Below are 72,089 nucleotides of genomic sequence, written 5' to 3'. Positions count from 1 at the left end.
CAGGTATGCTCTACAGCTGAGGGCTCTATCTTTCTGTGAAATATAAATTAATCCAAGCCATTCCAGAACGAAAGGTACATTTAAGTTTAAAGCCTGTTGGCTGGCGAAGAGGGCACTGTGAACAGAGAAGGAAAGATATTTGTTTTTGTTTTTTTAATGTGCCTTTGTAGAATGATCTACAATTATTCTATGATATTCTACAGAGTTTAATCTTGTAAATGAAAGCTATTATTATTGTAATTATTCATGCATTTAATAATAGAGCTGCTTGCATTTGTTTATGTAGAATAGAAAGATAAAAGTGGAAAGTAAAGTGGGAAAACATGTTTGCATATCAGATTCCAGGAAAGGACACCATGAGCCCCCTCTAGCTCTGACAATAAAAAGAGGCTGATGGGGTTGAGGTTAATAAGGGCTGTTGCTAGTCTCTGCACATTTTGTACAGTTTAACAAGCCAGATCATTGTGTTGGAGAAACATCATGTTATGGCTAATTAATCTATCAATTAATGCATAGGACATTGCTCCAAAACAATGACATGTGGCAAGTGGCATCTTTCAATGGCCAAAGGCCGTTGAGATGCAAAGGAAAATACCAGACAGTAGTAATCATGCTCCCGGGTGAATCAGCAGACATTAACATTGGCAGAATTGTTTTTATCTCAGTGCTAACTGTCCTCCAGTCCTTGTGGGGAGAATGGCTGCAGAGAAAGAAAAGGAAGAGAGATCATTGTTGGGAAGATTGAGCTTTGGGCCACTTTCCAGACCAACATGCCATTTTACATATGCAGCTGTGTGCAAATCATACCATCAATTACAGGGCAGGCCAATCTGTGCTAATACATTATGCAACGCCTGAAGCATAGTGCTCTACAAAGCGTGCCTGCTAATATTCATGAAGCAACATTAACTTAAGAACACTGGAACATAAGAAGAGCCCTGCTGGAACAGACCAGAGCTCCATCTTGTCCAGCATCCTGTCTCACTCTGCAGCCAAACGGTTGCCCTGGAGGGCCAAACAAACAGGCCATTTTTCCATTATCTATTTAGTTTTATTTCTAAAAATTCAGCTCTGCAGAATGTAGGCAAAGCATGGTATCATTAGTCCATGAGATCTAGTCTGCTCTTATTGGAATAATTAGGAATAGGGCATAACCGTATGCCACTAACAGGCATAAACTGGGGAATATCATTAGGAATGTAGATTTGGATATTAGCTTAACAAAATCCAAACCAAAAAATGTCTGTTACTTATTATAACTTATCTAAGTGGGTAAACTTGAGGTCTAAGGCGGGCAGGTGCCACAAAAATGGGCAGATCTAGAAAAAGGATAAACAAGAGCTTTAATAAAACAGGGGTTTGGTTTTGCAAAACTGAGGGCACGCAGAACAATTAAACCCTCCTCTTCCCTTTCTGTACAGCAGGGCCGTACAGAGCTATAATTTATCTTTAAAAGATGCTGGTAAGATTCAAGCTATGGACCTCCCAACATTTCTTCTGTTTCTTAGCCTCAGTTTTTTATCAAACAGAAATGTTAAAAGAGTACTTCTTGAGGCATGTATAAATCTTTAAATGCTTATATCTTGCTCTTCGTCCAAGAATTTCAGTGCAAGTTACCAAGGACTCCCAGACAATCTCCCACCCAAGAAGAAATCAGCTTAGTTTTACCGGATAAGGAAAAGTTAAAGAGTGTGCGACTTTACAGTTTAGGAAAAAATATGACTAAAGGGGGATGTGATACCTGTTTGTAAAATTATTCCTGGAGCGTAGAAAGTGGAGAAAGAGATTTTTTTTCTCCCTCTCTCATAACTTGGGGGCATTCGGTGAAGCTGATGAGCAATAGATTCACAACAGACAAAAGCAGGACTCTTCTTAACAATGTAGCACTGTATTGTGTGTCGTCAAATCACTTTCTACTACCATTGATTAATGCTTTTATTATATGCAAATACAAAATATTTTATTCCATCATAGCCCATCAAGACCATTGGACACATATTTTGTATTTCTAACGCTCAGTGAAATAGTTTTTAAAATAACAGAAGGCATATAATGAAAAGATATTCCATTAATGACAAGAATAACCAGTCCAAACTCAAATCAGTGAAAGAACATTGGTTCATAATCAACAGTTTATGCATTTCCTAGAAGAAGAGAAAATGAAATTTCTGCTGTGGGAAGGGGACACCTTATGTCTTTCCCCAGTCACTAAATTTTGTTCAGTGGCTATTAAGATCCGTTTGAGAGAGATTACTAATGGTAATGTCAGTATTGGTCACAATTAACTCTTAGGTAAATTTTAGTATAATGTTTTCATTGCAACTATTTCATCATTTTAATATATTTCTTTTAAGCTATGGAGATTCCTTTAGATTTGATAAACACCCTTTTAAAATCCTTTTTAAGACTTTGTTTACTGTTAAGTAATTGTTTACTGTGTTCTGGCAAAAGCTGTAAATAAAAAAATAAATGACTATGCATTTCCTGTTAGATCCCTGTTTAACAATCAATTTCAGTACAGAAATTAAATTTAATACTTTAGCCAATCTTGTTTACTTGACCCAGATTATAGTTTTCAAGGTTTAGTAAAAAACAAATCTGGCTCCCATAACAAAATACGATATTTACAGTGCAGTCCTAAACAAAGTTACTCTCTTCTAAACCCATTGCAGTCACTGGGCTTGGAAGGATTGCACTCTTTTTAGGATTGCACATAATCCTGTATAGAGTCCAAAATTCTATCTATACACTCTCCACTTAATAATAGTGAGCATGGATATAGCACATTTCTAGTGTCCAAAATGCTTCTCATACATTTTTCCAGTAATTATTACAACATGCTTCCGAGATAAGCCAGCATTATTATTGCTATACTGCAAATCAAGGTTGAAGCTTAAAGTACAATATTTTGCATAAGGCAACCTATGATTTCATGACTGAGATGAGATTAAAACCAAGGACTTCGGAGCGCACCTCACATTCTGTGCTACTATGGCATGATAGCTGTCTAAAAGATATTAAGCATTTTGCATGTATTATTACAAAGTTCTCTAGAAACAGTAAACAGTAAAGTTCATAATGACATTTGGGTACACATGATTTATACCATATGGCATTCCATAAGGAGATCCACAGAAACTTACAGTGCAATCGTCAGCAGAGTTACACCCTTTTAAGCCCATCGACTTCAAGGGACTTAGAAGGGCGTAACTCTGTTTAGGACTGCTCTGTAAGGCATGCTGAAATCCTATTGCTTTCTGGACAACGGCCAAGAGATTCCCTGCTGACATTTTGGATGTTACCACTAGCCCAAGGCAGAACCCTCTGAAGTTTGGAAGCTGCCTAGCCTGCCTGTAGCACTGCCATCTCTTCCTTCCAGCTGGTCTGTAGGAGGAGAGCACTTGAAAGGAAATGTGGAAGTGCAGCCGAATGTTCATTTCTAACCATGAAGAGGGATGCATAGATAACAGTCACACCAATCACTTGACGTATGTGAATTGTCTTGTGCCACATCCACATTACTAAATACTTTGGTAGGCCAAAGAAGTCATGAACCTGAAAGGATCCTGGCAGGCCATTACACATGTATGCACCTTGTTAGACTCTGGCATCAGGCAGGAGTCTGAGGTGGTCTCCTACTCCAGGGCTCCTTTAGTGGGGCTGCCCTGGGGGAAGGATAGGGTTCCCAAGTGCCCAGTAAGGGCAGGCAATTGCTCGCCAACTCACTGGGCTGTCCGCTGCCCCTCTGCTGGCCGGGGGGCAGAAATAGGCCAGCTGGGGGGTGATTAGTGTGCACCATATGCCACGCGCTGTACCACCAGCACCTCCGGAGCTACCCAGAAGTGCCAGCAATGCTCTAGCAATCTCCCCAAACCTCTATGATTTTCATAGAGTTTTCAGAGGGGAATTGCTAGAGCATCACATGAGGCACTTTCGGAGTAAACCCAGAAGTTAATGAATTGCACATGAAATTCTGCCCTAGTCAGCAAGGAAATGAAGCTCCCACCAGAGGCCAGGTAGGACCTGGCAACCCTAAGGAAGAATCTCAAAAGAGAGCAAGAGGGGGTTACAGCACCCACTTACACCAGTAACCTCTTCCTGGTAGCCTTAGGCAAGGTCTGGCTCTTCCTCTCTGTTACTTCCTGGTGCACCTATTAAAGGGTTGCCTGGGGTTAGGACAACTTCAGCCTCATCCACTCCCTCTATCCTGGGGGATGGGCCTACAAGAGGGGTGAGCCCTAGGCCAAATGTGTTACTGCTTGCCTGGGACCCCTTTTCTCTTGCCCCTCCCAGCTGGAAAGCCTTAAAGGGCTTCTCCCTGTTCTCTGCCCGGTCCTTCCAAAGAAGCCTTTCTGGCTCCCACAACTGGTGAGGGCTGTCACTAGGGTTGCCATCCTCCAGGTACTAGCTGGAGATCTCCTGCTATCTCCTGCTATTACAACTGATCTCTCTCCAGCCGATAGAGATCAGTTCACTGGAGAAAATGGCTACTTTGGCAATTAGACTCTATGGCACTGAAGTCCCTCCCCTCCCCAAACCCCGCCCTCCTCATACTCCACCCCAAAAACCTCCCACCGGTTGTGAAGAGGGACCTGGCAACCCTAGCCTGTGGCAGGTTTCCCTGCTTCTCTGCCAGCCTTGTTGCCTTGTGCCTCTGCTGCTGGCCCTCTGAGGTTGGCTGCTGGTCTGTCTCTGGCCTGGCTGGTGTCTCTAGGCATTGTGGCAAGTCAAGAAGCTGATCCTGGAGCATGAGTTTGGGCATCTGAGGTCCTCCCTTGCCAACTCCTTTGGTGCAGTCCATCTCCTTGGAAGTAAGTGCCGAGAGTGAGGTCTGACCCTGGACACAAGTACAGCTCTGTCTATTGAACAGCTTATCCTTACAAAAGAGAGTGATCTATTGCACTGGAAAACAGAAAAAAATCAGAGAGTAAAAGGAACAGCCTAAAATTGGTATGGGCCATAAACCACCGTATAGTGATTTTCAAAAAGATTTTTATATCTATCTGCCACCACCAACTGTGTTGGTAAATCTGACAGGAATTGGGACAAAATGGACTGGGGGCTTCCTAGAAATATTTGCAATTCTATTATAGTTAATGGAGTTTTCTGTCTTGGTATATGTGATGGTTACTTCATTGTAGAAGCCTGTAGCTGAACACACATGAAGCTGTATTATACTGAATCAGGCCTCTGGGCCATTGAAGTCAGTATTGTCCACTTAGACTAGACTAGTAGTGGCTCTCCAGCGTCTTGCAGCCCATTCCTGAAATAACGGCGTGCGGAGTCGGCGGGGAAGAGGCGCAGCGAAACCTCTTCCTAAGCCGATTCGCACACGCCGTAAAACTAAAAAAGCAATTTCGCGGCTTTTTTTGTTTTTGTTTTAAAGGTAAAGGTAAAGGTCCCCTGTGCAGGCACCGGGTCATTCCTGACCCATTGGGTGACATCACATCTCGACGTTTCCTAGGCAGACTTTGTTTATGGGGTGGTTTGCCAGTGCCTTCCCCAGTCATCTTCCCTTTACCCCCAGCAAGCTGGGTACTCATTTTACTGACCTCAAAAAGATGGAAGGCTGAGTCAACCTTGAGCCGGCTACGTGAAACCGGGGCTAAAAGCCCTATTGAAAACAGCGAGGCTGTGTCTGCTCAAAAGCAGGCACAGCACCGCTGTTCCCGGTGCCAGCATAACCAGCCAAACCGGGATAGGAAGCCACCTAACTGGCAGCTCCTCCCCCCAGCCTGCCCCCGGAACGCTCCCCTGCGCCGACGCCGCCCATGTACGGTGTGGCCTGTGCCACAGAGAGGCTGCACTGGTGGAGGGGCGACTGGCCTCTCCGCCAGCGTAAGTGTGTGTAATCACAGTTTTACACGAACTTATGCTGGGGGCAGGGTCATGCCGCCTCCTAAAGATTTTCAGCCCAAATTTTCAGGAATGGGCTATTAGGCAGAGGTCTTTCACATCACCTACTGCCTGATCCTTTTAACTGGAGATGCCAGAGATTGAACCTGGGACCTTTCACGTGCAAAGTGAAGGCTCCTCCACCTAGCCACAACCCCTCCCTGTTCCTCTGGACTCCTTCACCTCAGAGCCCATTAGGTTTCATGAAGTGAGATGGCTGTACTGAATCTTCCGGTTCTTAAAATGAATACCAGGAGAGGGGTAGAAGGCAGAAACAAAAAGTTGAGCAATTAAACCTTTTCCAGAGCGGAACTGTATCACATCACTTATCTTTTCTTTTATCACACCTAGCAATTCCTTCCTATTAATATGTTGTTAGGATCTCTCTGCCTACTTATGAGCACACTTTCAGAAAGACATCTCTGCTGACAAGTGACCTTTCCCCCCTTGTGTTATGCTAGCTAAACCGTCACTCTTTTTGATATTATGCAAAATAGTAAAAATAGCCTAGAAAGATCAGTTAGATGGCAAATGCCAGTGGAGACAGACTAAGGATCCAACATCTACACAACGAGAGATTTGCATTCATTTCCATAAAGTTACATGATGAATAATGGAACATTATTATTATGCCATCAGTATATATGACACTTGAAAGAAAAACATATAAACTTGGCTGTGCTTTTTATCACAGTTTTGTCCTTTTCCCAATTTATTATCCTCTCTGGAGTTTTAGTCTTGTTCTTCCACAGGCATATACGTTTTATTTAGTTCAGCCATGATCATTTTTGTGCATTTTTTGTTTTTTACAATATATGCATGTATACAGAAGAGTCATGCTGAAAAGTAATTAGAATCACTCCTGTGTAAAATGAGTGCTGAAATAATATGGAAGGATTATTAACGTTATTTCTCAGAGCCTCTGCTTAACTTTCATTATTCTTTCAAGAAGTCTTGCAAAGTGATCTGAAAACCAAACTGGCTGTAATAAGTGTTAAGATGATCTATGGTTTAATCCAGTTTCATTATGGCTTCCCTAGATCATCATTTCATTGCAATCACTTGCTAAATTGGGAGAGCAGCAGTGTCAGAAGCCTCGAGCATAAGCCTCACCAGATCAGACTAATGGTAGGCTTTCCAAATCAGATTGCAGCATGAACTGGGGCAGAGAATCAGAACTAAAGTAAAAGAAAGAAAGATGCTCATAGTGATCTAAGTTCACAATCTAAGGTCAGACCTAGGAGATCAGTTATGGTAAAGGAACAAGAGAAGAGTACATTGGGGTAGATGTTAAATGACATGGAGGACCAAGCAGAAACAACAAGCATCTTACCAAATAATTCCTATGAGGTGAAGGAGCAGTCCTCCACAACCATCTTTTGGAATATACCCAGCAGTAGAAACAGAACTGCTGCCAAGCCAAGTGGTTTATTAGGCCTGAACTCAAATTCAAATGGCTCCAGATCATCAGTTGAATCAAGGAAGACATGGAGCTAAGTCACCACCCAAACCAACACCATTCCAAAAGAACAAAGTTAGACATGAATCTGGTGAAGGCATATTCAGAAACTACATCACAGCCTCTTTAAGGGATGCCAGGATCATTTCTTCCCTCAGAGATATATTTATAGTGACATCAGATGACAGTTCACTACAATCAACAAGCCACTATCTATGAGAGAAAAGGATCCAGGATACTTACTTAGCCATACAGGCCAGAGAGTCCTGTTTTCAGGCCACAATAACTGACATTCATCAAAGGAACTGCAATAAGACAGGAGCTAAGGGTATTTTAGGTATGGATACTGTATTCAACGAAGTGTCCAAGACTGAACGCAAAAGATTTCATCTGTAAAGTGTCCAGCACACATGCCATATTGGGACATCAAGCAGTTATTATTTCAGATTTAAGTCACTCTTAGACTACTTGGACTACCTCTGCATGATAGCACTGTGCTGATGTGATGGTGGCAAACAACATTAACATTTTGCTGCTATCACCATTACAGAACAGGATCTGACATGAGCATTAACCTGTGATCTATTGTATTTAGTCTGAATTTTCCATCCTGATTCTTTGATTGCTATCCAAGCCACTGCATTGCTTGAAGTATTAACAAGGGACTACTAGGCTCAAGCCAGAGTACCCGGAAAGCGATTTAAGAAGCACTTATGTTACCCTCACACCCCTCTCTACCAAGAGTCATGGTCCCTAGAGCTCCCTAGATCTGAGACCCCTATGCAGCCAGAGATACGTTGCATGAAACCAGTGAATCATGATTAGGCATCTCCTGATGAGGTAATCCATTTCATGAGGGAAAACTGTCACACACCCGGAGCTGATCCAGTCCTACCTCTTGGCTGTCCTTCCCTTATGATGACAGAAGTCTTTACTGTGGCTGGATCATTCAGCTGCCACTCCAGAACTCCCAAACCATGTTCACACTATAGGATCAGGCAACATTGGAAGCTTTCCTCCTTCTTGCTCTAAGACTCTTTCTGTCTGTCCTTGCCTCCTTCCTCTTCTACCCATCCATTATCACCCAAACACAGGTTCCCTCACTCTCCTTCCCTATCGCACCTCCCCCTTTGAATCCCTCTCAGAGGAACCTCAATCCCCAAACCTAACTTCTCTCCTTCTAACCCACAACATCCCCCTTGCTTCTTTCTTCACCCTCCCTTACCCACACCCCATTGTGGACACTGTAGAAACATATACAACACGAGTGAGTTCCACCTTGAGCCTATTCCCCAGATTTTGGTATATTTAATTGCATTGACTTTTAAATATGCTGTTTTCCTCACTTTTTCTTTCAGCTTATATGTTCAATAAAGATCAAATAATGTTTGATTCAAAGCTACTCTCTTTCAGTCTCTTTCATATTCCCACCCAAAATATCACTCCCATGGCTGTGCCTGTGCATACAGAGAATAAATATCAAACTAGATGGTACGGCCTCCCAGAGATGTACCAGGGTTGCTGCCACCATTTTACTTCTAGAATTCCCTCACTGTAAAAATATTTCAGGAGTTCCAAGCAGGATTAGGCCCCTGCAGTGTTTCTAAAGTAAGGGAATTCTGGTGTAAACCAACAGCAACACCCTTAGGGTGTTCCCAGGGATGCCATGTCATCTTATTTGGCCCCAAGACCTCTTGCCTTAGGGTTGGACACATGTAAAGGTCACACATGTATAGCCCCCTCTATTCTTTGATAGCACTCGGGCCAAATCAGTACTCCCAAGGTCAATCTGGTTGAATGTCAAAACCTGCCTGCACCTTCAAACTAAAACATCTCTGAAAGTTAACTAGAAACCAGATGAATTCATCAGCTGATGAGATGACCATCAATAGGTCTTCATCACATCACAGAGTCAGGAGCCATAAGGATCTCAAACCTTACCAAGTAACGGGCTGAGCATATACTAGAAATGCCTCATTTCCGCAGAAGTATTTAGGAAGCAAATCCAGTTAGCTAATACAGAGAGAAAAGCAGACAAGATTATCCAGCAAAGAGGATGCTTCTAAAGATGGATTATCTGTAATGAGATTATTCACAGCTGAATTCAGTTCCAGGAGGGATGGAGAGCAGGGTTAGTGCTATAATATAATTTTAGTTCTAAACCTTTAAAAATCATAATGTAAAACAATCACTCATAATCTTCCTACTTCAGTTAATATTGCAGCAGACTTACAGGATGGGAATGATAAATTATTAAAGGCTCCTTTACTTTCTAATGCATTTTGTATTTCATATTGGAATATGTCACATGAAAACTATCAACGATGCCTACAAATTAGGTTAATTCCAATTATATTACTGAACTTTCCTGAGTAGTGGCAAGTTCAAGCCTTTCCCAAGTCAATTTTTGTACCTTGTCGGCATCCCTGCCAAGTTTTGAGATCCATGAGGCTTCACAATTACACTCTGTTTTTACCTGTGCCAGTTCCCTTTGGAGGATATATATATGCCAGGTTGATCTGGGGATTCATATACAGCCTTTCTTCTCTTAGGCCATGATCCTGTAGTCACAGATGAAGTGGCCAGATTCTGTGCAGTTGCTAGAAGCCATTGTTGTTCCATATTAAGTTAATGAATGTTGCCTGCTCATTTTAATACATTTTATGTATTAATGGTGCTATTGTATGTATTTTAGAGCTGGTCTTAGACCATAATCAATCATTTAAAGAAGCTCTCCTGTTGGTTAGCTGTTCCACTACCCTTCACCTGATGCCCAAGGAGAGAGAGATCCTGCCCTCCCTGGCCAGTTCACAGTTTCAACAGTTCACAGAAGTGTCTCTACTTCTGTCTCTTCCAGACTCTTAACTGTTCTGCCTTTTCATATAGACACACACCTGTCACTTCCCTTCAGCTTAGGATGATCACCTCCTCCAAGCCTGTCTGGGTACTTGGAGAGAGCCATTTTCTAATGTGCAAAGCCCAGTGAAGGAACATCTATAATTGTGAAGAAACATTGAAGGTATTATATAGATGGTACTTTACACCAGTAAAACATGGTGGTGAAAAAGTGCCATCACATCACTGTTGGCTTATGATGACCCCATAGGGTTTCAAGGCAAGAGACAAACAGAGGTACAGCCCATTCCCGAGAGGAAGGGCTGCACCGGTGGCTGGAGGCAGCGCACCTCTGCTACCATGTTTCCTCAGGGATCTGCTTGCATTTAACGGAACTCTTATATTTTATTAAAGTTGTGAGCAGCTTTGGGGACTCTAGTCAAAAAGAAGGATACAATAATAATGGGTGGGTGATGATGGGTTGACTGACAGATGACACAGCCTAGTAGCTAAAAGTGTGAGCCAGAAAGTTTCCAGTTCAATCTCACTTCAGCCATAAACTCATTAAGGGCCTTTAGGCATGCCATCATCTTCTCAGCTTTAGCGGCCCACTGGGGATCATAGTACCAGTTTACCTTACACAAACGTTGTGATGGTTTCTGATAAAATATACTTGAAGTGCTTTTAATGCTTGAAATGTGATTTGTACATCATATCATTCATTACCTAAGCCTCACATTACTGTTACAAAGCAGATTAGTAATACCATTTCACAAACAGTGATGCCAATTTATTGTCATGAAATGACTCCGGTATATTAAGAACAGCAAGTGCTACTTTGTTCGACACCAGTTACTTATTGGGCAAGGGAAGATGGTAGAGGGGCTTGAACTGAACATAGCTATTGCCTTTCTGTGTTTCCTTCCTTACAACATTGATAATCTTTGGTACAGGGGCAATAGGTGTGGATTCCCAGTCTTGCATGTGGAGTCTCCTTTCTATTTCAACTCACTTTTGCAGGAGGTTAGTTTTGCAATCTTTTTTAACTACAGGAATGTCACTGTTGATATTGAATACATGTAGAATAGATATACCAGATATGTTTCTGGAAGTACAGGGATTCCAAGGCCAGAATTTGCACTCCTTGAATCCCTGTTTGCTTGTCCAACAATGCCTTGAAAAGATTTGCTGATCATCTTGTAGAAAACTGTTTGAGACATATACGGTATTTGCTAAGGGAACGTTTAAATTCATTCTACTTTAGGTGTGCTCAGGGGCTCTGCCAAACTCATTGAGATCTCCAGCCTTTTTCTTAATCAGAAGACCCTCATGGCATATCATGACTAGCTTTAGAAAGCCCTCTCATTTTCAGTGTCATGTAATGGGACTTTTGAGAACGGCCATTGAAAACATGAACTCAATGCACACAAGCACATATGAACTGGGGCGGGGGGAGCCTCTGGTTCTCAATCTCTATTTCTAAAATATTCAGGCGAGTTTGAGGCTTGCCAAAATCTGCATTTCTATCCCTATTAAGGAGTTTTGCAAAAACCAAAGTCAGATACCTTTCCTAGGACCCTGAAAGAGTGGTGGGCCATTTTTTTCTTTTCTTTTTTTCCTTACAAAACCTGGAGCACCTAGGTAAAAGAAGAAGAAGTTGGTTTTTTTATATGCCGACTTTCTCTACCACTTCAGGGAAAATCAAACCGGCTCACAATCACCTTCCCTTCCCACCCACAACAGACACCCTGTGAGGTAGGCGGGGCTGAGAGAATGTGACCAGCCCAAAGTCACCCAGCTGGCCTTATGTGTAGGAGTGGGGAAACCAACCCGGTTCACCAGATTAGCCTCCACTGCTCATGTGGAGGAGTGGGGACTCAAACCCCGTTCTCCAGATCAGAGTCCACTGCACCAAACCACTGCTCTTAACCATGCTGGAACAAAAGGAGCTAAACCCTAGCCCCTCCCAAGTCTTACATCACTTTGTTCCATTTCCTTCTGCAGTATTCCCCCAATTCAGCTAATTCCAAACATACAGTCCAGTCCTATGTAGAGTTATTTGAATCTAAGCGCATTAACTTCAGTGGACTTAAACTGGAGAAACTCTGCATAGGAATGCACTGATAAGAACCTAAGTCCAAGAACTGGTCTAAGAGGCAGGATGGTGTGGAATTTAGGATTTTTGTTGAAAATAACCCCCCTGTGTTCTTATGTGTGAATGGGAAGGGCTGAGTGTCTTCTTATCCTACACAGCTGTAGGAGTGGGGATTTGCATCAGGGAAAAAGAGTTTTTTGCATGATATTGCTGATTTTGAGAGAGCATAGATTCTGACTCTCCACTGGCCTCTTCTCAAGAAAGATCCTCATCACTGATCTCTCATGCCTCATCTGCTAGGGGTGGTGTTTACTGTTGGAAGCAAGCTGCAGCTCTGTGCTTCTATCCCCACCACATCCTCCTCTTGCTCTGTCTGCCAGTAGATGCAAGTGAAGTAGTTTATACTGTCCCTTTTGGGGGGGGGCAGACAGACTGTTCTGATTACCTGATGATGATTACCAAGCTATAGCCTCTGTGCCTCAATCCTCATTTTGGTTAAATGAAATGCAGGACATAAATGGCTTAATCAATAACAATACATAATCATGCTTTGCCTGTCTGTCATTGGGCATAAGAAAAGCTTTCCCCCCCCTTCCTTAGTCTTGTAGAGCCCCAGATAACAAATGCATCACTATATATGATCAGAAAGCCCTGCCCGTAGCCATTGTTAGGGTACAATAGTCAGTGGAAATGCTGAGCACAATGCAGCAAATGAGATGACTGCTTCGCAGGAAAATTTCCAGTGACATCTCGTCCCTGATGCTGAGTCACTGCTTCCCTTCACTGCCTCAGCCCCTCCTACCTCCCACTGCTTGGGACATTGAATCAATCAGCAAGGTGCTAGAATGATTTAAAGGTTCCTGCCAACCCTTGAATGCTATAGATTATTCAGTTCAGATTTCGAGTACTTTCAAAAGAGAGACTGCAACCAAGAAATCAGAAGGAGATTGAGACTGGGAAGGGCAGCCATGGAGGAGCTAGAAAAGATTCCTAAGTGTAAGGATGGGTCACTGGCAACCAAGATTAAGATAATTCATGCCATAGTATTCCTTATTACTATGTATGGGTATGAAAGTTGGACAATGAAGAAAGCTGACAGGAAGAAAGTATATTCCTTTGAAATGTGGTGCTGGAGGAGAGTTTTACGGATACCATGGATCACCTATAGGACAAATAAGTGGGTTCTAGATCAAGCCTGAACTGTCCCTAGATGCTGAACTGAGGCTATTGTACTTTGGTCACATTAAGATACGACAGGATTCACTGGAAAAGACAACCATGCTAGGAAAAGTTAAAGGCAGCAGGAAAAGTAGAAGACCCAACATGAGAGGGATTGACTCCATAAAGGAAGCCACGGCCCTCAGTTAGCAAGACCTGAGCAAGGCTGTTCATAACAGGATGTTTTGGAGGACATTGATTCATAGGCTTGCCGTGAGTCGAAAGTGACTTAACAGCACTTAACACTGACACAAGATATTTCCAAATGGAAGGTGAATCAAGTTGCATTGCAATTAGTAAATTCCTGAGTCCACATGCCTAGCCCAAGCCCACTGAATACCCCAATTACAGATGTTCCTCTCAAATATAAATGTGCTAAAACTGTCTATTCTAAACCATCTGATTGAATATGAAATAGGGCAATTTCATTAGATTCTAAATATGTACAATGGTTTATTTCAGCACTACAGTAGTTATGAAAGAAGTTACAATCTGCACGATGAAAGGCAACATCATTAAGGGTATTAGTGTGTGGAATAGTTTTTCTTTCTTTTTTTTTACAAAAATCAACACATAGGACAAATGTGCTAATAATGAAATGGAAGAAGGGCAAACAACTAAATGTTAACATGAGAAAAATGATCATTAAAATGTGGATCTATATTAGCCTTCTATAATTGTAGTAATTTTGCAAGTGTCTATTATTCAAATAGGATTTCACCATAAAAATTATAGATTTAAGTAGCGCCTTGGGTTTTGACATTTGGTAAGTGTGTGATGTGTTTCATTACACGTGCGCTTTATCAAGTGTTAATTTGAAAATCCCAGGAATGCCATATAGTAAAATAAAAATTTTGATTGGATAAATTAATGAGGTGATTAAGCTGTCTCACAAGATTTGGTTTTTATTGGTAAACTGATGACTCAATTGTATCAACTTGCAGTTAGAATCAATCATAAAGCACTAAAAATGTGAAGCTGGTTTCAAATCCTGTGTAAGAAGGAACCCTGTTTAGCTTTCGCCATGGTGAAGATCAGTGCCAGTGTGACATGGCCAGGCTAAGGGCAATTTGTGCCCAAGAAAAGAGAAGAGAATGCTGGGAAAGAATAGTGTGTGGTCCTGCAAAGTGCTCTTGCTCTTAACTGGGGTTAAGAAATCAATCAATATTTTATTTTTTTATTTTGTCAAACTTATAACCCGCTCTACCCCAGCAAGCCAGACTCAGAGTGGTTCAAATAATCTACAAAATATACAATATCAATAATAAAATAAGATAAAACAATACAATAAAACAGCCCTAAACAGATTAAAATCACAAATTCTAATTCCTAACGGTGCATAGAATCGCAATACACGGCCACAGTATGGCCTGCAGGTAGTTGTTCAGCAGAGGTGGGAAGGATAGGGAGGCCAGCATTTATAATACAACTGTAGCTGGCCTCATATTTTGAAGTGTAAGGATGTGTCACTGGCCACCAAGACTAGATTAATTCATGCCATCGTATTCCCTATTACTATGTATGGGTGTGAAAGCTGGACAGTGAAGAAAGCTGATAGGAAGAAAATAGATTCCTTTGAAATGTGGTGTTGGAGGAGAGTGTTACGGATTCTGTGGACAGCCAAAAAAACAAATCAGTGGGTTATAGATCAAATCAAGCCTGAACTGACCCTAGAAGCTAAAATGACTAAACTGCAGCTATCGTATTTTGGTCACATTATGAGAAGACAAGAGTCACTGGAAAAGACAGTCATGCTAGGAAAAGTTGAGGGCAGCAGGAAAAGAGGAAGACCCAACAAGAGATGGATTGACTCAATAAAAGAAGCCACAGCCTTCAATTTGCAAGATCTGAGCAAGGCTGTCAAAGATAGGACATTTTGGAGGACTTTCATTCATAGGGTCGCCATGAGTCGGAAGCGACTTGACGGCACTTAACACACACACAGCTGGCCTCAACCATATGCCTGGTGGAACAGTTCTGTTTTACAGGCCCTGCGGAATTCCATAAGGTCCTGCAGGGCCTTGGTCTCATCAGAAAGACTGTTCCACCATGCCGGGGCTGGGGCAGAAAAAGCCCTGGCCCTGGTAGAGGCCAGCCAGACACTCCTTTGGTCGGGGACCACCAGTAAATTAGTATTAGATTATCTTAGTCTAATATTATACCTGTTCAACCTACTTTAAAATAGCCAGTTGGTTATAATGGTGGAATATGTTGATTTAAATGAAAAGTAACACATAGTTTTCAGGGAATTTCAAAGAATCATCAATGTTCATCGCCAGTACCTTGGGCAAACTGGTGGATGTGTGATGTGCATTAAGTCTGTGAAATATAAAATTGATTGAAGTATATGACAGTCTGTAGGGTCACATTAGTTACCATTGGCAAGTTGCATTAATACTGCCAATGGTACCTCAGAATTCAAGAACATAAGTCACAGATGCTGAGTTGCCACCCTTTAATCTTCTTGCCCTAATGTCTTCCGATTCAGTCAAGGTTTGGACCAGGAATTTGAGGGGCTGATGCTATGGCTTAGTCAAGTGAGCTCCCTGCAGAAGAAGGCAATGGCAAAACACCTCTGCTTCTCACTTGCCTTGAAAGCCCCTTCCTAGGGTCACCATAAGCTGGCTGTGACTTGACAGCACTATGCACACACAGTGCGCTACCACAGACTGTATGCTCTCAGGTCTCAAAACCCTCTTCAGCACAGAAGGGAATGGGAGGAAGGTACAACATGAAGGCCACGAGACTGGAAAATAACATGAAACCTCTGGATCGGCCAAGCTTGCTATAAATTTAGAAGCCTGGTATTCTGTTTTTGCTTGGTCGAAACAGCAGTACAGCTTTCTGCATGTCGGGCTGCAAGATTCAAGCGGCTAGCTTAAATCACAGCTCTCATGGACCCTGAGATAGGATCCCATCCTGATTTTAACTACTTTCTCTGCACCTCTAGAATACCAATGAAGAAGAAAACAGATAGCACATCAATCCTTACCCAACTCTGTGCAGCTAACAAATTGCACAGAACTCTAAGCTCCGTCTCTGCAATAATTAAACAAGAGGGAGTAAATAATTAAGCAAGACAGTTTTTTGACATTCTTTGTTTTCAACCTGAAATGAGAATTTTAACATGACTGTAATATAATTGTTTTTGCTGCATATAAAATCTGATGTTGGACAGGATTTATTTATTTATTTAGCAGAAGTGAGTTACTGTTTTAATTGGCTTTTTTGAACTAGTTCATATTAATAACAGCTTGCAGTCTTTTTCAAGTTCTTGGGTTTAATAGGAATCTTTTTTTCTCATGATTTACAGCAGCAGTTTCTTTCCTCTTAGCCATTATTATTACATTCAGATTTAAGCCTTCACAGCCTACAGAGGCAACAGAGGAAACTGAGTACTCTGTAGGGCAATGCTGGTAACTAATTAGGTCCCCACTTATTTGAAATCTGCTGCATTATTTTTTCATGTTTGTACACTTCTTTGTTCAGAAAAGTATGAACATGTCTTTCCTAAGAATGTACATGGCTGAGAATCTCATATTTTAACATACAAACGAATCAAGCTTCTAGTCCTCAATGTTTTAAAATGTAAAGACCATGTGCAAAAGGCATTCCCTTATATTTTCTTTTCTCATGACTTCCCCTGTATTGCTGCATTCAAGTCTGGATGGGATTCTGACTTGCATTGGACTGATTACACCATGGAACCTCCTAAATCAGTTCTGATCCCCTGCAGTACAGTCATTACACTAAGGATGTTTTTGCATGTGATTTCTCCTGTTTTCAGATTGGCATTTTGAATGAATCTGTAGTTTAGCCAGTAATACAGCCTTTCTTCCATTTCTACATTACACATGATAGGAGAGAAACAAGTGCCCCTTCTTCATACTTTGTGGAAAGACAGAACTGATAAATGCAGGGTCAGTTGCCATGAACCTTGTCTCAAAGTGTCTATTTACCTGCCTAGGATTTACAACTGAAGCAGCAAAGGAAGGGAGAAACCAGCACAGGTCGATGCTAGTAGTCTCATGAGGTTAAGTTTCCATTGAGCAAAAGCTGGGTTGGTAACCTCATAAAGGAATTTCTGTTCTTCTCTATCTTTTGAGTATGTGAGGCTAAATTCACAGTAAGTGCAATCATATTTTTCAGGTGAAACCACTATTGGGTCGATGATCATTTTATTGGAGGAAAAATGAACCTTTGGGTCCTAAATCCCAAATGCACTGAAACCACTATTGGGTCGATGATCATTTTTATTGGAGGAAAAATGAACCTTTGGGTCCTAAATCCCAAATGCACTGACAGTCAATAGCAAGAAATGCCATTATAGTTTCACTGAATACAACCGAATCAAATGAAGTTGCTAAAATGCCTCCTATCAGCATTTGTTAATAAATGGTCATCTTAAGTCATCTTATCAATAAAGGATATGCTTTCTTCCCATGGTTAAAGCTTATTCCCAATTCACAACATGGTCCCAGCCAATCACAGATCATTTACAGAAAGTGATGATGTGAGCCCCGCTTTTGAGGGCCGGGGGAGACAAATATAATTAAATAAATATATAAAATGCAAGACAGACTGGAACCTTTGATGCACCCTACTGAATAATCCATGAGAAGGAGCAGCAGATCATGCCATGGAAGCTCGCTGGGTGACCCTAAGGGGCGCTTTCACACATCCTGAATAATGCACTTTCAATCCACTTTCAATGCACTTTAACCATCGTTTGCAACTGGGTTTTGCTGTTTCACACAGTAAAATCCAGCTACAAAGTGAATTGAAAGTGGATTGAAAGTGCATTACTCAGGATGTGTGAAAGCACTTGAGTCAGTCACAGTCTCTCAGCTAACCTACCTCATAGGGTTGTTGTGAGGATAAAATGGAGGAGAGGAGAATGATGTAAGCAGCTTTGGATCCCCATTGAGAAGAAAGGTAGGGTATAAATGAATTAAATAACTAATAAATACATATAATCATATTTGACGTCTTGATTTATGTCACTGAAGCAAACAAAGCCAATTCACAGTGAGGGTAACACTTTTTCTATCACATTGTTCTCACTCTGAATGGTTAGGGCAGGGCATCTGGAGCATGAATGGGTGTTGGGGGCTGAGCCTATTACAGGACAATGCAGACTTATCCACCTGCATCTCTTCCTTCTTCACCCCCACCCTTGTCTTCCACATCATAATGGGCAAATGTTTTCATTCCTAATCACAGCTTCTATTCTTCTTGGCTTTTGAACAGGGCTGTAAGATGAGGCCTGGTTACAAGGCAGCCCTAGTATTAAGTAGCAAAATGGCACCCATACACACCCAAGTAGTATCTCTGGATACAATCCATGAAAAAAGTAAAGGCAATGGGAGCAAATGAGGATCGCAACACTGAAAGGCCTGATTCCCCTCATTTAATTCCCAAGCAACCGCAGGAAACATGATGAAGAAATCTATGCCATGCTAGCTGTTTAACAAAAAATACTTTACTTGTTTCACCAGTAAGCCTGTATATTGTAATAGCCCAAATATTAACATGCTGTACATGTTCTATATCCCTGTGCAGATCAATAATATTCAGGATGTTACAGTAATGAGGATTGTATTGTGTCAGAGACATTCAGAAGTGCCTCGCCCAAGGGCCAGCTGCTGCCATGATATTAGTTGGCTAATAATTAGCTGCGAGTGTCCCTGTTGCATGGAAGTACTTCAATAGTCACTACCCTGTTGAAAATCAAGATTCTCCTTATTGATGCATGCCTTCCTACATACATCCATATGTATAGCATCATCACATCAATTGTGCTTTGCCAGACACTCCTTTAACTGTAGCTTCTCCTCTGCTACTCACTACTCTTTCGTTTTTTTTAAAAAAATCATTTTTGTAATAAAAATATATTGCTCAGATCATAAACAAAGAGAAGCAATAGCCTAAATTAGGGTTGTTAATTAAAATAAATGTGAGGAAATTCATTATCAGCATTCTTACTTCATTCATCAATTAATTTATCTATATAACTGACATAAATCTATCTGTGCACATCTCCAGGACCACAGCTTGAATTCTTGGATCCCAGAACTGCAGACTTTCTAGATTCAGTGTGGTGGATCCAACCATGTTTCAATTAGCCTTCCTCCAGCCTAAGAAGTCTTCCTCAAATTTATGTGGCTCTTCCTCCAATGGATTGAAGGAAGGCTTGAGCCAAAAGGAAAGGTGGGATAAAATATTTAAATAAATAAATAAACTTTGCTTAGTGGAGTGGTAGGATAGGGGTAGAATCTACCCCAATGTATTCTTAATTGGGTCTTAAATAAATAGTGAAATCCTATGCAGAAGTACTCTCTTCTGAGAATAACTCTGCAAAAATTGCATTAAAGGATATCATCTTTTTAGCCATACTGGACTGTAGAAGTTAGCAGAATAATGTTTTAAAGGTTATTTCAGTTCCTTGACTAATTCTGGAGGGGAAAACCCCCATCAATATAATAATCACTAAAATATCTGGATGTATGGAACAAAATTGCAGGTTTGTATAAGAAATCCAACTTTAAGATAGATATTTTGATATAATGGGAGTGCTTAAAGAAGAATTAGGGCCAAAATGCTTCAGTTCTACTGAAACTGAAAGAGCTTTTTTCCCTCCTTCCTTGCATAGAAACCATGGTTGTGAAAAAGCTTTTAAACTAAAATTCCGATAATACAACATAAAGAATATATGTAAAAAAATGGCAAACATATACTTAGTTTCACTCAAGCTATTAATGTTAAACAGCCATGGCAAATGAAATTCAGAGGACTATCTTAATCAGCTACAATCAAAGTCATGTTAAAAATATAACGACAAAAAGAGAGCTGGGACCATTTTATAAGTATCAGGACATGCCTGACTGGTATTTTTCTACCTTTACATGGGAGGCATAAGGAAGCATCCCTAGAAAATGAACACCCCTTTTTCTTTCTGGGATACCCCACATCAGCCTCACGATATCAACTATGCACAGTGGGATCATAGTCCTTCCTTGCAGACCTTTTGGATAAGCATAGCAATCCCAATCCACATAGCATGCAGGGATTGGATGTGTTCAGTCAAGGCATGATTCCTGAAACAAGTTATGAAGCCATGAGCTCAGCAGTATGGCAAGACCCCAGAGGGAAGACTCACTCCCCATGGTCCGCCTGCCTGAGCTCAGCCCTGGCCACTCCAGGCTGTGCCTGGTTGGTAGGCCCCTCTTCACCACCAGCGGAAGGTTTTTGGGGCGGAGCCTGAGAAGGATGGGGTTTGAAGAGGGATGGACTTCAGTGCCACAGAGTCCAACTGGCAAAGCAGCCATTTTCTCCAGGTGAATTGATCTCCATCAGCTGGAGATCAGTTGTAATAGCAAGAGATCTCCAGCTTCTACCTGGAGGTTGGCCACCCTACTGTTTGGCCAGGCTGGGGAGGAGACGATGCCATGGGTCTGTGCCACTCAGAGGCCCAAGGAATGTCACTCGGCTGCTCTGCTGGGCACAAATGGCCAGGCCACCTAGTAATTATTAAAAAGGACATTGTTAATTGATAATAGAAATAGCCTAGAAGTAACAGTGACTAACCGTAAGACTACAAATTATAGCATGAACACTTGGGATTAGAAAACACTAGATCATTTGGGGACTAAGTTATTCAATTACTATTAAATATTAATGGAAGGGGCCAAAAAACCCTCTTTCCAGCCTAATTGAACAATTCTACCTGAAACAGATCAATACATACAGTTCTGTAGGCCTCTAGGTCTTTTCCTATTCTGACATCACCCCAGCAAAAAAACAAAAAACAAAAAACAAATCTATGTTCTCCATGTGGGTGTCTCTCTCTCCTGCTGTTTTGAATTGCCACAAGCTGTGAAATAAGTTGATATCATTCCTTGAGATAATGAGGAATAGTTTGATGGAAAGCACATGTTTATTTTGATTTTCTACAGTACCTATCACAATAGGATCTTTTTTTTGCCGAGGCTGATTTTAAAGAATTAAATAGAGTTGTTATTGTAGTCAAAAATCTTAATATCCTTCCCCAGTTATCTGAAGTTCTTGATTATCCAAATTGACTCATGTAGTACCATGATACTGTAAATCTGTGTATTTAATGTAGCGATTTCTCTGCTCCTCTGATTTTTATCTGAGCATTCTGAGTGTGCCTCAGACCATGAATGCAGGAATCTGAGTATGTTTGTGCCCCTGTACTTTATAATATGTATATTGTTTTAATGCTATTTTATTCACCACATTGAGTTAATTATTATAGAAATTCTACTCAAAAAATTAATGAATAAATAAGGGTAGCCTATGCTGAATGAAATCAAGGGTCCATCTGACCCTGTATTCTGTTTCCAAAGTGGTCAAGTTGATGTGCTATATTTTCAACGGTGCGGGCTTCAGCTCCCCCCTTAGCTGGATAAACCACAAGACCTGAACCAAGAATCCCATCACTTGAAAACAAGGGAGCTATCCAATTCTAAATCTGATCCACATTTCCTGTATTAACTACATTATCCCTACGTTTGTTTCAAGCCAGTCAATCAAATGCTTCTGGTTTTCTGAACTTCTTATTTCCCAGAAACTAATAATAACAAATACAAAGAAACATCCAGGATAAGTCACTAGATTTCTCAGTTCTCTGACTTCTCCAGTTGAAGAATGCAATATGTACGATGTCTACAGAATTTGTCATCTTAAATGTACTGACCAAGTATTTGGTGGTTTAAAGACATATTGCTCCATTTGAAATAGGATTTTAAAAGATAGACTTCTATGAACATCAGGCAGCAACGTACACAAAAACAGAGACATGCATACATGTATATCAACACCAACAACACATTTGTATAGCCTCTCACCTCTTGGGAATCAATGGCAGGGAACATGATAAAAGAGGCAATTCTAACGTCAAATTCTGAAGTTTAATCTCCTTTTTGTGTGTGTGCAAATTCACGGTACAGTTCATGTGGCCCTAAGTGTTCAATAGAGGGCTGGATAACTGCTCCCTGAAATAACTGGCACGCCAAGGGTTTGACATGACATTGATTGTCATGTAATTTCTTGGAGCCCAGTTTTTGGTGATGGAAATCTCTGTGGTACTCAGATAACTTCCTCCATGCTCTCTCTAGGGACTGGCAACTTCATATGTGCCTGACAACTTAATGAGGTGCTCTGGAATTCTGCTGCATTTTCATTTCAAATATGGAAATTCATGATCTGTGCAGCAAACTACAGGGAAAGAAACCCTCCCTTTAAAAGCTCAAGTTGCCCTTTCTATATCCCTTGAGGAGAAACCCCTCAGAACAAAAGGCAATGTTATATACGGCATGTATGAAAAGTGTGAAGACATCACACTGCCCTTTCATTTCATTACAAACCCTGGTTACAGAGTAGAGAACTGTGGAGAATGACTGGGCCTTGTATGAATGCATTATGTTGCATATCTACAGCTCCACACACTTCTATCCCCATTTGCTTGGCAATATTCAGACCAAGAAAATTCAGCTAACCTCACAAGCAAGAATGCTGGTTTCTGTAATAAATTATCAGTTAATTAAATAGCCATATTTCCCCAGCAACTAGTTTGTAACTAGAGAAATGGATTTGGAAGTGACTGATCTCCCAAACTAGGAAAAACTTGAAGTGATCTCTTCTGAATGGGAAGCCAGGAGACAATGCAATTTTGAAGCAGCTGTTTCCTGCTATTTCCTTCTCCTCTGAAAAGAAGATGAAAGAGAACATCAACTGAGGGGTTAGTTTCTTCCATAGAAATAATGTATGCCTTGTGAACTTACTTAAGGAGTCTTCTCACTTATGCAGGATGCCCTGGGCTTACCAGACAAGCCTGTACAGAGAAGGTGAAGGGAAGTGTGAATGAGAAACAGACTTATTGCAGACATGTCTACTGGTGTGTAAAATTTCAGCCTTGACTGTCTGCAAAGATGGCCCTGTTGGAGAAAGGAACCTACCGAGAAAGAAATTAACCTTCCAAATTCCAGACTGACAGCAGGCTGATCAAGACATTTTAGAGCCCTGGGCAGAAAGTCGAATTGACACACACACACACACTCAAACACACATACACACTCATTCATAGAGGCCAAAATTCTGCAGAAAGCTTTCTAATGGAAGCTTCATATGACTGAGTGGGGCACTCGAAGGAGTATGCCATGGCTGTGTGGGTGCTCCACAGGTCATCTCTGTCTTCCAATGGAATTTGAGATCTACCATCTGAGATAAGCACCCTATATAACATCATAGTAGGACTGCCTGTCAGCAACAGGGAAGGACTAATCTATGAGAAACAAACTTGATGGTACCAAGGACAGAAGGATGAATCTAAAAGACAAGTAGGTATTTACACGTTCTCTTTAATTCATCTATAAATAAAATCTCCTCTTTCCCATTTTCCATGTGAATTTGCTTCAGGAGGGACTGTGGCTCAGTAGGAGAGTATCGACTTGGTGTGCAGAAAGTCCCTGGTTCAATCCCCAGCATCTCTACCAGGTAGGAGGTGATGTGAAAGACTTCTGCCTGAGACCCAGGAGACCCAATGCCATTCTGAGTAGACAATACTGATTTTGATGGGCCAATGGTGTGATTCAGTATAAGGCAGCTTCATGTTATGTAATCACCTTTCCCCAACCCACTAAGCTTGGCTTTTAAAAAAATATTGGGGGAGAGAAAATGTAGATAGAGGATCAGAGATTGGCTTATAGCTTTACAGAAAGTATAAAGTGGTACCTGAAGTCAGAAGCATGTTTCAGTGCTTGGAGTCTATCCCTTCTCCATGCAATTTATCTCATGTTCCTAATACAACTAAGTTTGGGGGGTAAACAGTCTTAATGCTGTACAGCCAGACGGATTAAGAGGGGCTGTAGAACTAGCTTCCAACATAGGTACGGGCACCAAGAGAAGGTAGCTTTTGCTTATTCTAACAAAGATTACTAATGGTAAAATGAAGTAGAACCGAAACATATGTTCTGACTCATCAATTCCTTCCAAACTTCAGTCACTGCTGTGGTGAGGCAAGCTTTTTATGAGGAATATCAGCAAGTGTTCTGATCTGCTTTGCAGCTGCAGGAAAACCTGCAGAGATTTTCAGCACCAGAGACAGCTCTCACACAACAGGCTAGCTCAGCATCAGCTTCTCAGACAAAGACCACATGCAATGTAGTAATACACTAGTAATTACACCAAAGACAGAAATCCATGGCGTTTGCTGGCTTTTTTATTCTTGTCCTAGATTTTGGAAGCCCAAAGAGTGGGATTTCAACCAAAGAAATTTGTTCAAGTTCAAAGCTCTTGCTTCACTCAGCTACATCGGTCACCTCCCTTGTCCCAGCTTTAGATAACCAACTCCCTCTAATTTCACGTAGAAATACCAATACAGTTTCAGCCCAAGTGAAGCCACATCTTGAGTCTCCAGGACATTCCTACAATCTTGACCCCAGCATAGAAACATTCAGCCTCCTAACCTCAACAGTATTCCTCTTCATGTCTTTTGAGTAGTAGTGGCGGTGGTGATAGTAGTAGTAGTAGTAATTGTAAACTGCCTTGAACTATGAGGAAATGCAGGGTATAAATGTTATAATAAGTATATAAATAGTTGTTATCATAGCAGCAACAGCAAAGGAATACAACCAATTAGGAAAATTCCCCTGACCCAGTTCTTTCCATCTAGATATTTCAAAGGCTTGAGGAATACCCTGCTCAAACACTCAAACATTCAGGGCAGCTCAGCTGTTTGTCGGGGCCGCGCCCATCTTCAGTTTGTCTGGGGCCCCGCCCATCTAAAAAAGCATTTAGAAAATTGTACAACATTTGCAGACAATCCTACAAGCCATCAGGAAATCTACAAGGAATTTTCTAGTATTGTAGCAGCTGCAGAGGTGAATTTTAGTAACAGATTACAGTTCCTTAAGATGGAGACAACCCTGTGTTTTCTTCTCCAGATAAAGCCAAATTTGAAGAACTTGATCTTTCCTGCCTACACTGGTTAGATTTAGAAAATCTGGAAATGGAGCTAATAGAATTTCAAGAAAACTCTATCTGGAAAAATAAATTCTATGACCTGCGTGAAACACTTGAGAAGATAGAAGGGATGCCAAAGGACAGCACAGTTAGTTCTGAAAATAAAATCCTTAAAGTGTGGAATTCTCTGCCAAATAATTTTAAGTCAATGAAAGCACTTGGGATTGCTTTCCTTACTTTGTTTGGATCATCTTATGCTTGTGAGCAGCTGTTTTCAGCTTTGAATTATATCAAATCTGACACCAGAAACAGGCTAACAGATTACCTGAGTGCTGCATGTGTTGCTCTCAAACTTACAAAGTATGAGCCAAGGGTAGACAAATTATCAGCATGCACACAACAGCAAAAATCACATTAATTGTTCAAAAAAATTGACGATGTCCTCAAAGATGTCACAAAAATGGTGAATTACATCATGGCTCTTGCTCTGAATTGTCAACAGTTTCAAGCACTTCTTGAGGAGGTTCAGGCACAGTATAATTGTTTACTTATGTACAATAATGTCCGGTGGCTGAGCAGAGGACAAGTCCTGGAGAGATGCATGCCAAATGCAAAACTTTTACCTTTCAATAAAAAGTTGTTTGTATCACTGAAAGCTCTGTTATTGTGTTTTTCTTTTAACACAAATTATGTGAATGTATGAGTTGTTTTTTCTAAACTAAAACCTCAGTATTCAGGTTAAATTGCCGTATTGGCACTTGGCGATAAATAAGTGGGTTTTGGGTTGCAGTTTGGGCACTCGGTCTCTAAAACGTTCGCCATCACTGTCCTATGATAAAAATTATACAGTTCCTGCTTATAGCATCTCATCCATGCTGATTAATCTGAAGATTTACTCATTAGATCTTTATTCACCCAGAATATCAACTCTCTTGATGATGGAAATTAAAAATGGGGGGTCACAAAGGGGGATAAACAATTTGAACATTTCTGCACTTACACACACATTCAAATATTCCCTTTCACCACCTCCTACTGCTTGCTTTGCTTTAACTGACCTCAGCATTGTATGTTTCCTAAGGACCAATGCCTATATAACTGTGACATGCGAGTGTGGGAGGATTTACTCCATTACATATTTGACTGCCCACTTTATGTGCAGCCTAGGATTAAGTTTCTTGATGAGATATTATCTAGTATAAATTTCCATTCTGAGAAGGAGAAAGTCATATTCTTGCTATCAGATTCTGATCAGTATATATCCCATAGAACATCATTGTATGTCTTGGCAGCAAGGAAAACAAATGCCCATGCTGATACTTCAAAAGCAGATTTCCAAAAATGATTTTATTTGTGGATGGCAAACATATTGCTTTATTAATATTTATCGTTGTTCATATTATTGTAAATTCTTTTATAGATTCTGTTATTTTACCATGTTTATCTACATTATAATGTGTTATATTTGTTGACAATGTTTTGTAAAGGCCTAGGGCCATATACAAATAAATTTACCTTTATCTTTACTTTACCTATGTTCCTAAAATATGGTCAGACCACCTTTTTATTTCATTTAATATATAACATTTTATTTTTCTACCTACCCAGGGAGTCCCGTGATTATGTAGAAACCCATACCTAATCTTTGGATAGGGTCTGGTTTTGCTGCTTGCATGGCTGATAGGAGCCACCTACTTTATTGCTGCATAATATGTAGTAGTGGTGGTGGTGGTGGTGGTGGTGGTGGTAATAGTAGTAGTTAAGCCCAAGGAGAACACAGTTTAAACCAAATAAAAACCTATCTATTTCCATCTAAGCAATGCAAGCTACTTTTATTTCTGAAAATTTGCCTGGAAGTTGTAATTTGCAGTGCATTCCTAAAGAGAGTTACTCCAGTCTAAGCCCATTCATTTCAATGGGCTTAGACTGGAGTAACTCTCCTTAGGAATGCACTGTTAGTTTACCATCAGATGCCCATCCTTAAATACACAGAGACACTTTTTTTTAAAAAGCACCCCTGGAACAGGCAACTCCCAATCCAAATCAGGCTCCTATGCATGACATGGAGAGGTGAGTTGTGGTCTCTACAGAACATGATCTTTGCCTTTAGTTCTTAAAAACATCAAAGCACTTTAAAAAGCTCTAAGCACCTCCCAATGCACTGTAAACTTTAATTCTAAATATCATAAAAGAGGCCTGAAAATCCTTTCCCATCTCCAGTCAATTCCACCACTACCCCAATCCTTTCCATTCATAAAGAATGGTGAAATGCTACCACCCTTTAGGGCAACACAGACTTACACATGAAAGAGTAGGATTCCATTACTGGCTCCTTACAGCTCACAGGCCTCTTAAGCAAGCCCCGTACATCAGTTTTCATTTGAATGTTAGGTTCTGTGCAAGGTCAAAATATGAATTGATGGTTTTGCTCTTTAAGGGAGAATAATAAGGGCTGAAGTGATTCCTATTCCCCCCTGACCCATGTGGTGGTTGAATCAATGCTGAGTTGTGGTAAAGGATGGATGGAAAACAGGGCAGCAGAAACTACAGATCCTCAATAAATGGAAATAAGAGAGAAATCTTGGGCCAATCCAAGTACATTATTCCTGAAAATCATACAATAATAATTTTTAAATACCCAGCTGCTTATATTTACTTTTCCAGTTTCCAGTTCACTGCTGCCATTTTCTTCTGCAGGTTAGATGGGCCACGTATGAAAGCTGGAATGCAGCAATTATTCTGTATTTCTTTTCTTAAGGTGCCAAATTACTGAAAGGCAATGGAGCACAGACAATTTCCCATTTTAAACTAAGACTTCTACACATTCCTCCTGGCTAATAGGTCTCCACACTTATGAAATAGGGGATCTGTTAATTAAAGGTGCAGCTAATTTTTTTTCCAACTACACATTTACATCACAATAAAGTTTTATCTTCCATCGTTGCCACCCTGCACAAAATGAACCATTTAATTTTGACCCTCGTTGGCTTCACAAAAGAATGTGTCTTTTTCTTCCATCAGCTTTGAGCATGTGGACCCCTTTGAGATGGTACATGTTTATTATCTTCCATTTTCACTAATGAAGATGTCAGGATTTCAAATTTCCATTCTTCTTATGAAGATGCTGCAATCGTTGTCAGAAACAGCCCTTTCACTCATTTAATCTACCTACCATTTTTTTCTGACATGCATTGCAGCTAGTCTTAGATAAGTCGATGGTTATGAAAACGCAAACCAAAAGGCAGTGTTATGCTGGTTTCAACACATGCACATATGCATGTAATCTAAGTGTAGATACAAAATCAGCTGTGATACCAAATTGTTTTGTTTTTTTTGTTTCGGAAAGAAGCCCACATCTTTCAAAAAACCCCTCCCGCCTTCTCCTATTAGTACCATAGAACATGTCCAATGCATTTATGCATGTTTTACAGGTAGCAACAGCCAGAGACTTCAAGACCAATAGGCTTTTTCATGTAAGACATTAAACATTTGACATGGAACGTACTATCCAAAGGAAAGCAAAGGGGGGGAAAGAGCATTGAAGAGCCGCTTTCCCTTTCAAACTGTACGCCGACACTTTGTACTCCCGCACCCTTGGCCGATCAATACTTAATGCTTGGAGATTCTAACTCTGCAGGAGTCATGTCAGGGGACCTCTGGAGCCAATCTGCTTGGGCAGAGGAGTGATAATTATTCATGGGCTCCTGCCTCTCTCGCCTTCTTTTGCACAGCCCCACTCTGCTGACTCAGTGCCTTAGTCTTCTCTCTCTCTTCACTGCTGTAGCTGGACCCCTTTGCCTTCACAACCTCTGAGCATCTGCACATCCCACAATGGCGAAAACTGCAATGGGTAAGAAAAAACGGCATCTCTTTTGTCTTCCTCCTGTATAGAAGAGCCTCTCTTGCCTAAAAGCTGCTGTCCTTGGTGCTTCATTCGCTGTTAGAAAAACGAAAACGTTATTTATTATTATTATTATTATTATTGGTCGCTCTCTCTCTCTCTCTCTCTCTCTCTCTTCCTAAAGGAGGGAACTGGGATGCCAAAGTCTTCCTTAGAAGTCTTAGTCTGTGGTTTACTTTCCACTTCGGTGATTTTACCCAACCAGTTCATTGGGAGTACTAACCTGATGCAAACCTTAGTGTTTGGGGCGCATTTTATTCAGTGGGCTTCTGTTCCAAAGAACCGATTTGACTGCTAGAGGCTGATATGTGATTTGTTTTATTGCGTTTTTGCACGGAAAGACGCTACACCGTGTTCTGTACCGAATTGTTTGCAGTCCTCCAGCCCCCTTGCGCCTGATCGCGGGGTATTCAGGGGGCCGAGGGGGTGGGGGGCAAAGCACCCCCCCCTCCGCCCGGCGAAACTGACCCGTCTTCTCGGCCCGCCGCCTCCCCCCCCCCCCCGCCTCGAGAATTAGATGCAGGCGACGTTCAGCATCGCGATCTGGGCAGAGGGGGGGGGACGGGAGAGGGGCGGAGGCAACGACCAGGGCGAGCCCGGGCCGCCTTCTGGTTTTCTCTCGCGGGGGGAGAGGGGGGGGGGGGAAATAGGGAAGGGGTTGTGTGTCGGGTGGGCGTCCGGGGCCGCGGCGGGGTCTCTTTGTGCGAGGCTCTCCTCCAGCCGCTGCTCCGGGCGTTCCCGGCGAGAGCCACCCGCAGGGCGCTCCAGCGCCGCCGACTCCCGCCGCCCAGCAGCACAATGCGGAGCGACCCCGCCCAGATCGCTGCTGCCGCCGCCTCTCCGCAGGCGCGCGGTCGCTTGAGCCTCCTTTCTTCCCTGTTCCAGCCAGGATGCAGCCAGGATCGAACGCACGTCCGTGCGTTCGATCCTGGCTGCATCCTGGCTGGAACAGGGAAGAAAGGAGGCTCAAGCGACCGCGCGTTGCCTGTCGGGGAGGGACTGGAAAGTCGCCAAAGCAAATTCTCTTTCTCCCCCCCCCCTTTGCAACCGAATGGTTTTTGGGGAGGGGAAGGGGGAGCGGGGGGACCTTTGCGCCCCCGCGCTTGGTCCCCGCAGCGCTCGCCTTCGGGCGAAAACGCGCGGCCGCTTCGTCCTCCTTGAATCCCTGTTTTAGCCAGGATCGAACGCACGTCCGGCGAAAGGCCCGCGTTCGATCCTGGCTGAAACAGGGATTCAAGGAGGACGAAGCGGCCGCGCGTTTCTCGCCGGCGGGCCGCCTGGATCTCGAGCCGTCGACGCGTCGCGCCGTTCGGGGGTGCCCAAAAGTAGGGCGCCGGATTGGAAACCTCTTCCCTCCGCACACCCCGATAGGACGCGGTGGCTTGCTCCACCCGCCGCCCCCCCACTCCCGCCCCTGCAACGCCCCCGGCGACTTGGCTTTTATTTTGTCTCATCAAAGCAAAAGCTCTCTCTCTTTTTTTTTTTTAGTGCAGACTACACAAACCCCAGCCACGCCCCTGTAGCGCGCGCTCGCCTTCAGCATCTGGCAAGTGGCGGAGACTAATCGTTGCAGCGCTGTAACGTCCCTTCGAGGAGCAGGGGCTGCAGATTTGGGGTGGCAGACAGAGACCTTTGCATGTTTATACCGAGAGAGGGTGTGCGCGCGCGCGCGCACACACACACACACACACACACACACACACACACACACACACGCCACTTCTTCCAAGTCATGTCGCTACCTTTGACTTAAAAAAAAAAAATCTGTGATTTTTAAAAATTGTTTTATGGTGGAACCGCCGGAGGGACCCAACATTGCAGCGAAGGGTGCCCTACAGGCTAGGAAGTCTCGAGGAGAAAACAGACTGCTGGCTCAGCCCTGGAAAGGTCTCAGAATACCGAGTTCCTTTCTTCTCGTTTTGCAAACGGAAAACCCAGAGACGGAAACGGGGGTGCAATCCTACCTACGAACGCTTTTCTGGGAGTAAAACCGATTCGATAGAAGGAATCTTCTGAGTAGACCCTCTTAGGGCTGCGCCCTTGGAAATCAAGATTTCAAAAGACTGCGGGCGCAATGCACTCCCACTGTGAATGGAAGGTGGGACAATGCTCCCCCTTTCCCTGCCCCCCCCCCAACAAAGCTTGGTCATCCGGCCACAACCATGGTCATTTGTTGCCCTCTTGCTCACTCTCCCCAAATAAATACGGCTGTCAAACCTCTCTTGTGAAATCCTGCTCTTTTTTTGGCTTAGAAAAACTCAGAGTGGCAGGGAACTACTGGCGGCAGAGGGCTTTGTTATTCCTAAGGGAAGGGCAGGAGACAGCTGCTTATGCAAATGCAACCAACCAGGAATCATGAGAGTCTGGCCAGCCCTGCAGAGCTGGGTTCACCCCCACCCCTTTCCTTCCCCTTCCCTCTGCAGTAATCGGGTGATCGGTATCGATAATTTGCAGGAGACTGGTTGCTGCAGGAGGCCTCTGTGAAGAATCCCCTGGCCACCCTAGGAAAGGGCTCTCAAATTTGATTAATGTGTTCCTGCAACACACAAGAGTGAAGCCAGGAGTAGTGATGAAGTGGTCAGATGCACACAGAGCCTTGCTAATCATTAAGACAATGCCTGCTGTCCCATTTTTTTCAGGCCTTCACCAAGGAACCTATTTTTTGTTTGTTTGGGAGGGATAAGGAAATGCAGCTGTTCATCCTTCTTCTGGTAATCAGCTGCAGCACATCTAGAAGAACAGGCATCTTCCTTTATTCTTAATATGTGTGTATAATTGTCATCTCCTAAGTGAAAAACCGTCTCTTATTCATCTAAGGGCTTTTTAGTAACTGAAAACACCAGCCAAGTTATTTCTTACTATGCCTGCCACCTTTTTCCTGGTATTAGATGTGTGGGTTTTCCTACCAAGAGATGGAGGGGGGGAGAGAGAGAGAAAGGGGAAGGCTGCATCTGTCATGCAGCTGTTAAAGGCACATGGCCTGTGGAAGCCAAAAGAGGGGACAAGCTCATGATTCTCTGGTTAATGTCTGAATGAAAATCAGACCTGGTGTTCCAGAGGGAATCCAGTTGTGCAGTCCTCCTCTAAGAGAGAGGCATGGGACATTTGATTCTCAATTTACCAAGGAGCAAGCAATTCTTATTTTTAAGCAAAATAATTGTGCCACACAAACATAGTTCAGAAGAAAGACATGAACTGATGAAGAACTAGAGCCTAGGTTGAATCCAATGGGTTCCCTTCCATCAAGTGAGGAATCTTCAACTGGAAGAGATTCTCTCTGACAATGAATGGAGATTACCTCTGATGGAAGATGCCCCACTTTGCAGAAGGGGACCAGTGAATTCTCATATCATAGGAAGGACATACTTTGCATCATCCATGAAGCCCCAATAAGATGAACAGAATGCCATTTCTATGGCCAATCCTTGAAGTTGGTTCTTGCATGACAGCAGAGTCTCTTCCAGGAACTAAGGTTAAAAGGAATGTCTGGAAATAACAAGCAACTGAAAAGTCTTGCCACAGATCCAAGAAAGGTTTACTGAGTATTGAAGGAAAGCATTCTGCACATGCTCAGAGGCACACTCTTGATTGTAATTTCACATAAGAATTGCCTTGCTGGGTCAAATAAGTCCAGCATTCTAGTCCAGCATTCTGTCTCCATCAAAGTTGGCCAGGTACTTGTGAAAGTTCACAAGCCAGGATATGATGGTCCCACCATTTGTCACTCAAATGGCTGCTTCCTCTGAACATGGGCTTCTATTTAGCAAGTAAGGCAAAAGGGACTTGCTGCTAAGTACACACAAATAGGATTGCATCAGTTTCAAAATGCGAAAATAAATAAAATAAAATAAAATCTATACTCCTTAGCAGCAGCAGGAAGGCCTTTACAGTGGTGGCACTGATGCTGGACAGCTTTCTTCCTATTAAAGCTGATGGTTGCCTTTTGGAGACAAGATAAAAAGGGCCTCCAGGGTATGGCTGGAGAATATATGATATAGCAAGCTCGCTGAAGCTAAAGGGAACTGCTTGGAAAATCTCCTGGGATGCACATCTATACCACCTTAAATTCTATAACAGAAGAAAGGCAGGACAAAAACAAATAAAATGTTTCTGTTTAACCAAGCTTTCACTCCATCACAAAATTTGAATAAGACCTGCCGTTGATTTGTTTTATTCTCATTTTTATCACTGTGTTGAATTTTCATGTATATTATATTGGAAGCTGTCCTCATTGATGAAAAAGGGTGGGATTAGAACATTGTAAGTAAATAAACGCATTACCTTTTAGGAATGTTGCCCATCTGATAAATAGCCACATGGCTTTTATGCTTGTCCCATGAGGTTTTTCCTATTGTTTAAGTCATGTGTAAACTCTGTTTTCCGGATTTATTAAAATCTAAGTGCATATCCAATTGCATTTTTTATTTAATTCCCTTGCTGAGTATGCATAGCTTTTATTGGAAATAAAATCTGAATATATCTGATATATTTGTTAATATGTATACAAGGAACATGATGCAACAGTGTTGAGCACTGTTAATTCCCATTTATTTAAACAGGAGAGACTGCTTGCATTCACTTAACTTAGTCATTAAATCAATGGGTCTTTTAACTCTGTTGAGTGCTATCAAAATATGAAAACTTCAATAAACCAGGACAGAGGATTTTGATAACCATATAACAAAAAGAGATTAGATGGGCCTGGATTGTATTCTGCCTCATCTCCTGCCGTATAAATAGGGTTGCCAATATCCAGGCAGTACCTGGAGATCTCCTGGGATTACAACTCATCTCTCCAGGCAATAGAGATCACTTCAGCTGGAAAAAATGGCCACTTTGCAAGGTGGATTCTTTGGTATTATACCCCATTGAAGTCCCTCCCCTCCTCAAACCCCCCTCCCTCAGGCTCCACCCCAAAAATATCCAGATAATTCCCAACCCAGAGCTGGAAACCCTACTTAAGAAGCTATGAGGCTTATTGTAAGGAAACATTTGATAGCATAGCCCCACCACCACCCTCTTTATAATATCTAATTCCAACATCATAAAATATTTTGTTCATTTGGCCTAAAGAAATTAACTGTACAATCCTAAACAGAGATACATAACTCTGTTGTAGAGTTTTAAAGTCTGTGCTGAATTGGTCTTTTGACCGCAAAAAATGATGATTGATTGATTGAGATACATAATTCTAATTCTGTTGAAATTAACAGACGTAGAAGGATTCAACTCTGCTTAGGATGTCACAGTAATAGTCCTGTTCTATGCATGCTTGCTTGGAAGTTAGATCAATGAGATTCACTTCCAAGTAAATACCCAAGATAGAAATTAAATAAACATGCATAAAATTAGGTATCAATCCTGTACAATGTGTACTTTGGAGTATGTCCTGTTGTTTACAATGAGATTTACAAGTAGACTGGACTGCCACGAACATTTTTTTTTCTGGAGTGCCCATTTAGTGCTCAAGCATATTTAATTTATCTTGGTGTTATAAACGTGCCTCTTTCTTTAGATATAATCAATGAGCATTGCATAATTTTGCAGACACAGGGACCTGAAATCCTCATCCAGATTCAGAAAAGATTTCTCAAAATCATTGTCTACATAATACTTCAAAAGTTGAAAAGATGTTTTAGGATTAGAAATAAAAAAGATGGGCATTTTCTCTTTACTGGCCTGTGCCCATCTGTGAAGTCTTTCAGTCTAGCAGTTGCATGTTAAGACGGCTGAAGCTTCCAGTGCCCCGTTGCCAGGATTCTTAAAAATTAATGTTCTTGTCTAGGCTTTTTAATATTTTCTCAGCATTATGCAGAGCTGGCTCAAAAAATGGGGGCATATTTTCCAGCTCTGATACGTGTGAGTATGCTTTGGGTCCACTTTTAACCTTTTGCCAACATTTACCTTATTTATTACATCTCTATCTTACCCAGTGAGCTCAGGAAAATGTGCACACCTATCCATTCTCCTCAGAAAACCCTTGTGAACCCTTGTAAAATGAAGAAATGGGGCCAAACTAGATCTGAAAGCCACATGTACTTAGGTATACATCTGGATCTATCCCGATCACATGGAAAGATTGCAGTGAGGGGTCTTGTTTTAACAGTAAAGATGGGTGGACAAGGGATGCTAGCTCCACCCCTTGTCACTGGCTTACCTCCATGAGGTCCTTTTGCCCTCCAGCTGTATTTTTGCCCTCATTTGAACTGGGATATTGAAAATAAATTCAAATGGGGGAAAGGGGATTGGGAACAAAGGCTGTAGGGAGAAGATTGGCTCTCCTCACTCATGTGGTCCTTTTACATTTCTGTTTAGGTCAGAAATACATATCTCTCAGTGCAATCCTAAACAGTTACAACCTTCTAAATCCATTCACTTCAGTGGCCTTAGAAGGAACATTACAAGGGTGGGTTTAAATCTTCCTTAAGAGTCAGTGAGGGCAGTGGTGAGCTATACATGTAGTGCATAAATAAACAAACGTATGCATCTATTACTATCATATCTAACATGTCCAAAGTCATATGCTGCACTTCACATTGCAGGGATTTGAATTTGGTTCTTGGCAGGTTAATACAGTTGCCAACCTCCAGGTAATAGCTGGAGATCTCCTGCTATTTCAACTGATCTCCATCTGATAGAGATCAGTTCACCTGGAGAAAATGGTCATTTTGGCAATTGGACTCTGTGGCATTGAAGTCCCTCCCCTCCCCAAGCCCCACCCTCCTCAGGCGCCACCCTAAAAACCTCCCACCAGTGGCGAAGAGGGACCTGGCAACCCTACAGATTAAGTCCTTCATTCCATCTACTTGACCACAGTAATTCTTCACCACTCTAACTGTCCAGAATTACTACCATTCCCAGATGTCTTTGTCATAAAATCAATTACAGAAGGAAGAAAAAAACAATTACCAGTAAATGCAACTGATCACTCCATTTCCATTCAAAATCAAAGCAACTGAAGCAATATGGTGAACAAAATCTACATACCCTCCCAATACCTCTCTGTTTCTAGACATCACTTTTCCTAGAGGGTTGCTAACAGCCAGAAGAAAAAAATGCCCTGCCCCTTTAATAGAAGCTTAATGTGTGGAAATGGACAGCTGAAACTTTTTCATGGGGGTGGAAGTAAATTACATTGCAGCAAGCCTTTATTAAGGGGCCAGGACTTTTTTTTTTCTCCTCGTGGTTGGCAACCCTACTTATCCATCAGCTAGGGTTCAATTCAGGTAGTAAGCACAGCTGTCAGAAAAGTGCCTATGGGAAGGGACTGTTGAGTGATGAAGGAAGAGGGTTCCTTTTTCTCCTAAATTGGATTGCACCCCACTTTACATGTGACTGGAGAAGGCCCACATTTAAAGATATGTCAGCTACTGTTATATGTAGTATGGGTCTCATTTCCATCAGAGTGCTTAATGAGACTTATAGATCAAGGTTAAACCAAAAGCTGTGTGTGTGTGTGTGTGTAAAGTGCCTTCATGTTGCAGACGACTTATGGCAACCCCTTTTGGGGTTTTCATAGCAAGAGACTAACAGAGTGCCTTCCTCTGCACAGCAACCCTGGTATTCCTTGGTGGTCTCCCATCCAAATACTAACCAGGGCTGACCCTGCTTAGCTTCTGAGATCTGATGAGATCAGGCTAGCCTGGGCCATCAGACTATCAACCAAAAGCTGATTGGTAGGAAATTCATGAAGATCACAAGGTTGTTTCAATGAACCAAGTTGAAACCTGGATAAGCTTTATTGATCTTTAAGTCCAAAGTGTGCAGCTTCAGCCAAAAATATTTTGGTAGCTTTCCTACAATATATCTACCAGCCTCTTTGGTACCACTACATAGAAAAATGTGTATATAAAATAATGGGTGAAGTATTTTCAATTTGACAACAGTACTGACAATGTAAACCCAACAAAGTAATTGGGAGTTATTAATATAATGAACAATACTGGAATTCTATTTAAAACAACAACTGAACAACAAGAACATAGATACAAAATATCAGGCTCCTTAGTTTTTATTTTCTGCGTGCCCCTTTTATTTCCTGCTTGACAACATGCATATTTGTAAAACGACAATATTGTTATAATGGTTTGCATTAGCAAAACAAGAACTCGATGCAACTGTCTTTGCATTTGCATTGTGTTTTATTTAAGGAATTTTCTTTTAGAATGCATATTGTAATGATGAGGGCATTGCATGTTTGCAGTCCACTAGTAAATTCCAGAGGTTATCAGCAACAAATCATTATTAGATCACTATTGAAAGAAATCCCAGTTTGTGTTTCAGGTACAAGATTAGGAACAAAATCACATTATCTTTTGCACTAGAAGTCATTAAAGACTATGATCCTAAGCACAGTTACATGGAAGTAAGGCTTATTTAAATCAATACAGCCTACTTCTAATTAAATGTGTTTAGGACTGGGCTGTTAATCTCACTTGTATAAATAGTAGCTAATGAAGAAGCTTTGAGATAAGGTGCCAGGAGTTGTTCTGTAAGCTGTAAAAACCCCAGACTGCAGATCAATATGGCAGTGTACCTTCTAATCAGGGGCTGATTGGGAAAATAAAATGGCCCCTGAACAGTGGTGCTGCAACCCAGGGGTCATTCAGCATGTGCTCATCCAAGGGTGCCAATGATGGGTACCCATTGCCTTTAACAGGCTGTGGCTCAGGAAGAAGCCACCAATCCACTGACACCAGCTACCATTGATGCTGAGCCAAGTGGCCTCTATTGCACTGGGCTGCCATATTGCACAATCATTATGGTGTTATAGCAGTCATTTGCAACTGGATTGGCTTGTCCTAACAGGATAATGTGGTTGTGAATGATCACTATAGTGCAGCAACAGTGCAAAAGACCCAATGATGTGTGGACAAAACATTGGTAGAACTGCATAAGCTTGGGTCTGCCTTCCCCTGGTTGCCACCAGTGGCCCTCCAGAGCAGAGGCCTGTAGGGAACTTTCCTGGTAAATGTTATGACCAGTATGGCCTGGCTTCTAATGCTTCTAACAGCCCATTCCTGAGGAGGGGGGTGGTTAGCCGGCAGCTGGAGCCTGCACAGCTGCACCGCCTCCACAGCAGGATCCAGCTACTCCACCAAAGCCAGATTGCTGCCCTTATTTGCGAGCCCCATGGAACCACTCCATGGCATTCCACCTTAAAAAAGATGGTGTGACCCATGGTAAGGGCAAAGGGGGCGTTCCTGGCCTGAAAGGAGTTAGGAAGCTGCCTAACAGCAGCTCCGCCACTGAAACCGCCCCAGGAACGCCTCCCAGGACACCAGTGCAGGGACTTGCATTGGGTGGACATCAGTGGGATGCTGAGGGGGGAGGCCGGTTGTCAGCGAGGGCTATTGAACTCTGACACCCGTGCAGCAATGCCCCCCATGCCAGCATAAGTGTCCATTATCACAGGATGAATGGGCCCTTACACTGGCACGGGGTCACGTCAGCTCCTAAGCCAATTCGGGCCCCGCTTAGGAATGCACTCTAAATTTCACATATATTTGCTATGACAGCTTGACAAATCATATGTGATATTAATGTTAAGTGAATAAATCTGCCAAATGTTAGGAGCGATTAAGTCCCAATGGTTTTAGTGGGAAAGCATAAAGCATGTATCTGAAATAACGAGGCATCATTTATGCATAACTCTGCCTGCCTTTGTGCCTAAATTTTTAATTTTTAAATTCATTAAAGACAAACAAGAGAGCTCCATGTTGCCTATGGTTCCACATGTTCATTTTATGCCCACTGTGGTCTCTGGTTCTTCAGATTTTTGAGGGGGGGGAACTAAAAAAAAGTAAAGAGAGAAAATCCAAGGAAATATAAGTCCCCCCCCCCGCATCTCTTCATGATCTTTGTTCAAACAAATTTCATAGATTCTATAAGAACCTGTAGACCAAATGACTATTTGTATCCATGTGCTACAGTACCTCTATCATATGGCCGTCAGATCTTTGAAAACGGCAAACTCTATAAACAATTGAAAATGGGATCAGCATACCACAAAAAACAATGGCTCTTTCATACCACTTTGTATTCTCTGGAAATCTATCACTTCTTGCAAACTGATCACTAAGGCTTCCTTGATTGAGTCAATCCATCTCATGTTGGGTCTTCCTCTTTTCCTGCTGCCTTCAATTTTTTTTAGCATTATTGTCTTTTCCAGTGACTCTTGTCTTCTCATAATGTGACCAAAGTATGACAGCCTCAGTTTAATCATTTTAGCTTCCAGGGAGATTTAAGATTTGATTTGATCTAGAACCCACTTCTTTTTGGCAGTCCATGGTATCCATAAAACTCTCCTTCAACAATATATTTCAAATGATTCTGCTTTCTTCTTGTCAGCTTTCTTTCTTTTTGTGTGTGTGTAAAGATTTTACTTTTTATAGATATAAACAGAACAGAAGAAAGAATTAAGAACCATATCATGGCTTGATGGCAAAATCACTGATACAATGTGGTGTCATCTGCATATCTCAAATTTTTAATGTTCCTTTCACCAATTTTTACTCTACCTTCATCTAAATCTAGTCCAGATTTCCTTATGATACGTTCTGCATACAGATTGAACAGTCAAGGAGATAAAATACATCCTTGTCTGACACCTTTTCCAATTGGAAACCATTCTGTTTCTGCATACTCTGTCCTAACAGTAGCCTCTTGTCTGAAGTATAGGTTGTGCATCAACATAATCAGATGTTGTGGCACACCCATTCCTTTTAAAACCAACCATACAGTCACACACAGTCAAATGTTTTGCTGTAATCTATGAAACACAAGCTGATTTTCTTCTGAAATTCTCTTGTAATGTTCCAGTAACCAACATAAATTTGCAATGTGGTCTCTAGTGTCTCTTCCTTTCCTGAATCCAGGTTAAAAATCTGGCATTTCTTGTTCCATATATGGCAACAGTCTTTGTTGTATGATTTTGAGCATCACTTCATTTGTGTGAGAAATTAATGCGATAGCTGAATAGTTGCTGCAGTCTTTGAGTCTCCTTTTTTGGAATTGGAATTGGAGTAAGGTTGTACTACAGTACTATTAGTTTTGTACTATAGTGCTATTACTATTGTACTTAACTACCATTACTATTACATACATTTTATCCCTCCCTTCCTCCAAGAAGCTCATGGCAGCTTGCTGTCCCCCTCATCCATTTTATCCTTACAACAACCCTGTGAAGAAGCTTAGGCTGAGAGAGAGTGAGTAGGCCAAGGTTACCCAGCAGTTTTCCGCAGTTATATAAGTCTTTGACTTCCACGAAATTTTCTGAGCAACCATATTCTGCTAGGGTGTATAATTATAATATATCATTATACATTGCATGACAGTAAAAAGCAAATTCATAGTTTCTAACATCTATTTTTAGGCTGATAAGAAATGTTTTTAGTTAGGATATCTGTGGATAAACCAAGAATCTAAAACAAAAAATGGGATTTTAATTTTAATCTCACCCCACCCCAGCGATTCTTACATTTTATGTTTAGTGAATAGTGTCAAAATAAACGAGTTTTGTGGAGTAGAAACATAGGATTGGGAATGACTATTTTGAGGTTTGCACTGATATTTTCACGCAGCATGCTAAATTTACCTTTAGAAAGGTCATATTATGAGGATTATTTTCTTAAAATGAGTAGCTCTTTCAGAATAATCTGGGTTTCAATGGCACTTAAAAATATGAGCCTTTTTAGTTGATTTATATACCTTAGCCTGTAAAGACTGCTTTTATGAGTTTAATACCAATCATCCATCACAAAAATGGATTTTTGAGGTAATTATAATGCAAGAACAATAGCAAGAAGGCCAGATTCCCTCAAATGGCTCAGAAAGTACTATAATCCTTTCTATGACTCATGAATAAAAATGACAAAGTTGTCCTTGCTCCACCTTGTGTAATGAGGCATTGTATAATTACTTCTTTTGCCTAGAACACACACACTTATGTTCCACATATTGCAATTGCACTTGAATATTTGCTATCAGGATGAACAACTCTTTGAGTCCGATCTATGAGGAATGATTTCAAACAGTTTGACACACCTCCACTGATACCTGCTTCTGCCTCTAAGTGCCTCAACAAGATGGCATGATCTACTTTATCAAAGCCGCAGATAAATCCAATAAGAGCCACAGAGAAGTTTGACCTTCGTCTACACTCAGACAGATGTCATCAATAGGGTTGTCAGGTCCCTCTTCGCTATCGGTGGCAGATTTTTGGGGCAGAGCCTGAGGAGGGTGGGGTTTGGGGAGGGGAGGGACTTCAATGCCATAGAGTCCAGTTGCCAAAGCAGCCATTTTCTCTAGGTAAACTGATCTCTATTGGAGATCAGTTGTGTTGCATACAGGCAGGGACCAGGCTGAGGTGCTTGGCCTCTGACACTCCCAGCAATGAAGAGTACTGGGGAGAGCAGAGTCTGTCGTGGTTTACTCTTCCTGGTAGTGTGGGTGGACTGAGTGCGTAACCAAGGCAGCACTCTAAACAAGGAACAGGTTCACTCACCAGTACAAGTTCCTTTGCGTCAAGGTCTAGGTTCGATCCTCCCAGGTTCTGCAGGGACACCTGCAGCTGGTAGCTGGCACCTAAGCAAGATAATACTGTGCACAGAGATCTGAGCATGAGCAGCAGAGCTTGTAGTAATTGGCAAAGTTGTTCCCACACTGACTGACTGGCCAGCCTAAGATTTATGGCTTTTCCTCCTCACTCCCTTCCCGGGCCAGTTGTTCTGCATCACTCGCTGGTGTCAGCTCCTGCAAACACCTACGACCAATTGCCTGCAATCTCGCGCTGCGACGCCTCTCCTGCAAACTAAGCTGAACCTTTGATCTTTGACGGCTAACTGGGCTGGGCGGGTCTGGAGGTGATAACCTTCTCTGTTCCTCTGCTCCTTCCCAATATGTACCACCTTCTTCTGCATCTGTCGTCTTTGCTGGTTCAGACCTATGGTCCAGTCGCCCTGGTAAGACTTCCACCGGTGCATCACTCCTTCCTCCTCTTCTTCTAAGGAGAGTTCAGGCTAACTCACAACAAGTTGTAATAGCAGGAGATCTCTGCAGAGCTGTCTCTGTCTGATAGCCTGGTCTGAAACCAGATTGAAAAGGGTCTAGAGCAGATGAGTTATCCATAGGGTTGCCAAGTGCCTGGTGGTGGTGGGCAAACCCCCGCCAATCCACCTGGCTGCCCACTGACCAGGTGAGGGTTGGTGGGCAATCCGTGCAACCGGCGACACGTCACTTCCGGTTCACATCTGGAAGTGCTGCATTGCAAAGGGCAAGTTTTCACTCAAACTCCCAGTTTGAGTGGTAAAGGCCTGTTGCGATGCAGCACTTCCAGGTGTAAAATGAATCACAAGGGGCCGTTTTACATTCAAACTGGGAGTTTGAGTGGAAAATGCCCCCTTGTGATGCATTTTACAGAAGTGCCACATCACAACAGGCCTTTACCACTCAAACTGGGACTTCCAGGAGTAAACCGGAAGTGATGAAGCACTTCTGGGCGAATGCGACCCCCCCCCCCCCTCACCTCCACTCTAAAAACCTCCCGCTGTAGAAGAAGAGGGACCTGGTAAGCTTAGTTATCCAACAAGACTTGGAGTTGGTTCGCTACTGCTCTCTCAGTCACTTTGCACAGAAAGGGTAGATTAGAAACCAGGCGATAATTGGCCACATAATTTTTCTATAGGGATGGTTGTTTAAGTGACAGATGGATAACTGCCTCTTTGAGTGGCTGAGGGAAGGTGCCCTGAGTTAGTGACTGATTTATAATAGAGACTAAGGATTTGTTTACACGGTCCTTACATTACTTTAGCAGCCAGGATGGGCAAGGATCCAGGATACAAGTAGTGGCCTTCACAGATCCCAGGATCTTGTCCACATCCATCATGGAAACTGGGTCAAAATGATCCATAAATAGTATTAGGCCTTTCTTCTGGTGTATCTGTGTTACAACTGACATCCAGATCAGAGCATATTCTCGATATTTTATCAGCAAAAATCTTGGCAAAAGTATCACACCTAGGCAAACTACTGCAATGTTATTAACAGACTCTCACTTACAGTCAGTTTCTTGATTTAATTTATATTTACTTATTGCCCAGTTAGGATATGCCACATATTTGGACTTAGTCTACCACAGGCAACAATTAATATATTAAAGGCATAGAAAATTGACATTAATATTTCTCTTTATAATAACAGAAGAGATTTTAAAAACCTCTTATGTTTATGCTTCCATCTTGATGTTTATATACCTCGGGTCTCAGTCATATCTATCACAACAGTCGAGGCTTTCCTTCCCTCTAATGGAAACTAAAAGCCACCATTAAAATTTTATTTTAACAAAGTGTTTCCATTAGCTCAGCAAAATTATCCCATTAACTCATGTTCAAAGTGACCATAACAATTATGAGTCTATAAATGGATTTTTGTAGCATGTTTTAGCAGAATTCCATGAATGAAAATACTGTAAAATGGTAATTTCAGGCCTTCTGGGTTATTGCACTTTTAGCACCAACAAGGGAACAATCAATATTATTTGCACCTTAATATGCAGTTTAAGAATAAATAGTATGAACGCAATATAATTCAATTTACCGTAGATGAGGTACCCATTGAAATGATTGCCATTTCTTTTGTATATTAGTCAGATCTCAGTCCAATGTTTGTATACATATGCCCCCCCAAAAAATGCAGATCCATTTCTGCTTATTTTTGAGGGCTACCATACATCATAAATCAAGCCTCTTACTAATTCAGGGTATAAAACCCTGAAAGAAGCATTTGCTTGTCTAGCGATGGTTTCCTTGGTCACTGTTTTCTCAATTCACATGCCATAAAATGTTTACCAGGCAGCTTTGCTTGTCACTAATATGATTCATAGAATCGTAGAGTTGGAAGGGACCACCAGGGTCATCTAGTCCAACCCCCTGCACAATGCAGGAAATTCACAACTACCTCCCCAATATGAATACTGGTCTACAAATTCCAGCCTCTACCTAAAGGCATAAAACTGCAAAGGAATCACTGCCTAGTGACATGCTTAGGTTGATAATAGCTGTGCTTAAGAAAAGGCAACAATGGTGATCGCACGGTGAAAGTCATAACCCTCAGGTTAGATGCTGCATCAGAACACAGCAGGTGCTAAAGGAATCTTGTTTCAGCTCTGGCCAAAGTCTAACAAGGAGTATGCACAACTGGGGTAGTGTGTTCTTGACTCCACCTCGGTGGTACAAGATTTACTTCTAGTTAAAGGGGGGGGGGATTTTCTGAGCTGTGTGCTTCAGCAACATTGGTAGGTAACCTAATGACCCTTCTGGAAGAGGCATGGTGTTGAAGGGAGGTAGTCAGCAGCTAATTTAGTCTGGATCCAACCCAGTGACTGCGTGTTAATCCATATACAATGTACACTTGATTTTTAAAAAAATATGTGCATTGAGTAATTCACATGTTATACTCAATGCACATACATCTTAACGTGTGATACAAACAGCACATTTATATGGGTACTGGTCCCTGATTTCAATTGCAAAGTGAACACGTGTTGGTTCTTTCTTAAAAACCATGCAGGATGTACTTGCTTTTACTGTAACATGTGTACAGGACTAGATGGTACATTGTATATGTGATCAGGGCTACAGTAATCAGGTGTAGAGGAATCAAATAATGTGACCCAGCCCATAGAGAACCAGTCTTGTGCAAGTAATTTTCAGCAGTTATATAGACAGCTGGGGGCACAGCTCAGTGGTAAAGCATCTGTGCAGAAGGTCCCCGGTTAAATCTCTGATTTCTACATTTTAAATGGAGAAGAAGGCTGTAGTATGTGAAATGCTGCAAGTCAGAGTAGTCAAGTTTGTGCCTCTTTGTTGCTGCTATGAGATTTCTCTGCTGCCTTCTCTGATACAGTGAACCATGCTATCTAGTTGAAATGTTTGGAGGTAGAAGCAGGTTTTAGAGGATATGCTTTGAATTGGATTTAGATAATTCCTTACAGACTAAACTCAAAGGCTTGCCCATAGAAGTCAATTATCATCAGTGTGGAATTTGTCCTGCAGGGTTCCACAGGGTGCAATCTTATCTCTCTCATGATATTTAAGCTCTACATAAAGCCTGTAGGAAAAATCATTAATAATTTTGGTGCTGGATACCATCAGTATGCTGACGACACCCAGCTCTATATATCTCTATCCAAATATCCTGGGGATGTGTTAGAGGTCTTGAGCCACTGCCAGACTGCTGGGGTTAAATGGTTGAGAGTAAACAAACTGAACCTTGACAAATGGAGATAAAGCTGGTTGGGAAGCATGAGGTCTTAAAGGACATTGTGTTCCCCACTCTTCATAGGGTTCGGCTGACTTGGTCAAGAGCTTAGGGGTTATACAGGACCCAACATTACTGCTGGAGAAGCAAGTTAATGCAGCTGCAAAAATGCTTCCTTTCTACTTAGGTTAGCTTGGAAGATGGCCCATCACTTTGACTCAGCTGATCTGGCCACCTGGATCCATTCCATAGTAACATCAAACCTAGACGACTGTAATGCGCTCTATACATGCCTCCCCTCAAAATCTGCTCAGGAACTTCAGTTAGTGCAGAATGCAGCTTACATCATTATCTTCCATTTTATCTTCACAACAAACCTGTTTGTAGATTAGGCTGAGTGTGTGTGACTGCCCAAGGTCACTCAGCAAGCTTCCACAGCAGAGTAGGGATTTGAACTTGGGTTTCCCAGATCTTAGTCTGAAATTCTAACCACTGCACACACTGGCTTTCATGTGGTGACTGCTGTTGAACAGTAGCAAGCAGCCAGACCTGGGTGATTCATATATGCCTGGTGGTAGCAAGTCACCTGGTGATTGCTGTGCGGCTTGGCCCTGATAAGTCCTTCTTCAAAACAGCCCTGGAAAGGGCCCTGTCTCCTCCCTTTGTCTTTTACTGAAGGAAACCAAGAATTCAACTGGCAATACTGTTATGGTTGCTGTTAAGTATTTAGTTGGTGCAAGGACTATGCTGCACTATTGAACTGCTGAACTGTTAAACTCAGCTGTGCTGAACTGTGTTAAGCTTGAGGCTCTGCTCCAGGCTCCATCGTCTGTTTCTCCCATTGGACAGTGGACTTTGACTGTCCAACCACGGACTGGGGGGGTGGCTCTGGGTGACTGGGAACTGTATATAAGTTGGGATGTTTTGCAGCTAAGTTAGTTCACCCTTCCCTGTTAACTGAATAAAGTGGTTGCTGTTGGAACTCTGCCTCCGGCCTCGTGTGTAACTTACACATACATAATAGTCACCAAGCAGTAGACATAGAGGGGGCATTTGTTTCTTAAAGCTACAGGTGCTGCTTCTATTATTTGGGAGGTTAACCTCCTAGAGTATTTTTTTTTAGATTTCAGATTCTTCTGCAAACAGGGCTTTTCTCTGGTTTGTAGGGAGACCTGTCTTGTCTGTTCATGGTTTAAGTATTAACAGGCATGGCCATGTTGAGAATTAGATATATTGATGCCTTGTTTCAAATGTCTGCAATCCTAATCCTATTACATTGTTTATTAGATGTCTCCTCTTCCTATTGATTATGCTGACTTACATTATGTAATATGCCTTAAATCTCAATGAGAAATACCAACTATGGTGATTGTGGAAAGTGCTGTAAAGTTATAGCCAACTTATGGAAACCTTGTAGGGTTTTTAAGACAAGTGATGAACAGAGGTGGTTTGCCATTGCCTGCCTCTGAATAGCAACCCTAGATTCCTTGGTGGTCTCCCATCCAAGTCCTAACCAGGGCCAACCCTGATTAGCTTTTGAGATCTGCCAAGATCAGGCTAGCATAGGCCATCCGGGTCAGGGGATGTGGACTATAAAAACACGAATGAATAAAACATAGAAAAGGCAGTTGTAAAAAGAGCAGCTGTCAAGTTGTTTAATGGCTGTCTCTGGGTCACATGTGTTTTATGTTAAACTAACAACTGTTCCAGGAATGACCTTGGCAATATATCATAATTTCAGTTCAGTTATGGTCAGCCTTGTGGGTAGACACCAGGCCTTGGATAAGTGAGATCGGGGTTAAGTCCCATTGCTGCCATAGGGGTATTGTATAGCATTGGGCAAGCTGTTGTCTTGAAACCTCAGTTTACTATTTGCTTCATAAATTGATTTTGTCTTAGTTCACAAGGCAGTTGCTAATTACAACCCACTTTGCTAATTATATAAATGTTAAATAACATCAGTTATGACAGTTGCTTATTAATCACTATATCTAATTCTTAACATGGCATACCTGTGGATACTTAGATCTGGACACTGGAGCCATGGACATACATGAAACATCTTTCTACAAACCTGAGAAAAAAACCAAGTTTGCAGAAAAATCTGAAATCTAAAAAAGGTTAACACCCCCCAAAAAAATAATAGAATCAGCACCTGTACCTTTAAGAAATGAATGTGCTCTGCAGTAGCCTTTGTGGGAGTTGCTAAGGAACCACATTAATGCCAGCTTTCAAACTTTGTTTTCTTTCAGTAAAAGTGGGAAAGGGGCAGGGCCCTTCCAGGGCTCTTTTGGCCTTTGAGGAATAACTCATTGAAGCCATGCTCTGCAGCAGCCACTGGATGACTTGCTACTATGCGGCTTCCATGATTCACCCAGGCCTGGCTGCTTTAGTGGTTTGAACACTGGGTTGTGAAATTCCTGGAAATTTTGAGGATTGAGTTTGGGGAGGGCACTCAGTGGGATATAATGTGTTAGAGTCCACCCTCCAAAGGATCCATTTTCTCCAGGAAACTGATCTCTGTAGTTTGGAAATTACTTGTAATTCTGGAAGATCTTCAGGTCCCACCTGAAAGTTGGCAACCCTAGGTTAAAGTTACAGACTAGGATCTGGGAGATGCAGGTTCGAATCCCTGTTATGCCATGGAAGCTCATTGGGTGACTTTGGGTGAGGTCACATGTTGTCAGCCTAACCACCCTCACAGGGTTGTGTGAGGTTAAAATGCCTCCATCTCCAGGAGAATCTTGTTAGTTGCTTTGGGTCTCCATTATGGAGAAATGCAGGGTATAAATGAGGTAAATAAATTTCAATATAACCAGAGATGGAAGTGCAAGTTAGGTTGATTGGTGGATGGGAAAGGAGAGAAAGAAGCAAAGAAAAGTAAGACTATGGGAGTTACCAGGAGGAGAGAAACATGTGGGGAGGGAAATATAGAGGAAAAATGAGATGCCCCCTGGAAGTCCATATGGGTTTCCCCACCACGCAGTTGGGTCTGGCATCCACCATTGTGCAAATGGGCCATAGTTTTCCCAAGTAGAGGCTGCAAAAGGGAGAGAAAGAGGGAAAACTGAGGCAGATAAACATAGGTTGCTTGGGTGATTGGGAAGGGGAGTAGGAAATCGGAGTAGGAGAGAAGCTATAGGGGCTGCCATGGAGGGGAAAGAGGAAATATTGAGGCAGGCTAAATGAGATGAATGCAGAAGTCATTTGTACATTTTAATAGCAGTCATAATTATATTGCACTTGTCAATATAAAATTAACTTCCTATTCTGTTACTTCTGTGCACAGTATTTGAGCACCATTACTTCAGTAATCACTTTTCCATTGTGTTTGATCAGAGAAGAATTTCCTATGTCAAATTACCCACCACCACCACCAAAAAAACTATCAAAACCAATGTGTGTGTGTGTGAGAGAGAGAGAGAGAGAGAGAGTGACACTGAAAGAAAATTAAAGTCTTTGGACCAGCAGCATATTTAATATAAACTTGCAAGCACCCAGCACATCCATATCAGTTAGCCTTCAACACTGAAGAGATAGCTTTCACTGATGAGGAGTCCAGGAGATCAATGCAAATACAGTTTTTGTGATCTAAACAAATATCACCCTTGTATGGCCTGCATTTCATGCTCCATCTCATTTGAATCTCTTACCTTTGGTTCATGGGTTTCTTTCCCACAGCAGAAAATGAAACTGGATTCAGGGCCAGGTACTCAAATTCATATTGAAAGCCTGATTAAACAATAAAAACTTTTATGTAAATATGGAAGCGTAACTGGGCCAGGTCAGCTGGCACTTTGGTTGTCGTAAGATATGCCACTAAGGAATTAGGTGCCTGTCTGTCTGCAGCTAGTGAAGCTACAGAAATAGCCAGTGAACAAATTGATTTGAAGATTAACTCAGGCATACCCAATAATGGAAGTTTATGTATTAAATTTAAGAATGGATGCAATTGTATCGTCTCCATTGCCATGATTTATACAGCTCTGTATCTAGATCTGTAAGAGAGTTTCTATCAGCTCATAGAAAAAAAATACTTGCACTAATGAATGCCATAAATGGATACTGCTTTTGACCAGATCGAGTCTTATAAACCATGAAGCCACCATGACAGCATTAAAAAAAAAACTATGACTGGGAGGGGGAGTATATGATAATGGTTTATAAAATGATGACCACAATGGAGGGAGTGGATAAAAAGAGGGGTTTTCCCCCTCTTCTTCTGCCATAATACTTGAACTCGTGACCATCTAATTAACTTGACAGGCAGTAGATCCAAGATAGAGAAAGCAAACCATTTCCTAACATGACATGAAATTAACTTGTGAAATTCACTACCACATGATACAGTGAGGGGCACTAATTTAGATGGTTTTAAAGGTGAAATAGCAAAATCCATGGAGAATAGTCCATAAAAAGCTGTTCAGCCATGATGACTAAATGGATGGTCCTCTGAATACCAGTTGAGAGGGAGAAAACACAGGGAGAGCTTTTGGTGAACCAGGATGCTGGACTAGGCAGACCATTGGTTTGATCCTGCATGGCTGTTCTTATGTTCTTATGACTGTGGGAGTCTAAATGTTTGAAACAAAGAAATGTAACTTATACTCCCTCTTAGAGGGAACCCATAGTACTTTGTTTTCTTTTCAATGAAGGCTCAGTTGCCATGGATTTTAAGAAAATTGCTTTAAAAAACAGGAAGAAAGAAGGTCAAGGCCAAAGCACGCAGCCAAAGCAATAAGGCAGTTATTCCCCTGGTAGGTGCAATCCCCTGTGAAGGATGCAGTGGCGTGAGAGGGTGTTGATTATGTGTGAAAGAAATATTTGGGCAGCCCCACCCGCATGGTTGCATCATTCACCGGGCGGCCATAGGAGGCTCCACCACAGGGAAGCAGCTGCATATGAAAGGAGAGTCAATTGTTACAGACCTAAAGAGTAGAAGGGAAAGTCTCAGCCTCAGGTTGTTCTCATCACTATGAGTACTGGACTCTTGGTTTAGTTATTTGGCGTAATGGCATCTCATCATACTTTCAGATTTCAATCACTGGGGAATTTTTATCATTTATACCCCACCTTTCCACCCAACAGACCTTCCTAGGCAGTTTAGCATAAAACAGCTAAACAATTTAAAGGAACAAACCACATAACTATAATGGAAATTAACAAGTAGAACAACACTTGTGTTTTTGTTCATCAGTAGGAATGGACATTAGCCACATGAGTCCTGGCTTTAAAGGTCTTCTGAAATAAATTAAAAAATATTATAAAACAACAGAGAAGGGGAAGGAATTCCTTAACCTGGCATACCACCAGCCCTGGTAGCAAAGGCACCTAAAACAGTATCAGCAGATGAGAGAGACAGAAGGGCCCTTGTTATGGTTTTCAATACATTTATGGTTAAAGGTATCGATTATTGACAACCTTCAGCATTGATCTAACGTCCGAGCTTACATTTAAGGTTTCAAAATTGAGCCTGCAAATAGACAGATAGGATTGCCAGGTCCCCCTTAGCAACCGGTGGGAGGTTTTAGAGGTGGAGCCTGAGGAGGGTGGGGTTTGGGGAGGGGAGGGACTTCAATGCCATAGAGTCCAATTGCCAAAGCAGCCATTTTCTCCAGCTGAACTGATCAGCTGGAGATCAGTTGTAATAGCAGGAGATCTCCAGCCAGTACCTAATTGCAGATGACAGTTTGAAGTAAATAATGTGGCCTCGTAGACAGTGACTGCATTCAGACATCATTACAAACTGTACTTAAACAGGTGTGATGGCACTGGGCACAAGCACAGTTGTTTGCTCTACTTATACACCCTTGCACCTCCTTCCAACTCCCTCTTCCTGTAGCAGATAGTTGAATTGAAAACTTGCAAATGTAATAAAACTCAGATTCACCATGCTGACAAAATACCAGGCTCCTGGGAAACATGAATTTATTTATTCCTCACAAACAACAATTCTAAACCTCAGTTTAATCCCCATTTAAAATACCAGTTTGTAGGAGAGTAAACAAATTCCACACTGACCTGGATGGGCCAAACTAGCCTAATCTCATCAGATCTCAGAAACTAAGCAGGATTGGTCCTGGTTAATACTTGGATGGAAGACCACCACAGAAGTCCAGAGTTGCTACACAGAGGTGGGCAATGGCAAACCACCTCTGTTCAGCTCTTCCTTTGAAGTTCCACCACCAAACTAACTCCAATTTGCCAGGTTAAATTCAGACATAACAACAAACAGGAGCTTGATCAAACTGGTAAATTTTTCAGCCAAGGACAGAGATGCCATGCTGGCTGTCCAGTTAACTAATAAGTTTCTCTCAATTTCAGACTTACCTCACAGGATTTTTGTGAGGATAACATGGAAGAATAGAGAACTATGTTGCCCTGGGTTTTGTGGGAAAATGGCAGGATAAACATGTACTAGAAGCATAGCAAGAAAGGATGGTGGCATGTGCCACAGTGCTGCTACTGGCCATTTCTATACAAATACCACAAAAGCTGCTAATTACTCTGCATACTTTTATTATGATAGACTCCATAGCAATGTATGCAGTTTCTTTGCTACTTGCATACTGTGGGTGTTCCTTTATTTTCACATCTGAAAAAATTTCAATCCTAATTGTGATTTAAGATCTGTGGGTGAAAAAAATCAAGGATGACTACTCAGTACCATACACACAAATGGCCCTCCGTGAATCTAATAAAAGTGGTTCATTACGTCATCTCTTCTAGTTTAATGTAGCAGCTGCCCTATGTCTTCCATCAATCCATCTCTGGAATTGAGCAGGATTATTCAAGACAAATATGGTTGAAGGACTTTCTAGGTCAAAGAATGACTAAATCATAATGAAAAAGGAGATGGCAGCTGTGAAGCATGATAAAGCATCCCAATTCTCTCATTATCCATAGTGGAAAAGCACAAGTACAATCTAGGTGTTGTGTTGCAAGCATAAGATAGAGGGAACTAAAAGGGGAGGTTTTATTTACCTTATACCATACATATCTAATGGACAGAAGTCCCATAAAATACCTAGTTGTTTGCATATATATAAATATATAAATATATAAATATATAAATATATAAATGGATTGACAAAGTAGATAACTTGGATCCATTTTTTTAAATGTATGAATAAATACTATTCTGTTCTCATCTTCTGAGTAATAATTTGGAGGCATCTTAACAGAGTCTAGAGAAAGCTGGATTATTATCGTATCAAAACACTCAGTTATTAACTGTTCACATTATCTAAGCAGTGTTTTTCAGAGGCCCTATGTAAATTAATCCCTGTATAAACAGCTCTCTTACTCTGCAAATATGTTCTCAAGTGCCCTGCATATTCATCAGAGCTTGCTACATTCAGAATGAAGGCCTGGATCTAAAGAACCACATAATTAGTACTACACACTCAAGAGAGCTTTGGACTTTATACAGAACAACAGTGCCCCCCCCCCCACATTTCCCATGATATTGAGCAACTCTTTTGGATTGTTGGGAATTTAAGAAGCACATTGTGAAATGCCCCTGGGGGTCGCCAACTCAAAAGGGAAAAGTCACAAGTTCCACTGAACATACCCAAGCCTTTGGCATGGCTAAACTAGCCCTTTGACTCCTGGCCAAAATAGATCTTAGCAGTGGCTTTTGTAGGTTGCGTGGAGATGACCTATTGAGGAACTTCAAGGCAGACAATTAAAGGCTGGAAACAACATATCATAAAGTGTTTCCGGGAAAAGTACAGTGTTCATAAATTGCTCTTTGCTTGGGGAAAAAAATGTAAATGGTTAGAATCATGATGGCTCAGCTTCAAACACTTCTAGGCACGCGGGCATCCTGCACATCTGCCAGCAGCAGATTGGACAATTATTTGTTCCTTTGCTTAAAAAATCCACATCTCATGCCCATCCAATGTTCTGAAGCTGCTTAATTAAAGTACAATAATATATACATTCAAAACACACATCATCAAACAATCATTAACAATCATTGAAATACAGCAATGCCCCAAATAAAACCAAAATAGATTCCCATAATCAACAATGATTTAATCTGGAAATGCTTTTTGGTATACTATTGCTTCTCATAATTTTCTAAACCTGCTCAGCAAGGGCCTTTTTGTACTTCCTCTAGAAGGCTGTTCCAGAGAACTGGCACCGCAACTGGAAAGGAGAGGAACCTTGCCATGGATGCCTGAATCTGACAGAATGATAACACTTAAAGTGATCCCCTTTTCCCGCTTCTATTTTAATTATGGATGTATTGAATTTTGTATGCTAGCCAATGGCTGTAAATAAAAGTATCTAAACACTTAAAGTAACATGTGCTAGTAGGATTGATATAGGGAAGGTTGATACAGGTAGATGTATTTCTTCAGTTATGCAAGTTCCAGGACATGAAGGGCTTTAAAGGTAAAGGTCTACAACCCATTGAACACAGTAGCCCTTTAAACTTTAAAGGCCCAATACTCATGGAATGGCTGGGGGTTGGGCAGGTTCTCTCTCCCTTCCTCCCTCCATCTCTGCTTCTGCTGCCTTTTGGGTAAGAGGAACTTTAGACTTTAAAGGGACATTATTTTTAATGGGTGGTAGGTCTGGTCTCCAGAGTCTAAATCTTCCACCCATAAAAAATAACCCTTTAAAGGGGGGAGGCACTTAAAATTATTGTTTTAATTTCCTTTTAGTTGAGAAAGGGCTTAATTATGGTTTTCACTAAATTAGGAACATTGTTCCCATATTCATTAAAACAGACATTTTTCCTATCACAACTTGCCAAAATGATCCCAATACTCCAAGTATTTAATAAAAATGATAATAATGCTGTTCCCAACTTTCCAATATGGAATTAAAACACAATTTTTCAAGTGCACATCCCCAGCACATTTTACCAGGACCCTCCCTTAGCCTAGAAACCTCTTCTCCTTTTACTTACTTTCTTCTTCCCTAGAAGAAGAAGTTGTTTTTTTATATGGTGAATTTCTCTACCACTGAAGGAAGAATCAAACCAGCTTACAATTACCTTCCCTTCCCCCCCACACACACAACAAACACCCAGTGAGGAAGGTAGGGGTGAGAGAGCTGTGACTAGCCCAAGGTCACCCAGCTGGCTTCATGTGGAGGAGGGGGGAAATTAACCCGGTTCACCAGATTAGCTTTTGCAGCTCATGTGGAGGAATGGGGAATCAAACCCAGTTCTCCAGATTAGAGGTCACTGCTACAAACCACCACTCTTAACCACTCTTAATGCTACATTGTGCCTCACCAGGGAAAAGGGGGAAAGCCCTTTGAAGGTCTGGAAAGAATCAGAATGTGGAGCTTAGCTCCATCCCCCACAGTGGCTACAGGGAAGCATCTAGCTGGATAATTTCTATGATTCTATGATTCTATAATTTACAAACCAGGCATGGATGATAAAAAGCTCTCTGGCAACAACACAAATCTGATTTTCCACAGACAAACTCCCATACTTTTAGCCTAGTTTGGTAATGATAACCTTACACCACGTGAAGCCAAACCAGAATCACTTCTGTCCTGCCTGGATTAAGTTTCAACTTGTTCCTCCACATCCTGCTGACCATTACATCCAGACATTTGCTCAGAACAAAGAAAGCTGCATCTGGAGACTTAGTTAAAGGAATATAGATTGGATGCAGTCAGCTTCTTCACACCCTCTCACCCAGTTTCCCTCCTTACTACAGCTGTCACACATGACTTTTGTGCATACAGGGCCCATGATCCCCAGCATGGCTGTTTTTGTGGTCAAAGAGGCCGCCTCCTCTTTTTTAAAGCAGCCATAAAGCTGGCTGGATCCAACTCACATAGCTGGATATCCAATAGAATGTTCATCATCATCATCGCCTTTATTAGGCATTTACATCAGCATACAATAAACGGAGTTGTGAAAACGGTTAAAACAGGTTACATTAAAATGGCTAGGGCTGTCAAAAAAAAAAATTCGGTACAGTTCGGATTCGGCCGAATTTGTCCCTTGTGGGTTCGGTACCTGCCGAAGTCCGAACTCCCCCACTTCGGATCCGTTCAATTCGGCGGGAATTCAAAGTTCGGGAAAAAATTCGGCCGAATAAAGCCATTAAAAACACAATCGTGCCTTTCCGTGGCTCGGGGGGGGGGGCATTTTTGGGGTTAGAGGTCCCAAACTTTCAGCAGAGCTTCAAAGGACGTTTATTGAAAGACTCCCCAAGTTTTGTAAAGATTGGGTCAGGGGGGGCTGAGATATGGGCCCTGAAAGGGGTCCCCCCCACCCTTAATGTGCATCTCTCAGCAGAGCTTGCCGCCCACGCACAAAGCTCCCAGCCCCGACAACAGCTGAGAAATTTGCAAAACAACACAACCTTGTTAAACAACACCTTTGCAACACACAACTGAAACCTCCCCCCTCAAACCAGGGAGCGAGAGACTCGAGGGGGAACACACACCCCAGGCAGAACCGACGAAAGCCCCCTTTGGCTTCCCCCCCACCCACAGAAACTGCTCCCTCCCCACACACACACAGACTCTGCTTTCCCCCCCACACACACACATACACAGGAGAAAAATTATAGATTAAAGCCCCCAAAGGGGTCTTACTGTGGCTGTCTTCTGTTCCATCAAGAGGGGCTGAAGAGGACTTGTAAATAATCCAAGATGATTCCAATTAGACACGGAATGTTTTGCTCTGGAGATGCACAGGATCGGCTGATCCATTCATCCCAATAAGGAAAAGGGGAAAGGGGAAAGGGGAAAGCCCATATCTCGGGACCCCCTGACCCAATGTTCACAAAACTTGGGGGGGTATCTTAAGAACACTGGTCTGAAACTCCGCTCAAAGTTTGGGATCTGCACCCCCAAAAATGCGCCCCCTGCAGCCATGGAAAGAGAAAAGGGGGGAGGCGATATTTCTGCCCCCACTGAACCCATCTTTACAAAACTTGGGTAGTATCTTAAGAATAATTGACTGAAGCTATGCTAAAAGTTTGGGGGCTATATCCCCAAAAAAGCGCCCCCTGCAGCCACATAAATGGAAAAAGGGGGAGGGAAAAGGGGGAGAGCCCATATCTCGAGACCCCCTGACCCAATGTTTACAAAACTTGGGGGGTATCTTAAGAATACTGGTCTGAAACTCCGCTCAAAGTTTGGGATCTGTACCCCCAAAAATGCGCCCCCTGCAGCCATGGAAAGAAAAAGGGGGGAGCCCATATCTCGGGACCCCCTGACCCAATGTTTACAAAACTTGGGGGGTACCTTAAGAAGCTTCATCTGAAGCTCCAGTGAAAGTTTTGTGTCTGCACCCCAAAAAATACGCCCCCTGCAGCCACAGAAAGGAGCGAATGTGCACAAGCACCACACACACACACACGAGGATTTCGCTCTCTCTCTCTCTCTCCCTGGCCGGGCCGCACATCAGCTGATTCCTCCAGTACTCAATCCTGACTGATTGGCCAGAAGAAGACCCAGCTTGCCCACCGATTGGCCGGGGGAGGAGAATGCTGCTTACTGACGGTTATGCTGCTTACTGACGGCCGAATTTGCCGAATTTATTCGCGAACTCCCGAACTCGCTGAATTCGGCCCCTCCGGTTGCCCGCCAGTTTTGAGTTCGGTTCCTCCCGAACTAAAAACCACCGAATCAGGGGAAATTCGGCTGATTTTCAGTTCGGGCTGAACCGAATTGACAGCCCTAAAAATGGGATTACTTAGAAGTACGAACAAACTGCTCGCGAATCCTTTGTGCAGACAGGAGAAAACTAGCTACTTGTTGGGTGACAGAGGAATTTCTATCAGATAAAAGGTACATCACCAACTGCTGATCTGAGAGACTCTGATCACTGGGCAGTAGGGGTTTAATATAGGTATTCCTCGGCCTCATGTAAAGCTGGCAGTACAACAGCACGTGGGTTAAGTGTTCAAGATCCCCAGTCTTACATGGACAATACCTATCACTAAAAGGGATTACCAATAGAATGTTGATGACACCCATCTCCAAAGTTCTGGATAATTTTATGATATTTGATGGCTGTCAAGAGGTTCCTATGTGAGAGACAATCCCTGCTACTTCCAGTTAGTATAAGGACAGAAGAGACTTCATTCTACTAGTTTTAAGAGGGTGGAGGTCACCAATGCCTTAGAGTGGGAGGGGCTGTGGATCACTGGTAGAGCATCTGCTTGGCATGCAGAAGGTCCCAGGTTCAATCCCCCCGGCATCTCCAGTTAAAAGGACTAGGCAAGTAGGTGATGTGAAAGACTTCCGCCTGAGACCCCGAAGAGCTGTAGTCAGTCTGAGTAGACAATACTGACTTGGATAGACCAAGGATCTGATTCAGTATATGGCAGCTTCATGTGTTCATGTGGACCAAGGCCACTATTCTGTCCTTCTTCTCACTGGAAATACCACTGATCTTTCTCTGCTTCTGGGAAGCCTTCATGTTTATAAAACACAGGTTGAAGTGGAACAATGGAAGGCTTTAAAGGGGAATTAGAAATATGTACGGGGAAGAGGTCTATCAGTGGCTACTAGCTATGGTGACTAAAGGGAACCTTAGGGTTGCCAGCCACCAGGTGGTTGCTGGAGATCTCCTGCTATTACAACTAATCTCCAGCCTATAGAGATCAGTTCCCCTGGAGAAAATGGCTGCTTTGGCCATTGGACTCTATGTTGAAGCCCCTCCCCAAACCCTGCCCTCCTTAGGCTCTGCCCCAAAAACCTCCCACCAGTGGCAAAGAGGGAACTGGCAACCCTAGGGAACCTCCATGTTCAGAGGCAGTAAACCTCTGAATACCAGTACCAGGTGGCAACATTGGGAAGTCCTCAGCCTCTATACCCTGTTGATGGCAGTCCGTAGGAACTGGTTGACCACTGTTTGAGACAGGATGCTGGATTAGATGGACCACTAGTCTGATCCAGCAGGACTCTTACTATTCTGAAAAATATGTTAGAAATGAAAGGCTACAAGATCATGTTAGAAATTAAATTGAAGGTCAACATACAAGGTTATTAGATTCATGTGGGGGGGGGGGAATTCTATAGTACTGCTTAGCCTGTGGTCTATTAAAAATTCTTATATATAACATGAAAGGATTAAAAGAAAATTTAGGAGAAACCTTTCACATTGTGAGATATCCCCTGCCAAATTTTAAGAAAGCAATTAATTTTGCAGATGTGCCAGCATCACTTATTACCATCTAAATTAAACATTCTGCAAGACAGGAAACTAGAAAGGTAAAAGATACTAATACAGTCATCTTTTATTTCAGCCTACAAGGAAAAGATGAAGGAGCTCTCTATGCTGTCTTTGATCTGCTCCTGTTTTTACCCTGAACCTCGCAACATCAATATATATACATATGATGGTGAGTAACTTTTAATGTGGTCATTTTGATAGCCAAATGGTTGCTTGGACTGTCCTGGAAAATAATTTGTAATTGTTGCTTAGTCAATTATTTGATTATTTGGCCATTGTTTCTGGCTACTTTTTTATTTTTTTAGATATCTATTAGATCTTACTGACTGCCTAAATCTTATCACAATGAATACCTCATTATTATCCCTAGTACAAGCGAATTCACTAAAAATTCTAACTAAAAATAGATAGAAAAGCTTTTTTTAAAAGCATAGTTATGGTGGTGTTCAGCTTGACACAATTCACATGAAGTTAATTCTTTATTAAATAACATCTGTAGATGGCAATACTAACTTCCCCAGAAAGAACATTTAACCCTAAAATGTACAATCTCAGCAAGTTTTTTTAACATGGAAACATATGTAGGATGAGAACATGGAGCACCATACACATTACTATTTCATTGCAGACAGCTTTAATAGTCTGTTTCTATAAACCCTTGTCAGAAATCCTTGACTTGTACAACTTTTGGTTTAGAAATTTTAACTTTTCCTTCACAGATATGGAAATTAAGCAAATCAATAAACGTGCTTCTGGCCAAGCTTTTGAATTGATCTTAAAGCCACCATCTCCGGTCTCAGAAGCACCACGAACTTTAGCTTCTCCAAAGAAGAAAGATGTGTCTCTTGATGAGATCCAGAAAAAGCTGGAAGCTGCAGAGGAAAGGAGAAAGGTATGTAGTGACTACAGCAGGAGTGAAAAAGAACAACATCTCACCGTTAATAACTTCCCTAACAGAATTATTACTATTGAAAATATGGCATACCACTTGAGATGTTTGCACTGCATGGTTAAAGTTGACTGGATGTTAAGAAAGATAGAATTATTTGGCAGGTTGTTGCTGTTTTTAATGTTCAACTTTGTGAATACTCAATGCTGGTTCTGAGGGTTGCTTTTTATTTGTTCAAGACATGCATCTTGAGATCTGTGTCTGAAATCAAATGAAATTGTCACTGAAGAATAGTCAGACACATGTTTGTTTCTCTGATGAGACACATATTCATCTTCAGAGTAACCTCACATCTGTCCCAATGACTAGGGAGGCCATTATGTTTCTGGTTAGGGCTCCCATGTGCCTTACACATTAACAGATTTCTTGTGGCATAAGCTTTCATGGATACGATCTCCTCCATTAAAAAATATGCTACAAGAAATCTATTCTTGTATCCACTGGAAGATTTCTGCATACACTTGGGCCCTTGAGAGCCAGCGTGGTGTAGTGGTTAAGAACGGTGGTTTGGAGTGGTGGACTTTAATCTGGAGAACTGGGTTTGATTCCCCACTCCTCCACATGAGCGGCAGACACTAATCTGGTGAACGGGTTTGGTTTCCGCACTCCTACACTTGAAGCCAGCTGGGTGGGCCTTGGGCTAGTCACAGCTCTCCTAGAGCTCTCCCAACCTCACCTACCTCACAGGGTGTCTATTGAGGGGAAGGGAAGGTGATTGTAAGCTGGTTTGACTCTCCCTTAAGTGATAAGAGAAAATCGATATTTAAAAAACTAACTCTTCTTTTTCTTTGCGCAAGCAAAAGTATGGGAGAAAAACAGTCATAAGTTAAACATAGCATATTCCAAGCTGCATTCCCACTTGCACAAGACATTGTGCAGGGAATTTCTGGGCACTGTAAGCTACATAAAGGAAAGTACTCAGTTGCAGAAAAACTTGTGCAAGCAGAACTGCATTGTCTGTCTAGATTTCTGAGCATGTATCATTGAATCCAAGCCCTAGTCTTCAAGGCACCAGAATGTTGTTTAAACTTCTAACACACCACCCCAACAAGGCTAGGATAAGTAATAACTTTAAAAAAAAATAGCATGTAAGGAGAACTAATGTAATTTGTCAATTAAAAGCATGATTTTAAGCTTGAAGGCTGCCAGCTTGGAGGGCTTTAAGAGGGGAGTGGACATATTGATGGAGGAAAGGGGTATTCATGGCTATTAGTTAGAATGGATACTAGTCATGCTGCAAACCTATTCTCTCTAGTATCAGAGGAGCATGCCTATTATATTGGGTGCGATGGAACACAGGCAGGATGGCACTGCTGCAGTCATCTTGTTTGTGGCTTCCTAGAGGAACCTGGTTGGCCACTGTGTGAACAGACTGCTGGACTTGATGGGCCTTGGTCTGATCCAGCAGGGCCTTTCTTATGTTCTTATGTCTTCCATGCTTATCTCAGCTCAGCTGTGAATTCACCGCCTGGCCTTATTCAGGTTATCCCCATTTCACACTGGTCATAAATGCTCCATCCTGTTTGATGGGAAAGACCCTTTGCTATGCAGAAAGGCCTTTGCATCAGGGTGTTTGTATTTGCAAACAACTTTCATGCAGATACTTTCCAGAATTAGAATCCCTCTTCAAATAAAATTTTAATTAAAAGCAATCACAGCTTATCAACGAAAATTGCCTTTAACAACCTTAAGAGATTTCACACTATCTTTGAATGAAACCACCCTCTATTAATTGGATCAATGTTTATTAGAAACTGCCAGCTTCTTGTGTGTCAACAAATCATACAAATTAGAGCCCATTTTTAAACGTTAGTTCTCTAGCTATTTATCAGTCTCCTAGCTAAATATTTCAGCCTCCCTTTCTCACTCACTCCCTTATTTATTTCCAAAACATTGCAACCTCACTGGAATTTTAACTTGCAATAACACTGTGCAGAATGTTGTCTTCCTGAGAATCTGCTCAGAAGTCTGTCCTTGGGATGCATTCCTAGCACAACACAGAGAACCGTCTGCCCTTCTTCTGAGCTTGATGGAAAGAGGGGCAGAGGATCATGCTGACCTCAAACATACCAAAACTGTAGGCTTGTGACTTCAAGATAGATACAGGATGGAAAGTATGAATGTCTGTGGCTCCTTCATCAATACAGACAAACAGTTCTTTGTTTTTTCACTCAGGGGGCCTTTTGTCATGCTTGTTTAGTCCTACACCTGAGATAAAGGAATTTAGCCCTCTCCTCCATGAACATGTCCACTCCCCTCTTAAAGCCTTCCAAGTTGGCAGCCATCACCACATCCTGGGGCAGGGAGTTCCACAATTTAACTATGTGTTGTGTGAAGAAATACTTCCTTTTATCAGTTTTGAATCTCTCACCCTCCAGCCTCAGCAGATGACCCCGCGTTTTAGTATTATGAGAGAGGGAGAAAAGCTTCTCCCTGTCCACTCTCTCCATACCATGCATAATTTTATAGACCTCTGTCGTGTCTCCCCTTAACCAACTTCTTTCCAAGCTCTCTAGTCTGAACTGCTGTGCCTAATGCTGAGGGGGGAAAGCAAGGCAGCACACAGGGAATCCAGTTGTCATGTCACTCTTTTGGTTGATTGTAATTGTGAATGGGGCTCTTTGTGAGCCACCCAGGGAATACCACTGCTCTGCCCCTTCAACAGACTGCAAAAGCCACGGTGCTTTTCATGAATATATATCAATTTTGCACTCAAAGTGCACTCCTAAGTAAATTTACACCCTTCTAAACGAATTGACTTCAGTAGACTTAGAAGTGTGTGACTCTGCTTAGGGTGACGCTGTGAGTTTCTCATATATCTGACCCATTAAAGCCAACGATGGGGGAAATTGATCTGAAAACTGAAGAACTATATGAAATTTGTAGCAGGCAGGTGCAGTAACAAGAGCAATAATAAAGCTGTCTCTAGGATGCCACGATTCTTTTGGTGTTATTTTGTAGGGATCGTCCCACGTTGGCAAGCTTTGTTATTAGCTAACTCAGCCGTTGTCTGCAGCAGTGTCGTGCACCGAGGGGGCATTTTGCTATTTCCACTCAGAGTATCAGAATCACAAAAATAACCCACCCAAACAAAAAATAAGGTTCTTAGTGCAGCATAAAAATATATCTGATGGTAATGGAAAACATACTGAATGGACAGTTAAGCAAAATACCCACCACAGCCGCCTCCAAAAGTTTCAGAATCCAAGGTTGAGTTGCGCAGTAAGATCTCCCTTAATCAGAATCCTAATATGAAAATTATATTCCAAAGGGATGCACATTCCTACTGGTTTTTGGATTACAGCACAGAAATTAGATGTGATCCTATTATTGGCTTTGCATTTGTGTGAAATTTAATTGGACGAGTCCCTGCTGCTTAAAACCGCATTGAATGGAGGATAACAATCACCCTTTTAAACAGTTGTGCTGTCAGCTATTCGACGGAAGCCATGCATTTTTTTACTGATTAATGCCATTTACCATAATGATTGCACTTCAAAAGAGGTTCCTACCCAGTCATAAGTAAATTCTTCTCACTTACATAAGATGGGCTGGCTCCCATCTTCCTTCTCTAATCTGCAGGCACTTAATCTAAACCAATCAGTATGTTAAAAGGGGAGTCTGGAAGTCAGCCTCCATAGGATGCTTTAAAATTCTAGAAGACCCACAGAGCTGCGGAGTGAAGAACTGCTCAGTTTTTTCCCCTACTCAGGCTGGCTGCAGTTCTCCAATGTCTCAGACAAAGAATTGTGTCTCCTCAGCACCTGCTTATCTGAGTCCCTTTGACCAGTGATCCCGGGAACTGAGCCTCTTCATGCAAAGCACACGCTCTGCCCCTGAGCTGCAGCCTCTGACCAAAAGACTTTTCAAATAGACGTTGCTCGTTTTTAGGGTTGCCAACCTCCAGGTAGTTAGTAATCAAAACCAGGCAGCTCGTAACAACAAGGAAGTTTGAACTCAAAAAAGTACCAGCAAACAAAATGCACCTGGAGAAAATGGCCACTTTGGCAACTGGACTCTATGGCGTTGAAGTCCCTCCCCTCACCAAACCCCTCCCTCCTCAGGCTCCGCCCCAAAAACCTCCCACTGGTGGCAAAGAGGGACCTGGAAACCCTACTCATTTTCTTTTCTTGAAGGTTCCTAGTGTGAAGCAGGCATTGTTGCAGAGGTGAAAGTATGAGGTCATCCCCAATGACCCCCCTCCTCTCATACTTGTTTTATCTTGAATTTTGTGAGCCCAACCGTAGACTTTTCCTGCTTTCCTTACTATAGTCAATAACATAGATAGCTATAGACTCATGTTGACTCATGGTGATTATGGAAGATATGCTTTGCAGGGAAATATATTTATTGGGGTTTTTTTGGGGGGGTACTTTCTCCAAAGCTTTTTCTTTTCTGCAGGAATGTACTCTTTGAGGTGCTGATATAACCTTGCACCCTGGTCTTCTCCATTGATCCATTTGGCCCAAGCCACCAGTGAAATCAGCCACACAGCTTACTTTTTCATCAACTTAGTCTAGCAAAGAGCTCCATCCATGTCCAGATCTCCTAATGTGTTAAACTGCAATATACTCAGATCAAACTATTCATACAATTAAGATAGTATGTATATATTACAAACTGAGGCATCCTAAGGCATGCAAGGACTAATAAAAATCGCTACATGCATTAATTCCCTGTTTAGTAGAAAAGAGCAAGAGTCCAGTAGCACCTTAAAAACTAACAAAATTCCTGGCAGGGTATGAGCATTTGTGAGTCACAGCTCACTTCTTCAGATATTTCAGATACTGAAGAAGTGAGATGTGACTCACAAAAGCTCATACCCTGCCAGGAATTTTGTTAGTTTTTAAGGTGCTACTGGACTCTTGCTCTTTTCTGCTGCTGCAGAAACAGATTAACACAGCTAGCAATCGCGATCTACTTCCCTGTCAGTGTGAGGCAATTGTGTGTTGTTATAACCTTGTACAGAATGTGCAACACTAGTGGTACAATCCTAAACAGAGTTGTACCCTTCTCAGCCCATAAACTTTAGAAGGTTATGACTCTGCTTAGAATTGCACTGTAGTTTACCTATAAAATGGTCTCTGGGAGTATGAAAAAATCTACTCCTATGAGTTCTTCCATGCCTATAGACCAGTGGTGGCGAACCTATGGCACACGTGCCAGAGGGGGCACGCAGAGCCCTCTCTGTGGGCAGGCGCACCGTCGCCCCAGTACAGAAAAGCAGCCCCAGCAGCAGCAGCAGGAGAGGCGGCGAGAGGGATTCCCCGAGCTGTCTCATGGTGGCGACCCCTGCCCGCAGCCCCGACTCTTGCACCGGGCAGCCTCTCTCCTCTCCTTCTTTTGGCAGCCACGAGGGGAGGGGTGGGGGGAGAAAGTTGAGCTCCCCGGGTCTTCTCGCCGTCGTCGGGGTGCCTGCGAGCTTCCCTCTCTCTCCCCCTCAGCGGTGCAGGGCGACCTTGCTGCAGCCACTCCCCAGGCACCGGGACCGGCCGGGATGGCTGGCAGCATGTCCGGGCTCTCCTTGAGCGGGAGCCGCCGCACCGCTCCTGCTTTGTGCCGCCAGCGTCTGTCCCGCATGGCATGAGCGGCGGCGAGACTGGAGCTGGCTCTGACTGCCTGCGCTGCCCCCGGCCCTGCCCTAGGAGGAGGAGTCCTGCCGGGGCAACCTCCGCCCTCGCTTCTCACCCAGAACTGCTGCTGCTTGTGCGGCCTGGCCAACTTCCCCGAGGCTGCAGTAAGTGGGCGATCCTGAGGTAACATGGCGACGTCTCCTTGCTTTCCTGCCATCGCAGAGATTCCTCCCCTGGTATGATTGCCAAAGATAGGACTTTTTGGAGGACTTTGATTCATTGGCACTTAACACACACACACACACACACGATTGCCAGACTCCAGTTGGGGCCTGGGAATCTTCCGGGATTACAACGGACCGCCGCTCTACACAGATCAGTTCCCTCCCCAAAATTCGCTGTCCCCCAGATCTCCAGGAATTTTCCGGCCTGAAGTTAGAGACCGTATTCAGGTTAAATTGCCGTGTTGGCACTTTGCGATGAATAAGTGGGTTTTGGGTTGCAGTTTGGGCACTCGGTGTCTAAAAGGTTCGCCATCACTGCTATAGACGATTGCCTCCAGACAGCCAAGCAATCAATATATGCCTAATTTCAGGCAGGCATCCTACTATTATCACTGAAAATTTGGTTATCCGCAGATTCTACCTGCATAATTAAAATATTCATAGTGAAAGTATACAAAGTATGCATGAGGTGCTGTTGTATTAGGAAAAAATCCACAGAGTGGCTGTAGTAGCACAATTCTTGATCTGGACTCAGTGGAAAGTTACCAAACAGTGAAATAATTTTTGAGTTTCACAGAAAGCTACTTCTAGTTGAATATTAACAAACAAAATGGGCTGAGGATTATAGCTAGTTATAGAAACCACTGTTGATTCTTTCTCCCAGCATTCATTGAAAGGGAAACCGGATGAAGTAGAGATGTAAAATTTCTGGAAATTTTGAAGCCACAAAAAAAAAAAACAACTTTTTTTTCTGGTTGTTGTTGTTGTTTTGTTGTTTTGCTTTTTTGAGGGAGAACAGAAATTCAATTGAGAACAATTGAAATACATGCAATACTTATTGTCCTATCAAACCTAAATTAAATTTACTGCTTCCCCCCCCACTGGGGGGGGGGAATGCCCCTAAACTGAAGAGCTGTCCCCCCACTTTATTCTCCCACTACAAAAACTAGCAATAATAACTGCATTTGGGAAGGAACCCATATTTTTAAATGATAAAAGTAAGTGTAATATTGCTAAACAGCCACAACTTGTAAATGGGTCATCATCATGCCCTAGGTTTGCCAGGTCCCCCCCGGGGGGGGGTAGGGTTGCCAGATCCAAACTGGGAAACTCCTGGAAATTTAGGGGTGCAGCCTGGGGAAGGACAGGGACCTCAGTGGGGCCTGATGCCAAAGAGTCCACCCTTCAAAGCATCCATTTTCTCCAGCAGAACTGATCTCTGTAGTCCGGAGATGAGCTGTAATTCCAGAGGGTCCCTAGTAGGGTTGCCAACCTCCAGGTACTAGATGGAGATCTCCTGCCATTACAACTGATTTCCCGCCAATAGAGATCAGTTCACCTGGAGAAAATGGCTGCTTTTGCAATTGTACTCTATGTCATTGAAGTCTCTCCCCACAGCCTGCCCCAAAAACCTCCCACCAGTGGCGAAGAGGGACCTGGAAACCCTAGTCCCCACATGGAGGCTGGCCATCCCTAGCATGCCCTTCACACGGAATATCTTTTTCTCTTTCCCACAACAACCACTTTGTGAAATATCCACTGCATGAAGCTCAAAAGCTTCACTATTTTGTGACTTTCAGTGGAAAGGAATTGCACTACTAGGAACAGGTCCAGGATTTATAAACAAGCTCTAGTTCTTTAAATTAGAAAAGGAATTTTGAGTACATCTGTGCGGAAAAACCAGACTCTTGAAACCAAAAATAAAACATTTAGGCATACTGAGACCTTAAACTTCCTTTGTCATTTTAAGCTAATGTTAATTTTCAGGTTAATGACGTAAACAAGCATGCTTTAAAAAGAAATTTGGCCTTCATATAAATACATAGTTATTTACCAGATGTCATTTTAAAACCGCCAGTAACCATTACCTATAATCCACATAAAATGTAAGAAAAAGGAAAGAACAGAAATATTTGGGGGATGTTTCAGCAATGACAACGTTCTTCAGGTATCAATTTTTCAAAGATCCATATGCTCAAAAAAAAATCCTGATTTTCCTCATTAGCATTTCTTATGACATATACAAGTAAATGAAAATCTCCATGATTAGAATTAGTTTTGTTTGTAATACTGTGGAAACATGACATTTCCTGAAAGTTCATCAGGTTTCTACTACCACATAGTGGTTGTATATATTTATTAGGCTGGGTCCAACATCTGTATTCTACTACAGGAAGAAACAGCTGCTTGTATAAGAGGGAGAATGATTCCCCCTTTCTACTTGAGACCCCATGTCACACACCCCATGCTTTTCTGAAAATCCCCTGAACTTTAGGTGCCACTTTGGGGGAGCATAAATATCTTCCGCAGGAAGTGGATGGCAGAAAAGATAAGTTCCTTGAAGAGAGATCTTGTCCTTTTGCTCCAACCATGCTTTGAAACACTAGGCAAAATAATTCAAAAGAAAACCAAACTTTTAAAACTAAGCAATGACAATCATTGTCTTAAATTTTACGCCACCCACTAGACAAATTTTGCAAGGACGGTAAGGCTACAGTGACCAGATGCAAAAGAGACCTGTGCACCTTTGCCCCAGTCACTGAAATTCAATTGTCAGATTCTTTCACACTTGCCTGAATGTTTTTGAAGGTAATCGCCCCACTGGATCTTCTTTGATTTTCTCCCTAGTCCCAGGAGGCTCAGGTGCTGAAACAGCTGGCAGAAAAGAGAGAACATGAACGAGAGGTCCTTCAGAAGGCTCTGGAGGAGAACAATAACTTCAGCAAAATGGCAGAGGAGAAACTGATACAGAAAATGGAACAGATCAAAGAAAACCGTGATGCTAACCTAGCTGCTCTTATTGAACGCCTTCAGGAGAAGGTAACCAGCCTGTGATTACCAAAATAAATACGGGTATAGTTTTGAGTCTAGTGTGCATACACAAAGTACAAAAGACACAGTGAGGGACATCCAACTGCACTTCTGGGCATGGCAAGCATGGGGAAATAATGTCTACCACCTACTTTCCGAAGAAGGAATAGAATAGAATCCAGAGGCAAGAAGCCATGCTCATGAACATGCTCCTGTTTATTCCTATCTGCCCTTTCAAAGGCAGCTCCTGATAGCCTGAATATGACTGATAACATTCTAAAGGTGGGGAGATAGTGGGCAATACAAAAGCAGGACCACCTCCCTCTCCCCATCCCGCATCCAGAGTTCATGTCCTGCCTCTGAGTCTGCTGGATGTCGACACAAATGTGGGAATGACTGCAAAATTCAGGCTTGCACACTTTGGATGCACATATGGATAAATTGTGTGCAACCCATTACATCCAACATGCAGTAGGCTCAGAGGGAGAACAAACATACACGAGGCTCCTCCTAAGCAGGTCTTATATATTCAGAGCCTTGTTTGAACTGTGTCAGGGAGTTTTCCTTATTTCTCTGCCCTTTCACAATAGTTAGGGATATGTAATGATTTTACTGTGGTAACTTTTTATCCCCTTTAGAATCATAGAATCATAGAAACATAGAGTTGGAAGGGACCTCCAGGGTTATCTAGTCCAACCCCTGCAGAATGCAGGAAATTCACAACTACCTCCCCCCACCCCACACACACACACCTGTGACCCCTCCATGCCCAGAAGATGGCAAAAAACTCTCCAGGATCCCTGGCCAATCTGGCCTAAGGAAAATTGCTTCCTGGCCCCAAAGTGGTGACTTATCGGCATTACCCTGGACATCTAAGAAAGGGCCATGTGAGCCAAGCACTGATGCAACCCTTCCTGCCCTCCCTCTCATGATCTGCCTAAGTTCACAGAATCAGCATTGCTGTCAGATGGCCATATAGCCTCTGCTTAAAAACCTCCAAAGAGGTTTTTTAATCACCATCCCAAGCTGTTAACTTATCCAAAAACGAGACAAAGAAATCTTTACTTATCGTAGACAGGAAACATGGATTACATGATGTCCCGCTTGGTTAAAGATCAGTCTTAATCCTCTGCTTTCACTACCATGTATGAAACCAAAGGTGGTGGATATTAAAAATTATTTTTGGGAGAAAAGTCAAAAGTTTACTATTTCCTTTTTTTTTTTTTTTTGTTCTCCCCGCCAGGAGAGGCATGCTGCAGAGGTCCGCAGAAACAAGGAGCTCCAGGTGGAACTGTCTGGCTGAGCCCAGCAGTGGAGAGGTGGGATTGCTCCCTGCCACTCCCTAAACTCCCCTGCCTATATTATTACAGATCATGAGATATTAGTATGGGAAATGTATGACATGGTTTAAAAAAAAAGAATCAAGAACTCAATAAAAAAAACAATGCAGTCTTTGCAGAATGGTTTGCTTGATGTTTAAAAAATAAAACTTGGATCTTATTTTGTAAATACTTACATTTTTGTTAAAAAATACAAGTATTGCATTATGCAAGTTATTTCATAATCTTTACATGTCCTGTAACAGGCTTTTGATGTTGTCTACTTCCATTCAGTTGAATTTGTTAGATCTGTTCCTCGGAAGGTCCCTGCAGCAAAATCCATCCCTAGCTGTTTTCATTCCTACTGAACAACCAAGTCAATAGAACGTCTATGGTGCTAGAGTCCAGTGATTGCCTAATTACCTAGAATGCTTTGCGATCGATAACCTTTATTAAGGCAGTACGGAGATTACAGGCATCGTGAAATGATGTAGCGGTCCTGGTAACACACTCCTTGAACATTACGCAATCATAACATGTTTACTATCTCAACAATCTACTATATAACAAATCAGAAACGACAGTGATATCCACAGTGATAATTAACTCTGACTTCAGAAGAAAAAGTCTTCTGATTTTGGAAGATAAATGTCATCGATAAGGAAGTGAGTGGAAGCAATACTGAGCCATTTTAAAAAGGATATTAAACGCAGCATAGAGTGAGTGTATCTGATGCAGGGCGGGGGGAAGTATTATTAAGAGGCTGAATTCCAATCTGATTTTCCTGTTTAAAAATGCACCACTAATATAATCTTTAATTGGAGCCAAGCAGCTCTTAGGCCTAGATGTAGTGATCTCTTTTATCTTAGGCCATAGTCCTGCCTACAGTCGCTGAAATCATTGGGACAACAGGTGCAGTTTTACAGGTAGGATTCCAGTGTTAAGTCGTTCTGTTTTCATCACCATACTAAATGCTACGTGGAACGTATTTCACCAGATTCTATAAACTAGTTGTTAATCCAGCCATATTCTGCACTTCAGTGTTAGTCTGTCCTGCCAGCTTTTAAAAAGATACCCACAAGAAGGAAGAGGGCTGAAGCGGCAGGGTAATTCGCTTGGGCATTCGTACCAAGCATAGCATCACTCAGCAAGCATACATCACTCCTCCCCCGCAGAGAGCTGCCAGTTTAAAATTGTCCCTGACCCTCTTGGAAATTGCTGCCTGCATATTCTATTCTTCATTAGTGCTATTTTTCCTGTATGTCATTGTGTGCAAGCTGTGATTAATAAAGAATTGGGGTTCTGTGAACTGAAAGAAGGACTAGTCTGTAGTCTCATTCTACCCCTTCTTCCAACAATGGGGGTGTCGACATTAAGATAGCAAAAACTATTGGGTCAGGTACTTCTCTCCCAAGCTGATCCTCTAGTTTAACCTTTTCTGTCTTTTCAAGCAGCTCATTGTTAGTAACTTCTCAGATTCAGGATGAACACGCCAATTAAGAGGGGAGAGATTAAAAATGAAAAATAATGTATTAAACTCTATGGACCTGATCTGTATATAATTATGGACAACTAGTAGGGTTGCCAGGTCCCTCTTTGCCATCAGTGGGAGGTTTTTGGGGCAGAGCCTGAGGAGGGCAGGGTTTGGGAAGGGGAGGGACTTCCGTGCCATAGAGTCCAATTGCCAAAGCGGCCATTTTCTCCAGGTGAACTGACCTCTATCGGCTGGAGATCAGTTGTAAAAACAGGAGATCTCCAGCTAGTACCTGGAGGTTGGCAACCCAACAACTAGTCATATGTTTCAATCTGGTGGACCTAAATGTAGATCTATTTGCATAAAAAATACATCCAGCTAAGTCAATAGAGCTTGGATGGCAAATCTGAATCCTGATGAATATTAGCACTGCTAAGACACACAGTTGGTCTCACTTGCTAGATATACTTGTATGAATCAAATGTTTGCAGTCTCATGATAATAGTATTGTAGCCTGCCCCGAAGTGGGAACAGTCTGCAGAGCCTTGACCACTGTATCAGGTGGAAAGTATCTGAAGAAAGACAACTCAACCCCCTCTGAGAAGAGGGGGGAGCCAGAGTTATAATTCTTCTGGTTTGAAGGCTAGGATTGTGGGTAACAGACCAAAACAGCCAGGAACAGGAAACACAAGCCAAACACTAGAAGATGCACCATAATGAAGAAAACACAAAGGTCAGAGCCATGAAATAATTCTTACTATCACTGCCATATTGCTGCTCCTCTTGGTGTGCATTCAAAGAAAGGCTGGAGGGATGACACTCTGTTCTCTATTCCTGCATGTCAGTAGCAGATCCTTCCAAACGTCAGCAAAAAATGGCTGCTAGAGGCTCAATACCCAGCACATGGGGCTGCATGATCATCTGAA

General features: G+C 42.2%; 1 protein-coding gene across 1 annotated transcript; it reads left to right on the top strand.

Moving 5' to 3' along the window:
- Positions 1-29,182: 29,182 nt before the first annotated feature.
- On the top strand, positions 29,183-70,169 carry STMN2 (stathmin 2). Its single transcript, XM_056854516.1, has 5 exons — positions 29,183-29,337; positions 58,887-58,982; positions 59,533-59,705; positions 68,188-68,379; positions 69,614-70,169. The coding sequence occupies exons 1-5, from the start codon at positions 29,319-29,321 to the stop codon at positions 69,671-69,673; spliced, it is 540 nt and encodes a 179-aa protein (XP_056710494.1). The 5' UTR covers positions 29,183-29,318; the 3' UTR covers positions 69,674-70,169.
- The last annotated feature ends 1,920 nt before the right edge of the window (positions 70,170-72,089 follow it).

This window comes from Euleptes europaea, chromosome 8, assembly GCF_029931775.1.
Source record: "Euleptes europaea isolate rEulEur1 chromosome 8, rEulEur1.hap1, whole genome shotgun sequence".
NCBI classification, from domain to species: domain Eukaryota; kingdom Metazoa; phylum Chordata; class Lepidosauria; order Squamata; family Sphaerodactylidae; genus Euleptes; species Euleptes europaea.
The sequence above is the reverse complement of the archived record's forward strand: the minus strand, read 5'-3'. Positions and strand labels throughout refer to the sequence as shown.

What these genes read in the sequence shown, in the direction of transcription:
- STMN2 (XM_056854516.1), top strand. An exon ending in CAATATATATACATATGATG is followed by an intron (nt 58,983 to 59,532) that starts GTGAGTAACTTT and finishes TTTCCTTCACAG; the next exon opens with ATATGGAAATTAAGCAAATC. An exon ending in TTGAACGCCTTCAGGAGAAG is followed by an intron (nt 68,380 to 69,613) that starts GTAACCAGCCTG and finishes TCTCCCCGCCAG; the next exon opens with GAGAGGCATGCTGCAGAGGT.